The following is a 72,089-nucleotide window of genomic DNA, read 5'->3' as shown; positions in this document are numbered from 1 at the left end:
AACCTCTCCAATCCTATCACTGCTGCGTTTATGCCCCTGTACACACGCTTGATTCTCTTTTGGAGACATAGCAATCCATAGGTTTTAAGATACTTACTAGTCAGGTACATTCTTAGGCGTTTAATATGGGGTTTTGAGTCCATTTCGTTGAGCAAGGAGTAGCTCTTGTCTATTCCATATTTGGCTTAAGGAACTTTATCTGTGCTCATTTCAATCTCTGGTTTTATGCAGCACCCCAACTCACCTTTCCCCTTAAGCAAGCATAAGTTGGTTTTCTAAATTTGAGACCCTGTTCTGTTTTGGAATGCAGTTCCTGTGTAGCCAAGTTTACATTCCGTGTATTAGTGATATCTTATGATGTTTCTTTTTCTGTGTGACTTATTTCAGTTAGAATCATCATACCTGAATCCACTCATTGTGCTGCTAAGGGCCTGATGACAGAGATTTCATTGCTGAGTGATATTGCTTTGTAAGTAAATACCACAACTTCTTTATCCATTTTTTACTTTCTGCGATGTTGAACTTGTACTGTAAACGAGGTTCTTGTAAACAGAGCCGTTCCAAACTTTGGGGTGGCTGTGTCTTTTTCATTTTAATTTCCCTAAGCTATAGGACCATAAGTGGAAGTGTCCTAGGTTCTGTTGCTTTGTTTTTTAGATGTTTCAGGAAACACCATACACTTCTCCCGAGTGGTGGTTGGCAATTTACATCCCGCCCATCAGCATAACAAGGCTCCCAGTTCTCCATGGCCTGTCCTGCCTTTCTGGATTTTACACTTTTTTCAGATGGCCCTTTTGACCGGGGGGAAGTGAGACTTCATTGTAGTGCAGATTTCCTTTGCAAGCTTGCTTGGTTGGCCAAAAAGGGCGTATGCGTTTTTTCCTGAATATATTCAGGAAAAAACGCATACGCCCTTTTTGGCCAAGTGCATCATTGTGGACGTTCTGCCTCTTTTCCTATGCTTGAAATGCAATTCCAGTCTACCTCCTGAAATCGGTTTCCTGCAATTCTGCCCCGCTTTCAAGTCCTCTTGGCAGCCTTACTTCAGTCTATTTTTGGACGATAGCTGTCATTTATAACTCTGCAGGTTTGTGAATTACAGTGCCCCTGAGCTCCTTTCTTCAACTCGCTTTCTTGTGACCTGGCCGCAACACCGCAGGATGGCTTCAGGCCCTAATCTGGTTCCGGCCCGGCATGCTGAGCCTTTGGTTAATTCCTCTTCCTGGTGGGAAATGAGAGTTGAATTTGCCCGTCCAGACACCTCCAGCTAGCCTCTCATTGGTTCTCGCTATTCCTGTTCATCTTCCGCAGAAATTGCAAACTGGGCCAAACAGGAGGTTAAAGGGACTGACTCTCCAAGTCGGGAGAGTGTTAGTAAAGCGTCTGGAATGTTGCACCCGAGTACCAGGGGAGGAAAACTGAGACATATTTGAACACGTCTCCCGTTCACATGGTTGATCATACTATGGGTTCCACATGCATGTTTTAGCTGAAGGAAGAATACCTTAAACCTGGAGAGTTGAGACCCGTGTAATGGGTACCATGCAATATGACTTCAAAGGGTCTTCATTTGCTCACCGAACCTCTCCAATCCTATCACTGCTGCGTTTATGCCCCTGTACACACGCTTGATTCTCTTTTGGAGACATAGCAATCCATAGGTTTTAAGATACTTACTAGTCAGGTACATTCTTAGGCGTTTAATATGGGGTTTTGAGTCCATTTCGTTGAGCAAGGAGTAGCTCTTGTCTATTCCATATTTGGCTTAAGGAACTTTATCTGTGCTCATTTCAATCTCTGGTTTTATGCAGCACCCCAACTCACCTTTCCCCTTAAGCAAGCATAAGTTGGTTTTCTAAATTTGAGACCCTGTTCTGTTTTGGAATGCAGTTCCTGTGTAGCCAAGTTTACATTCCGTGTATTAGTGATATCTTATGATGTTTCTTTTTCTGTGTGACTTATTTCAGTTAGAATCATCATACCTGAATCCACTCATTGTGCTGCTAAGGGCCTGATGACACAGATTTCATTGCTGAGTGATATTGCTTTGTAAGTAAATACCACAACTTCTTTATCCATTTTTCACTTTCTGCGATGTTGAACTTGTACTGTAAACGAGGTTCTTGTAAACAGAGCCGTTCCAAACTTTGGGGTGGCTGTGTCTTTTTCATTTTAATTTCCCTAAGCTATAGGACCATAAGTGGAAGTGCCCTAGGTTCTGTTGCTTTGTTTTTTAGATGTTTCAGGAAACACCATACACTTCTCCCGAGTGGTGGTTGGCAAATTACATCCCGCCCATCAGCATAACAAGGCTCCCAGTTCTCCATGGCCTGTCCTGCCTTTCTGGATTTTACCCTTTTTTCAGATGGCCCTTTTGACCGGGGGGAAGTGAGACTTCATTGTAGTGCAGATTTCCTTTGCAAGCTTGCTTGGTTGGCCAAAAAGGGCGTATGCGTTTTTTCCTGAATATATTCAGGAAAAAACGCATACGCCCTTTTTGGCCAAGTGCATCATTGTGGACGTTCTGCCTCTTTTCCTATGCTTTCAATGCAATTCCAGTCTACCTCCTGAAATCGGTTTCCTGCAATTCTGCCCCGCTTTCAAGTCCTCTTGGCAGCCTTACTTCAGTCTATTTTTGGACGATAGCTGTCATTTATAACTCTGCAGGTTTGTGAATTACAGTGCCCCTGAGCTCCTTTCTTCAACTCGCTTTCTTGTGACCTGGCCGCAACACCGCAGGATGGCTTCAGGCCCTAATCTGGTTCCGGCCCGGCATGCTGAGCCTTTGGTTAATTCCTCTTCCTGGTGGGAAATGAGAGTTGAATTTGCCCGTCCAGACACCTCCAGCTAGCCTCTCATTGGTTCTCGCTATTCCTGTTCATCTTCCGCAGAAATTGCAAACTGGGCCAAACAGGAGGTTAAAGGGACTGACTCTCCAAGTCGGGAGAGTGTTAGTAAAGCGTCTGGAATGTTGCACCCGAGTACCAGGGGAGGAAAACTGAGACATATTTGAACACGTCTCCCGTTCACATGGTTGATCATACTATGGGTTCCACATGCATGTTTTAGCTGAAGGAAGAATACCTTAAACCTGGAGAGTTGAGACCCGTGTAATGGGTACCATGCAATATGACTTCAAAGGGTCTTCATTTGCTCACCGAACCTCTCCAATCCTATCACTGCTGCGTTTATGCCCCTGTACACACGCTTGATTCTCTTTTGGAGACATAGCAATCCATAGGTTTTAAGATACTTACTAGTCAGGTACATTCTTAGGCGTTTAATATGGGGTTTTGAGTCCATTTCGTTGAGCAAGGAGTAGCTCTTGTCTATTCCATATTTGGCTTAAGGAACTTTATCTGTGCTCATTTCAATCTCTGGTTTTATGCAGCACCCCAACTCACCTTTCCCCTTAAGCAAGCGTAAGTTGGTTTTCTAAATTTGAGACCCTGTTCTGTTTTGGAATGCAGTTCCTGTGTAGCCAAGTTTACATTCCGTGTATTAGTGATATCTTATGATGTTTCTTTTTCTGTGTGACTTATTTCAGTTAGAATCATCATACCTGAATCCACTCATTGTGCTGCTAAGGGCCTGATGACACAGATTTCATTGCTGAGTGATATTGCTTTGTAAGTAAATACCACAACTTCTTTATCCATTTTTCACTTTCTGCGATGTTGAACTTGTACTGTAAACGAGGTTCTTGTAAACAGAGCCGTTCCAAACTTTGGGGTGGCTGTGTCTTTTTCATTTTAATTTCCCTAAGCTATAGGACCATAAGTGGAAGTGCCCTAGGTTCTGTTGCTTTGTTTTTTAGATGTTTCAGGAAACACCATACACTTCTCCCGAGTGGTGGTTGGCAAATTACATCCCGCCCATCAGCATAACAAGGCTCCCAGTTCTCCATGGCCTGTCCTGCCTTTCTGGATTTTACACTTTTTTCAGATGGCCCTTTTGACCGGGGGGAAGTGAGACTTCATTGTAGTGCAGATTTCCTTTGCAAGCTTGCTTGGTTGGCCAAAAAGTGCGTATGCGTTTTTTCCTGAATATATTCAGGAAAAAACACATACGCCCTTTTTGGCCAAGTGCATCATTGTGGACGTTCTGCCTCTTTTCCTATGCTTTCAATGCAATTCCAGTCTACCTCCTGAAATCGGTTTCCTGCAATTCTGCCCCGCTTTCAAGTCCTCTTGGCAGCCTTACTTCAGTCTATTTTTGGACGATAGCTGTCATTTATAACTCTGCAGGTTTGTGAATTACAGTGCCCCTGAGCTCCTTTCTTCAACTCGCTTTCTTGTGACCTGGCCGCAACACCGCAGGATGGCTTCAGGCCCTAATCTGGTTCCGGCACGGCACGCTGAGCCTTTGGTTAATTCCTCTTCCTGGTGGGAAATGAGAGTTGAATTTGCCCGTCCAGACACCTCCAGCTAGCCTCTCATTGGTTCTCGCTATTCCTGTTCATCTTCCGCAGAAATTGCAAACTGGGCCAAACAGGAGGTTAAAGGGACTGACTCTCCAAGTAGGGAGAGTGTTAGCAAAGTATCTGGAATATTGCACCCGAGTACCAGGGTACAAAAACTGAGACATATTTGAACACGTCTCCCGATCACATGGTTGATCATACTCTAGGTTCCACATGCATGTTTTAGCTGAAGGAAGAATACCTTATACCTGGGTATTTGAAACCCGTGGAATGGGTACCATGCAATATGACTTCAAAGGGTCTTCATTTGCTCACCGAACCTCTCCAATCCTATCACTGCTGCGTTTATGCCGCTGTACACATGCTTGATTCTCTTTCGGAGACATAGCAATCCATAGGTTTTAAGATACTTACTAGTCAGGTACATTCTTAGGCGTTTAATATGCGGTGTTGAGTCCATTTCGTTGAGCAAGGAGTAGCTCTTGTGTATTCCATATTTGACTTAAGGAACTTTATCTGTGCTCATTTCAATCTCTGGTTTTATGCAGCACCCCAACTCACCTTTACCCTTAAGCAAGCATAAGTTGGTTTTCTAAATTTGAGACCCTGTTCTGTTCTGTAATTCAGTTCCTGTGTAGCCAAGTTTACATTCCGTGTATTACTGATATCTTATGATGTTTCTTTTTCTGTGTGACTTATTTCAGTTAGAATCATCATACCTGAATCCACTCATTGTGCTGCTAAGGGCCTTGTGACACAGATTTCATTGCTGAGTGATATTGCTTTGTAAGTAAATACCACAACTTCTTTATCCATTTTTCACTTTCTGCGATGTTGAACTTGTACTGTAAACGAGGTTCTTGTAAACAGAGCCGTTCCAAACTTTGGGGTGGCTGTGTCTTTTTCATTTTAATTTCCCTAAGCTATAGGACCATAAGTGGAAGTGCCCTAGGTTCTGTTGCTTTGTTTTTTAGATGTTTCAGGAAACACCATACACTTCTCCCGAGTGGTTGTTGGCAATTTACATCCCGCCCATCAGCATAACAAGGCTCCCAGTTCTCCATGGCCTGTCCTGCCTTTCTGGATTTTACCCTTTTTTCAGATGGCCCTTTTGACCGGGGGGAAGTGAGACTTCATTGTAGTGCAGATTTCCTTTGCAAGCTTGCTTGGTTGGCCAAAAAGGGCGTATGCGTTTTTTCCTGAATATATTCAGGAAAAAACGCATACGCCCTTTTTGGCCAAGTGCATCATTGTGGACGTTCTGCCTCTTTTCCTATGCTTTCAATGCAATTCCAGTCTACCTCCTGAAATCGGTTTCCTGCAATTCTGCCCCGCTTTCAAGTCCTCTTGGCAGCCTTACTTCAGTCTATTTTTGGACGATAGCTGTCAATTATAACTCTGCAGGTTTGTGAATTACAGTGCCCCTGAGCTCCTTTCTTCAACTCGCTTTCTTGTGACCTGGCCGCAACACCGCAGGATGGCTTCAGGCCCTAATCTGGTTCCGGCCCGGCATGCTGAGCCTTTGGTTAATTCCTCTTCCTGGTGGGAAATGAGAGTTGAATTTGCCCGTCCAGACACCTCCAGCTAGCCTCTCATTGGTTCTCGCTATTCCTGTTCATCTTCCGCAGAAATTGCAAACTGGGCCAAACAGGAGGTTAAAGGGACTGACTCTCCAAGTCGGGAGAGTGTTAGTAAAGCGTCTGGAATGTTGCACCCGTGTACCAGGGGAGGAAAACTGAGACATATTTGAACACGTCTCCCGTTCACATGGTTGATCATACTCTGGGTTCCACATGCATGTTTTAGCTGAAGGAAGAATACCTTAAACCTGGAGAGTTGAGACCCGTGTAATGGGTACCATGCAATATGACTTCAAAGGGTCTTCATTTGCTCACCGAACCTCTCCAATCCTATCACTGCTGCGTTTATTCCCCTGTACACACGCTTAATTCTCTTTTGGAGACATAGCAATCCATAGGTTTTAAGATACTTACTTGTCAGGTACATTCTTAGGCGTTTAATATGGGGTTTTGAGTCCATTTCGTTGAGCAAGGAGTAGCTCTTGTCTATTCCATATTTGGCTTAAGGAACTTTATCTGTGCTCATTTCAATCTCTGGTTTTATGCAGCACCCCAACTCACCTTTCCCCTTAAGCAAGCATAAGTTGGTTTTCTAAATTTGAGACCCTGTTCTGTTTTGGAATGCAGTTCCTGTGTAGCCAAGTTTACATTCCGTGTATTAGTGATATCTTATGATGTTTCTTTTTCTGTGTGACTTATTTCAGTTAGAATCATCATACCTGAATCCACTCATTGTGCTGCTAAGGGCCTGGTGAAACAGATTTCATTGCTGAGTGATATTGCTTTGTAAGTAAATACCACAACTTCTTTATCCATTTTTCACTTTCTGCGATGTTGAACTTGTACTGTAAACGAGGTTCTTGTAAACAGAGCCGTTCCAAACTTTGGGGTGGCTGTGTCTTTTTCATTTTAATTTCCCTAAGCTATAGGACCATAAGTGGAAGTGCCCTAGGTTCTGTTGCTTTGTTTTTTAGATGTTTCAGGAAACACCATACACTTCTCCCGAGTGGTTGTTGGCAATTTACATCCCGCCCATCAGCATAACAAGGCTCCCAGTTCTCCATGGCCTGTCCTGCCTTTCTGGATTTTACCCTTCTTTCAGATGGCCCTTTTGACCGGGGGGAAGTGAGACTTCATTGTAGTGCAGATTTCCTTTGCAAGCTTGCTTGGATGGCCAAAAAGGGCGTATGCGTTTTTTCCTGAATATATTCAGGAAAAAACGCATACGCCCTTTTTGGCCAAGTGCATCATTGTGGACGTTCTGCCTCTTTTCCTATGCTTTCAATGCAATTCCAGTCTACCTCCTGAAATCGGTTTCCTGCAATTCTGCCCCGTTTTCAAGTCCTCTTGGCAGCCTTACTTCAGTCTATTTTTGGACGATAGCTGTCATTTATAACTCTGCAGGTTTGTGAATTACAGTGCCCCTGAGCTTCTTTCTTCAACTCGCTTTCTTGTGAGCTGGCCGCAACACCGCGTGATGGCTTCAGGCCCTAATCTGGTTCCGGCATGGCACGCTGAGCCTTTGGTTAATTCCTCTTCCTGGTGGGAAATGAGAGTTAAATTTGCCCGTCCAGACACCTCCAGCTAGCCTCTCATTGGTTCTCGCTATTCCTGTTCATCTTCCACAGAAATTGCAAACTGGGCCAAACAGGAGGTTAAAGGGACTGACTCTACAAGTCGGGAGAGTGTTAGTAAAGCGTCTGGAATATTGCACCCGAGTACCAGGGTACGAAAACTGAGACATATTTGAACATGTCTCCCGATCACATGGTTGATCATACTCTGGGTTCCACATGCATGTTTTAGCTGAAGGAAGAATACCTTAAACCTGGGTAGTTGAAACCCGTGGAATGGGTACCATGCAATATGACTTCAAAGGGTCTTCATTTGCTCACCGAACCTCTCCAATCCTATCACTGCTGCATTTATGCCCCTGTACACATGCTTGATTCTCTTTCGGAGACATAGCAATCCATAGGTTTTAATATACTTACTAGTCAGGTACATTCTTAGGCGTTTAATATGCGGTGTTGAGTCCATTTCGTTGAGCAAGGAGTAGCTCTTGTCTATTCCATATTTGGCTTAAGGAACTTTATCTGTGCTCATTTCAATCTCTGGTTTTATGCAGCACCCCAACTCACCTTTCCCCTTAAGCAAGCATAAGTTGGTTTTCTAAATTTGAGACCCTGTTCGGTTTTGGAATGCAGTTCCTGTGTAGCCAAGTTTACATTCCGTGTATTAGTGATATCTTATGATGTTTCTTTTTCTGTGTGACTTATTTCAGTTAGAATCATCGTACCTGAATCCACTCATTGTGCTGCTAAGGGCCTGATGACATAGATTTCATTGCTGAGTGATATTGCTTTGTAAGTGAATACCACAACTTCTTTATCCATTTTTCAATTTCTGCGATGTTGAACTTGTACTGTAAACGAGGTTCTTGTAAACAGAGCCGTTCCAAACTTTGGGGTGGCTGTGTCTTTTTGATTTTAATTTCCCTAAGCTATAGGACCATAAGTGGAAGTGCCCTAGGCTCTGTTGCTTTGTTTTTTAGATGTTTCAGGAAACACCATACACTTCTCCTGAGTGTCTGTTGGCAATTTACATCCCGCCCATCAGCATAACAAGGCTCCCAGTTCTCAATGGCGTGTTGCCTTTCTGGATTTTACACTTTTTTCAGATGGCCTTTTGACCGGGGGGAAGTGAGACTTCATTGTAGTGCAGATTTCCTTTGGAAGCTTGCTTGGATGGCCAAAAAGGGCATATGCGTTTTTTCCTGAATATATTCAGGAAAAAACGCATACGCCCTTTTTGGCCAAGTGCATCATTGTGGACGTTCTGCCTCTTTTCCTATGCTTTCAATGCAATTCCAGTCTACCTCCTGAAATCGGTTTCCTGCAATTCTGCCCCGTTTTCAAGTCCTCTTGGCAGCCTTACTTCAGTCTATTTTTGGACGATAGCTGTCATTTATAACTCTGCAGGTTTGTGAATTACAGTGCCCCTGAGCTCCTTTCTTCAACTCGCTTTCTTGTGAGCTGGCCGCAACACCGCATGATGGCTTCAGGCCCTAATCTGGTTCCGGCACGGCACGCTGAGCCTTTGGTTAATTCCTCTTCCTGGTGGGAAATGAGAGTTAAATTTGCCCGTCCAGACACCTCCAGCTAGTCTCTCATTGGTTCTCGCTATTCCTGTTCATCTTCCGCAGAAATTGCAAACTGGGCCAAACAGGAGGTTAAAGGGACTGACTCTCCAAGTCGGGAGAGTGTTAGTAAAGCGTCTGGAATATTGCACCCGAGTACCAGGGTACGAAAACTGAGACATATTTGAACATGTCTCCTGATCACATGGTTGATCATACTCTAGGTTCCACATGCATGTTTTAGCTGAAGGAAGAATACCTTAAACCTGGGTAGTTGAAACCCGTGGAATGGGTACCATGCAATATGACTTCAAAGGGTCTTCATTTGCTCACCGAACCTCTCCAATCCTATCACTGCTGCGTTTATGCCCCTGTACACATGCTTGATTCTCTTTCGGAGACATAGCAATCCATAGGTTTTAATATACTTACTAGTCAGGTACATTCTTAGGCGTTTAATATGCGGTGTTGAGTCCATGTCGTTGAGCAAGGAGTAGCTCTTGTCTATTCCATATTTGGCTTAAGGAACTTTATCTGTGCTCATTTCAATCTCTGGTTTTATGCAGCACCCCAACTCACCTTTCCCCTTAAGCAAGCATAAGTTGGTTTTCTAAATTTGAGACCCTGTTCTGTTTTGGAATGCAGTTCCTGTGTAGCCAAGTTTACATTCCGTGTATTAGTGATATCTTATGATGTTTCTTTTTCTGTGTGACTTATTTCAGTTAGAATCATCGTACCTGAATCCACTCATTGTGCTGCTAAGGGCCTGATGACATAGATTTCATTGCTGAGTGATATTGCTTTGTAAGTGAATACCACAACTTCTTTATCCATTTTTCACTTTCTGCGATGTTGAACTTGTACTGTAAACGAGGTTCTTGTAAACAGAGCCGGTCCAAACTTTGGGGTGGCTGTGTCTTTTTGACTTTAATTTCCCTAAGCTATAGGACCATAAGTGGAAGTGCCCTAGGTTCTGTTGCTTTGTTTTTTAGATGTTTCAGGAAACACCATACACTTCTCCCGAGTGGTTGTTGGCAATTTACATCCCGCCCATCAGCATAACAAGGCTCCCAGTTCTCCATGGCCTGTCCTGCCTTTCTGGATTTTACCCTTTTTTCAGATGGCCCTTTTGACCGGGGGGAAGTGAGACTTCATTGTAGTGCAGATTTCCTTTGCAAGCTTGCTTGGTTGGCCAAAAAGGGCGTATGCGTTTTTTCCTGAATATATTCAGGAAAAAACGCATACGCCCTTTTTGGCCAAGTGCATCATTGTGGACGTTCTGCCTCTTTTCCTATGCTTTCAATGCAATTCCAGTCTACCTCCTGAAATCGGTTTCCTGCAATTCTGCCCCGCTTTCAAGTCCTCTTGGCAGCCTTACTTCAGTCTATTTTTGGACGATAGCTGTCAATTATAACTCTGCAGGTTTGTGAATTACAGTGCCCCTGAGCTCCTTTCTTCAACTCGCTTTCTTGTGACCTGGCCGCAACACCGCAGGATGGCTTCAGGCCCTAATCTGGTTCCGGCCCGGCATGCTGAGCCTTTGGTTAATTCCTCTTCCTGGTGGGAAATGAGAGTTGAATTTGCCCGTCCAGACACCTCCAGCTAGCCTCTCATTGGTTCTCGCTATTCCTGTTCATCTTCCGCAGAAATTGCAAACTGGGCCAAACAGGAGGTTAAAGGGACTGACTCTCCAAGTCGGGAGAGTGTTAGTAAAGCGTCTGGAATGTTGCACCCGTGTACCAGGGGAGGAAAACTGAGACATATTTGAACACGTCTCCCGTTCACATGGTTGATCATACTCTGGGTTCCACATGCATGTTTTAGCTGAAGGAAGAATACCTTAAACCTGGAGAGTTGAGACCCGTGTAATGGGTACCATGCAATATGACTTCAAAGGGTCTTCATTTGCTCACCGAACCTCTCCAATCCTATCACTGCTGCGTTTATTCCCCTGTACACACGCTTAATTCTCTTTTGGAGACATAGCAATCCATAGGTTTTAAGATACTTACTTGTCAGGTACATTCTTAGGCGTTTAATATGGGGTTTTGAGTCCATTTCGTTGAGCAAGGAGTAGCTCTTGTCTATTCCATATTTGGCTTAAGGAACTTTATCTGTGCTCATTTCAATCTCTGGTTTTATGCAGCACCCCAACTCACCTTTCCCCTTAAGCAAGCATAAGTTGGTTTTCTAAATTTGAGACCCTGTTCTGTTTTGGAATGCAGTTCCTGTGTAGCCAAGTTTACATTCCGTGTATTAGTGATATCTTATGATGTTTCTTTTTCTGTGTGACTTATTTCAGTTAGAATCATCATACCTGAATCCACTCATTGTGCTGCTAAGGGCCTGGTGAAACAGATTTCATTGCTGAGTGATATTGCTTTGTAAGTAAATACCACAACTTCTTTATCCATTTTTCACTTTCTGCGATGTTGAACTTGTACTGTAAACGAGGTTCTTGTAAACAGAGCCGTTCCAAACTTTGGGGTGGCTGTGTCTTTTTCATTTTAATTTCCCTAAGCTATAGGACCATAAGTGGAAGTGCCCTAGGTTCTGTTGCTTTGTTTTTTAGATGTTTCAGGAAACACCATACACTTCTCCCGAGTGGTTGTTGGCAATTTACATCCCGCCCATCAGCATAACAAGGCTCCCAGTTCTCCATGGCCTGTCCTGCCTTTCTGGATTTTACCCTTCTTTCAGATGGCCCTTTTGACCGGGGGGAAGTGAGACTTCATTGTAGTGCAGATTTCCTTTGCAAGCTTGCTTGGATGGCCAAAAAGGGCGTATGCGTTTTTTCCTGAATATATTCAGGAAAAAACGCATACGCCCTTTTTGGCCAAGTGCATCATTGTGGACGTTCTGCCTCTTTTCCTATGCTTTCAATGCAATTCCAGTCTACCTCCTGAAATCGGTTTCCTGCAATTCTGCCCCGTTTTCAAGTCCTCTTGGCAGCCTTACTTCAGTCTATTTTTGGACGATAGCTGTCATTTATAACTCTGCAGGTTTGTGAATTACAGTGCCCCTGAGCTTCTTTCTTCAACTCGCTTTCTTGTGAGCTGGCCGCAACACCGCGTGATGGCTTCAGGCCCTAATCTGGTTCCGGCATGGCACGCTGAGCCTTTGGTTAATTCCTCTTCCTGGTGGGAAATGAGAGTTAAATTTGCCCGTCCAGACACCTCCAGCTAGCCTCTCATTGGTTCTCGCTATTCCTGTTCATCTTCCACAGAAATTGCAAACTGGGCCAAACAGGAGGTTAAAGGGACTGACTCTACAAGTCGGGAGAGTGTTAGTAAAGCGTCTGGAATATTGCACCCGAGTACCAGGGTACGAAAACTGAGACATATTTGAACATGTCTCCCGATCACATGGTTGATCATACTCTGGGTTCCACATGCATGTTTTAGCTGAAGGAAGAATACCTTAAACCTGGGTAGTTGAAACCCGTGGAATGGGTACCATGCAATATGACTTCAAAGGGTCTTCATTTGCTCACCGAACCTCTCCAATCCTATCACTGCTGCATTTATGCCCCTGTACACATGCTTGATTCTCTTTCGGAGACATAGCAATCCATAGGTTTTAATATACTTACTAGTCAGGTACATTCTTAGGCGTTTAATATGCGGTGTTGAGTCCATTTCGTTGAGCAAGGAGTAGCTCTTGTCTATTCCATATTTGGCTTAAGGAACTTTATCTGTGCTCATTTCAATCTCTGGTTTTATGCAGCACCCCAACTCACCTTTCCCCTTAAGCAAGCATAAGTTGGTTTTCTAAATTTGAGACCCTGTTCGGTTTTGGAATGCAGTTCCTGTGTAGCCAAGTTTACATTCCGTGTATTAGTGATATCTTATGATGTTTCTTTTTCTGTGTGACTTATTTCAGTTAGAATCATCGTACCTGAATCCACTCATTGTGCTGCTAAGGGCCTGATGACATAGATTTCATTGCTGAGTGATATTGCTTTGTAAGTGAATACCACAACTTCTTTATCCATTTTTCAATTTCTGCGATGTTGAACTTGTACTGTAAACGAGGTTCTTGTAAACAGAGCCGTTCCAAACTTTGGGGTGGCTGTGTCTTTTTGATTTTAATTTCCCTAAGCTATAGGACCATAAGTGGAAGTGCCCTAGGCTCTGTTGCTTTGTTTTTTAGATGTTTCAGGAAACACCATACACTTCTCCTGAGTGTCTGTTGGCAATTTACATCCCGCCCATCAGCATAACAAGGCTCCCAGTTCTCAATGGCGTGTTGCCTTTCTGGATTTTACACTTTTTTCAGATGGCCTTTTGACCGGGGGGAAGTGAGACTTCATTGTAGTGCAGATTTCCTTTGGAAGCTTGCTTGGATGGCCAAAAAGGGCATATGCGTTTTTTCCTGAATATATTCAGGAAAAAACGCATACGCCCTTTTTGGCCAAGTGCATCATTGTGGACGTTCTGCCTCTTTTCCTATGCTTTCAATGCAATTCCAGTCTACCTCCTGAAATCGGTTTCCTGCAATTCTGCCCCGTTTTCAAGTCCTCTTGGCAGCCTTACTTCAGTCTATTTTTGGACGATAGCTGTCATTTATAACTCTGCAGGTTTGTGAATTACAGTGCCCCTGAGCTCCTTTCTTCAACTCGCTTTCTTGTGAGCTGGCCGCAACACCGCATGATGGCTTCAGGCCCTAATCTGGTTCCGGCACGGCACGCTGAGCCTTTGGTTAATTCCTCTTCCTGGTGGGAAATGAGAGTTAAATTTGCCCGTCCAGACACCTCCAGCTAGTCTCTCATTGGTTCTCGCTATTCCTGTTCATCTTCCGCAGAAATTGCAAACTGGGCCAAACAGGAGGTTAAAGGGACTGACTCTCCAAGTCGGGAGAGTGTTAGTAAAGCGTCTGGAATATTGCACCCGAGTACCAGGGTACGAAAACTGAGACATATTTGAACATGTCTCCTGATCACATGGTTGATCATACTCTAGGTTCCACATGCATGTTTTAGCTGAAGGAAGAATACCTTAAACCTGGGTAGTTGAAACCCGTGGAATGGGTACCATGCAATATGACTTCAAAGGGTCTTCATTTGCTCACCGAACCTCTCCAATCCTATCACTGCTGCGTTTATGCCCCTGTACACATGCTTGATTCTCTTTCGGAGACATAGCAATCCATAGGTTTTAATATACTTACTAGTCAGGTACATTCTTAGGCGTTTAATATGCGGTGTTGAGTCCATGTCGTTGAGCAAGGAGTAGCTCTTGTCTATTCCATATTTGGCTTAAGGAACTTTATCTGTGCTCATTTCAATCTCTGGTTTTATGCAGCACCCCAACTCACCTTTCCCCTTAAGCAAGCATAAGTTGGTTTTCTAAATTTGAGACCCTGTTCTGTTTTGGAATGCAGTTCCTGTGTAGCCAAGTTTACATTCCGTGTATTAGTGATATCTTATGATGTTTCTTTTTCTGTGTGACTTATTTCAGTTAGAATCATCGTACCTGAATCCACTCATTGTGCTGCTAAGGGCCTGATGACATAGATTTCATTGCTGAGTGATATTGCTTTGTAAGTGAATACCACAACTTCTTTATCCATTTTTCACTTTCTGCGATGTTGAACTTGTACTGTAAACGAGGTTCTTGTAAACAGAGCCGGTCCAAACTTTGGGGTGGCTGTGTCTTTTTGACTTTAATTTCCCTAAGCTATAGGACCATAAGTGGCAGTGCCCTAGGCTCTGTTGCTTTGTTTTTTAGATGTTTCAGGAAACACCATACACTTCTCCTGAGTGTCTGTTGGCAATTTACATCCCGCCCATCAGCATAACAAGGCTCCCAGTTCTCAATGGCCTGTTGCCTTTCTGGATTTTACACTTTTTTCAGATGCCCTTTTGACCGGGGGGAAGTGAGACTTCATTGTAGTGCAGATTTCCTTTGCAAGCTTGCTTGGTTGGCCAAAAAGGGCGTATGCGTTTTTTCCTGAATATATTCAGGAAAAAACGCATACGCCCTTTTTGGCCAAGTGCATCATTGTGGACGTTCTGCCTCTTTTCCTATGCTTTCAATGCAATTCCAGTCTACCTCCTGAAATCGGTTTCCTGCAATTCTGCCCCACTTTCAAGTCCTCTTGGCAGCCTTACTTCAGTCTATTTTTGGACGATAGCTGTCATTTATAACTCTGCAGGTTTGTGAATTACAGTGTCCCTGAGCTCCTTTCTTCAACTCGCTTTCTTGTGACCTGGCCGCAACACCGCAGGATGGCTTCAGGCCGTAATCTGGTTCCGGCCCGGCATGCTGAGCCTTTGGTTAATTCCTCTTCCTGGTGGGAAATGAGTGTTAAATTTGCCCGTCCAGACACCTGCAGCTAGCCTCTCATTGGTTCTCGCTATTCCTGTTCATCTTCCGCAGAAATTGCAAACTGGGCCAAACAGGAGGTTAAAGGCGCTGACTCTCCAAGTGGGTAGAGTGTTAGTAAAGCGTCTGGAATGTTGCACCCGAGTACCAGGGGAGGAAAACTGAGACATATTTGAACACGTCTCCCGATCACATGGTTGATCATATTCTGGCTTCCACATGCATGTTTTAGCTGAAGGAAGAATACCTAAAACCTGGGTAGTTGAAACCCGTGGAATGGGTACCATGCAATATGACTTCAAAGGGTCTTCATTTGCTCACCGAACCTCTCCAATCCTATCACTGCTGCGTTTATGCCCCTGTACACATGCTTGATTCTCTTTCGGAGACATAGCAATCTATAGGTTTTAAGATACTTACTAGTCAGGTACATTCTTAGGCGTTTAATATGCGGTGTTGAGTCCATTTCGTTGAGCAAGGAGTAGCTCTTGTCTATTCCATATTTGGCTTAAGGAACTTTATCTGTGCTCATTTCAATCTCTGGTTTTATGCAGCACCCCAACTCACCTTTCCCCTTAAGCAAGCATAAGTTGGTTTTCTGAATTTGAGACCCTGTTCTGTTCTGTAATTCAGTTCCTGTGTAGCCAAGTTTACATTCCGTTTATTACTGATATCTTATGATGTTTCTTTTTCTGTGTGACTTATTTCAGTTAGAATCATCATACCTGAATCCACTCATTGTGCTGCTACGGGCCTGAGGACATAGATTTCATTGCTGAGTGATACTGCATTGTAAGTGAATACCACAACTTCTTTATCCATTTTTCACTTTCTGCGATGTTGAACTTGTACTGTAAACGAGGTTCTTGTAAACAGAGCCGTTCCAAACTTTGGGGTGGCTGTGTCTTTTTGATTTTAATTTCCCTAAGCTATAGGACCATAAGTGGAAGTGCCCTAGGCTCTGTTGCTTTGTTTTTTAGATGTTTCAGGAAACACCATACACTTCTCCCGAGTGTCTGTTGGCAATTTACATCCCGCCCATCAGCATAACAAGGCTCCCAGTTCTCCATGGCCTGTCCTGCCTTTCTGGATTTTACACTTTTTTCAGATGGCCCTTTTGACCGGGGGCAAGTGAGACTTCATTGTAGTGCAGATTTCCTTTGCAAGCTTGCTTGGTTGGCCAAAAAGGGCGTATGCGTTTTTTCCTGAATATATTCAGGAAAAAACGCATACGCCCTTTTTGGCCAAGTGCATCATTGTGGACGTTCTGCCTCTTTTCCTATGCTTTCAATGCAATTCCAGTCTACCTCCTGAAATCGGTTTCCTGCAATTCTGCCCCGCTTTCAAGTCCTCTTGGCAGCCTTACTTCAGTATATTTTTGGACGATAGCTGTCATTTATAACTCTGCAGTTTTGTGAATTACAGTGCCCCTGAGCTCCTTTCTTCAACTCGCTTTCTTTTGAGCTGGCCGCAACACCGCAGGATGGCTTCAGGCCCTAATCTGGTTCCGGCACGGCACGCTGAGCCTTTGGTTATTTCCTCTTCCCGGTGGGAAATGAGAGTTATATTTGCCCGTCCAGACACCTCCAGCTAGTCTCTCATTGGTTCTCCCTATTCCTGTTCGTCTTCCGCAGAAATTGCAAACTGGGCCAAACAGGAGGTTAAAGGTGCTGACTCTCCAAGTGGGGAGAGTGTTAGTAAAGCATGTGGAATGTTGCACCCGAGTGCCAGGGGAGGAAAACTGAGACATATTTGAACACATCTCCCGTTCACACGGTTGATCATACTCTGGGTTCCACATGCATGTTTTAGCTGAAGGAAGAATACCTTAAACCTGGAGACTTGAGACCCGTGGAATGGGTACCATGCAATATGACTTCAAAGGGTCTTCATTTGCTCACCGAACCTCTCCAATCCTATCACTGCTGCGTTTATGCCCCTGCACACACGCTTGATTCTCTTTTGGAGACATAGCAATCCATAGGTTTTAAGATACTTACTAGTCAGGTACATTCTTAGGCGTTTAATATGGGGTGTTGAGTCCATTTCGTTGAGCAAGGAGTAGCTCTTGTCTATTCCATATTTGGCTTAAGGAACTTTATCTGTGCTCATTTCAATCTCTGGTTTTATGCAGCACCCCAACTCACCTTTACCCTTAAGCAAGCATAAGTTGGTTTTCTAAATTTGAGACCCTGTTCTGTTCTGTAATTCAGTTCCTGTGTAGCCAAGTTTACATTCCGTGTATTACTGATATCTTATGATGTTTCTTTTTTTGTGTGACTTATTTCAGTTAGAATCATCATACCTGAATCCACTCATTGTGCTGCTAAGGGCCTGATGACATAGATTTCATTGCTGAGTGATACTGCATTGTACATAAGTACCTGAAGTTCTTTATCCATTTTTCACTTTCTGCGATGTTGAACTTGTACTGTAAACGAGGTTCTTGTAAACAGAGGCGTTCCATACTTTGGGATGGCTGTGTCTGTTTGATTTTAATTTCCCTAAGCTATAGGACCATAAGTGGAAGTGCCCTAGGCTATGTTGCTTTGTTTTTTACATGTTTCAGGAAACACCATACACTTCTCCTGAGTGTCTGTTGGCAATTTACATCCCGCCCATCAGCATAACAAGGCTCCCAGTTCTCCATGGCCTGTCCTGCCTTTCTGGATTTTACACTTTTTTCAGATGGCCCTTTTGACCAGGGGGAAGTGAGACTTCATTGTAGTGCAGATTTCCTTTGCAAGCTTGCTTTGTTGGCCAAAAAGTGCGTATGCGTTTTTTCCTGAATATATTCAGAAAAAAACTCATACGCCCTTTTTGGCCAAGTGCATCATTGTGGACGTTCTGCCTCTTTTCCTATGCTTTCAATGCAATTCCAGTCTACCTCCTGAAATCGGTTTCCTGCAATTCTTCCCCGCTTTTAAGTCCTCTTGGCAACCTTACTTCAGTATATTTTTGGACGATAGCTGTCATTTATAACTCTGCAGGTTTGTGCATTACAGTGCCCCTGAGCTCCTTTCTTCAACTCGCTTTCTTGTGACCTGGCCGCAACACCGCAGGATGGCTTCAGGCCCTAATCTGGTTCCGGCACAGCACGCTGATCCTTTGGTTAATTCCTCTTCCTGGTGGGAAATGAGAGTTAAATTTGCCCGTCCAGACACCTCCAGCTAGTCTCTCATTGGTTCTCCCTATTCCTGTTCATCTTCCGCAGAAATTGCAAACTGGGCCAAACAGGAGGTTAAAGGGACTGACTCTCCAAGTGGGGAGAGTGTTAGTAAAGCGTCTGGAATGTTGCACCCGAGTACCAGGGTACGAAAACTGAGACATATTTGAACACGTCTCCCGATCACATGGTTGATCATACTCTAGGTTCCACATGCATGTTTTAGCTGAAGGAAGAATACCTTAAACCTGGGTAGTTGAAACCCGTGGAATGGGTACCATGCAATATGACTTCAAAGGGTCTTCATTTGCTCACCGAACCTCTCCAATCCTATCACTGCTGCGTTTATGCCCCTGTACACATGCTTGATTCTCTTTCAGAGACATAGCAATCCATAGGTTTTAAGATACTTACTAGTCAGGTACATTCTTAGGCGTTTAATATGCGGTGTTGAGTCCATTTCGTTGAGCAAGGAGTAGCTCTTGTCTATTCCATATTTGGCTTAAGGAACTTTATCTGTGCTCATTTCAATCTCTGGTTTTATGCAGCACCCCAACTCACCTTTCCCCTTAAGCAAGCATAAGTTGGTTTTCTAAATTTGAGACCCTGTTCTGTTCTGTAATTCAGTTCCTGTGTAGCCAAGTTTACATTCCTTGTATTACTGATATCTTATGATGTTTCTATTTCTGTGTGATTTATTTCAGTTAGAATCATCATACCTGAATATACTCATTGTGCTGCTAAGGGCCTGATGACATAGATTTCATTGCTGAGTGATATTGCTTTGTAAGTAAATACCACAACTTCTTTATCCATTTTTCACTTTCTGCGATGTTGAACTTGTACTGTAAATGAGGTTCTTGTAAACAGAGCCGTTCCATACTTTGGGGTGGCTGTGTCTTTTTGATTTTAATTTCCCTAAGCTATAGGACCATAAGTGGAAGTGCCCTAGGCTCTGTTGCTTTGTTTTTTAGATGTTTCAGGAAACACCATACACTTCTCCCGAGTGTCTGTTGGCAATTTACATCCCGCCCATCAGCATAACAAGGCTCCCAGTTCTCCATGGCCTGTCCTGCCTTTCTGGATTTTACACTTTTTTCAGATGGCCCTTTTGACCGGGGGGAAGTGAGACTTCATTGTAGTGCAGATTTCCATTGCAAGCTTGCTTGGTTGGCCAAAAAGGGCGTATGCGTTTTTTCCTGAATATATTCAGGAAAAAACGCATACGCCCTTTTTGGCCAAGTGCATCATTGTGGACGTTCTGCCTCTTTTCCTATGCTTTCAATGCAATTCCAGTCTACCTCCTGAAATCGGTTTCCTGCAATTCTGCCCCGCTTTCAAGTCCTCTTGGCAGCCTTACTTCAGTATATTTTTGGACGATAGCTGTCATTTATAACTCTGCAGGTTTGTGAATTACAGTGCCCCTGAGCTCCTTTCTTCAACTCGCTTTCTTTTGAGCTGGCCGCAACACCGCAGGATGGCTTCAGGCCCTAATCTGGTTCCGGCACGGCACACTGAGCCTTTGGTTATGTCCTCTTCCTGGTGGGAAATGAGAGTTATATTTGCCCGTCCAGACACCTCCAGCTAGTCTCTCATTGGTTCTCGCTATTCCTGTTCATCTTCCGCAGAAATTGCAAACTGGGCCAAACAGGAGGTTAAAGGCGCTGACTCTCCAAGTGGGGAGAGTGTTAGTAAAGCATGTGGAATGTTGCACCCGAGTGCCAGGGGAGGAAAACTGAGATATATTTGAACACGTCTCCCGTTCACACGGTTGATCATACTCTGGGTTCCACATGCATGTTTTAGCTGAAGGAAGAATACCTTAAACCTGGGTAGTTGAAACCCGTGGAATGGGTACCATGCAATATGACTTCACAGGGTCTTCATTTGCTCACCCAACCTCTCCAATCCTATCACTGCTGCGTTTATGCCCCTGCACGCACGCTTGATTCTCTTTTGGAGACATAGCAATCCATAGGTTTTAAGATACTTACTAGTCAGGTACATTCTTAGGCGTTTAATATGGGGTGTTGAGTCCATTTCGTTGAGCAAGGAGTAGCTCTTGTCTATTCCATATTTGGCTTAAGGAACTTTATCTGTGCTCATTTCAATCTCTGGTTTTATGCAGCACCCCAACTCACCTTTCCCCTTAAGCAAGCATAAGTTGGTTTTCTAAATTTGAGACCCTGTTCTGTTTTGGAATTCAGTTCCTGTGTAGCCAAGTTTACATTCCGTGTATTAGTGATATCTTATGATGTTTCTTTTTCTGTGTGACTTATTTCAGTTAGAATCATCATACCTGAATCCACTCACTCTGCTTTTAAGGGCCTGATGACATAGATTTCATTGCTGAGTGATATTGCTTTGTAAGTAAATACCACAACTTCTTTATCCATTTTTCACTTTATGCGATGTTGAACTTGTACTGTAAACGAGGTTCTTGTAAACCAAGGCGTCCCAAACTTTGGGGTGGCTGTGTCTTTTTGATTTTAATTTCCCTAAGCTATAGGACCATAAGTGGAAGTGCCCTAGGGTCTGTTGCTTTGTTTTTTACATGTTTCAGGAAACACCATACACTTCTACCAAGTGTCTGTTGGCAATTTACATCCCGCCCATCAGCATAACAAGGCTCCCAGTTCTCCATGGCCTGTCCTGCCTTTCTGGATTTTACACTTTTTTCAGATGGCCCTTTTGACTGGGGGGAAGTGAGACTTCATTGTAGTGCAGATTTCCTTTGCAAGCTTGCTTGGTTGGCCAAAAAGGGCGTATGCATTTTTTCCTGAAAAAAACGCATACGCCCTTTTTGGCCAAGTGCATCATTGTGGACGTTCTGCCTCTTTTCCTATGCTTGAAATGCAATTCCAGTCTACCTCCTGAAATTGGTTTCCTGCAATTCTGCCCCGCTTTCAAGTCCTCTTGGCAGCCTTACTTCAGTATATTTTTGGACCAGAGCTGTCATTTATAACTCTGCAGGTTTGTGAATTACAGTGCCCCTGAGCTCCTTTCTTCAACTTGCTTTCTTGTGACCTTGCCGCAACACCGCAGGATGGCTTCAGGCCCTAATCTGGTTCCGGCACGGCACGCTGAGCCTTTGGTTATTTCCTCTTCCTGGTGGGAAATGATAGTTAAATTTGCCCGTCCAGACACCTCCAGCTAGTCTCTCATTGGTTCTCACTATTCCTGTTCATCTTCCGCAGAAATTGCAAACTGGGCCAAACAGGAGGTTAAAGGGACTGACTCTCCAAGTCGGGAGAGTGTTAGTAAAGCGTCTGGAATGTTGCACCCGAGTACCAGGGTACGAAAACTGAGACATATTTGAACACGTCTCCCGATCACATGGTTGATCATACTCTAGGTTCCACATGCATGTTTTAGCTGAAGGAAGAATACCTTAAACCTGGGTAGTTGAAACCCGTGGAATGGGTACCATGCAATATGACTTCAAAGGGTCTTCATTTGCTCACCGAACCTCTCCAATCCTATCACTGCTGCGTTTATGCCCCTGTACACATGCTTGATTCTCTTTCGGAGACATAGCAATCCATAGGTTTTAAGATACTTACTAGTCAGGTACATTCTTAGGCGTTTAATATGCGGTGTTGAGTCCATTTCGTTGAGCAAGGAGTAGCTCTTGTCTATTCCATATTTGGCTTAAGGAACTTTATCTGTGCTCATTTCAATCTCTGGTTTTATGCAGCACCCCAACTCACCTTTCCCCTTAAGCAAGCATAAGTTGGTTTTCTAAATTTGAGACCCTGTTCTGTTCTGTAATTCAGTTCCTGTGTAGCCAAGTTTACATTCCGTGTATTACTGATATCTTATGATGTTTCTTTTTCTGTGTGACTTATTTCAGTTAGAATCATCATACCTGAATCCCCTCATTGTGCTGCTAAGGGCCTGATGACATAGATTTCATTGCTGAGTGATATTGTTTTGTAAGTAAATACCACAAGTTCTTTATCCATTTTTCACTTTCTGCGATGTTGAACTTGTACTGTAAATGAGGTTCTTGTAAACAGAGGCGTCCCAAACTTTGGGGTGGATGTGTCTTTTTGATTTTAATTTCCCTAAGCTATAGGACCATAAGTGGAAGTGCCCTAGGTTCTGTTGCTTTGTTTTTTAGATGTTTCAGGAAACACCATACACTTCTCCCGAGTGGTTGTTGGCAATTTACATCCCGCCCATCAGCATAACAAGGCTCCCAGTTCTCCATGGCCTGTCCTGCCTTTCTGGATTTTACCCTTCTTTCAGATGGCCCTTTTGACCGGGGGGAAGTGAGACTTCATTGTAGTGCAGATTTCCTTTGCAAGCTTGCTTGGTTGGCCAAAAAGGGCGTATGCGTTTTTTCCTGAATATATTCAGGAAAAAACGCATACGCCCTTTTTGGCCAAGTGCATCATTGTGGACGTTCTGCCTCTTTTCCTATGCATTCAATGCAATTCCAGTCTACCTCCTGAAATCGGTTTCCTGCAATTCTGCCCCGCTTTCAAGTCCTCTTGGCAGCCTTACTTCAGTCTATTTTTGGACGATAGCTGTCATTTATAACTCTGCAGGTTTGTGAATTACAGTGCCCCTGAGCTCCTTTCTTCAACTCGCTTTCTTGTGACCTGGCCGCAACACCGCAGGATGGCTTCAGGCCCTAATCTGGTTCTGGCACGGCACGCTGAGCCTTTGGTTAATTCCTCTTCCTGGTGGGAAATGAGAGTTAAATTTGCCCGTCCAGACTCCTACAGGTAATCTCTCATTGGTTCTCGCTATTCCTGTTCATCTTCCGCAGAAATTGCAAACTGGGCCAAACAGGAGGTTAAAGGGACTGACTCTCCAAGTCGGGAGAGTGTTAGTAAAGCGTCTGGAATGTTGCACCCGAGTACCAGGGGAGGAAAACTGAGACATATTTGAACACGTCTCCCGTTCACATGGTTGATCATACTCTGGGTTCCACATGCATGTTTTAGCTGAATGAAGAATACCTAAAACCTGGGTAGTTGAAACCCGTGGAATGGGTACCATGCAATATGACTTCAAAGGGTCTTCATTTGCTCACCGAACCTCTCCAATCCTATCACTGCTGCGTTTATGCCCCTGTACACATGCTTGATTCTCTTTCGGAGACATAGCAATCCATAGGTTTTAAGATACTTACTAGTCAGGTACATTCTTAGGTGTTTAATATGCGGTGTTGAGTCCATTTCGTTGAGCAAGGAGTAGCTCTTGTCTATTCCATATTTGGCTTAAGGAACTTTATCTGTGCTCATTTCAATCTCTGGTTTTATGCAGCACCCCAACTCACCTTTCCCCTTAAGCAAGCATAAGTTGGTTTTCGAAATTTGAGACCCTGTTCTGTTCTGTAATTCAGTTCCTGTGTAGCCAAGTTTACATTCCGTGTATTACTGATATCTTATGATGTTTCTTTTTCTGTGTGACTTATTTCAGTTAGAATCATCATACCTGAATCCACTCATTGTGCTGCTAAGGGCCTGATGACATAGATTTCATTGCTGAGTGATATTGCTTTTTAAGTAAATACCACAACTTCTTTATCCATTTTTCACTTTCTGCGATGTTGAACTTGTACTGTAAATGAGGTTCTTGTAAACAGAGCTGTTCCAAACTTTGGGGTGGCTGTGTCTTTTTGGTTTTAAATTCCCTAAGCTATAGGACCATAAGTGGAAGTGCCCTAGGCTCTGTTGCTTTGTTTTTTAGATGTTTCAGGAAACACCATACACTTCTCCCGAGTGGTTGTTGGCAATTTACATCCCGCCCATCAGCATAACAAGGCTCCCAGTTCTCCATGGCCTGTCCTGCCTTTCTGGATTTTACACTTTTTTCACATGGCCCTTTTGACCGGGGGGAAGTGAGACTTCATTGTAGTGCAGATTTCCTTTGCAAGCTTGCTTGGATGGCCAAAAAGGGCGTATGCGTTTTTTCCTGAATATATTCAGGAAAAAACGCATACGCCCTTTTTGGCCAAGTGCATCATTGTGGACGTTCTGCCTCTTTTCCTATGCTTTCAATGCAATTCCAGTCTACCTCCTGAAATCGGTTTCCTGCAATTCTGCCCCGTTTTCAAGTCCTCTTGGCAGCCTTACTTCAGTCTATTTTTGGACGATAGCTGTCATTTATAACTCTGCAGGTTTGTGAATTACAGTGCCCCTGAGCTTCTTTCTTCAACTCGCTTTCTTGTGAGCTGGCCGCAACACCGCATGATGGCTTCAGGCCCTAATCTGGTTCCGGCATGGCACGCTGAGCCTTTGGTTAATTCCTCTTCCTGGTGGGAAATGAGAGTTAAATTTGCCCGTCCAGACACCTCCAGCTAGCCTCTCATTGGTTCTCGCTATTCCTGTTCATCTTCCACAGAAATTGCAAACTGGGCCAAACAGGAGGTTAAAGGGACTGACTCTACAAGTCGGGAGAGTGTTAGTAAAGCGTCTGGAATATTGCACCCGAGTACCAGGGTACGAAAACTGAGACATATTTGAACATGTCTCCCGATCACATGGTTGATCATACTCTGGGTTCCACATGCATGTTTTAGCTGAAGGAAGAATACCTTAAACCTGGGTAGTTGAAACCCGTGGAATGGGTACCATGCAATATGACTTCAAAGGGTCTTCATTTGCTCACCGAACCTCTCCAATCCTATCACTGCTGCATTTATGCCCCTGTACACATGCTTGATTCTCTTTCGGAGACATAGCAATCCATAGGTTTTAATATACTTACTAGTCAGGTACATTCTTAGGCGTTTAATATGCGGTGTTGAGTCCATTTCGTTGAGCAAGGAGTAGCTCTTGTCTATTCCATATTTGGCTTAAGGAACTTTATCTGTGCTCATTTCAATCTCTGGTTTTATGCAGCACCCCAACTCACCTTTCCCCTTAAGCAAGCATAAGTTGGTTTTCTAAATTTGAGACCCTGTTCGGTTTTGGAATGCAGTTCCTGTGTAGCCAAGTTTACATTCCGTGTATTAGTGATATCTTATGATGTTTCTTTTTCTGTGTGACTTATTTCAGTTAGAATCATCGTACCTGAATCCACTCATTGTGCTGCTAAGGGCCTGATGACATAGATTTCATTGCTGAGTGATATTGCTTTGTAAGTGAATACCACAACTTCTTTATCCATTTTTCAATTTCTGCGATGTTGAACTTGTACTGTAAACGAGGTTCTTGTAAACAGAGCCGTTCCAAACTTTGGGGTGGCTGTGTCTTTTTGATTTTAATTTCCCTAAGCTATAGGACCATAAGTGGAAGTGCCCTAGGCTCTGTTGCTTTGTTTTTTAGATGTTTCAGGAAACACCATACACTTCTCCTGAGTGTCTGTTGGCAATTTACATCCCGCCCATCAGCATAACAAGGCTCCCAGTTCTCAATGGCGTGTTGCCTTTCTGGATTTTACACTTTTTTCAGATGGCCTTTTGACCGGGGGGAAGTGAGACTTCATTGTAGTGCAGATTTCCTTTGGAAGCTTGCTTGGATGGCCAAAAAGGGCATATGCGTTTTTTCCTGAATATATTCAGGAAAAAACGCATACGCCCTTTTTGGCCAAGTGCATCATTGTGGACGTTCTGCCTCTTTTCCTATGCTTTCAATGCAATTCCAGTCTACCTCCTGAAATCGGTTTCCTGCAATTCTGCCCCGTTTTCAAGTCCTCTTGGCAGCCTTACTTCAGTCTATTTTTGGACGATAGCTGTCATTTATAACTCTGCAGGTTTGTGAATTACAGTGCCCCTGAGCTCCTTTCTTCAACTCGCTTTCTTGTGAGCTGGCCGCAACACCGCATGATGGCTTCAGGCCCTAATCTGGTTCCGGCACGGCACGCTGAGCCTTTGGTTAATTCCTCTTCCTGGTGGGAAATGAGAGTTAAATTTGCCCGTCCAGACACCTCCAGCTAGTCTCTCATTGGTTCTCGCTATTCCTGTTCATCTTCCGCAGAAATTGCAAACTGGGCCAAACAGGAGGTTAAAGGGACTGACTCTCCAAGTCGGGAGAGTGTTAGTGAAGCGTCTGGAATATTGCACCCGAGTACCAGGGTACGAAAACTGAGACATATTTGAACATGTCTCCTGATCACATGGTTGATCATACTCTAGGTTCCACATGCATGTTTTAGCTGAAGGAAGAATACCTTAAACCTGGGTAGTTGAAACCCGTGGAATGGGTACCATGCAATATGACTTCAAAGGGTCTTCATTTGCTCACCGAACCTCTCCAATCCTATCACTGCTGCGTTTATGCCCCTGTACACATGCTTGATTCTCTTTCAGAGACATAGCAATCCATAGGTTTTAATATACTTACTAGTCAGGTACATTCTTAGGCGTTTAATATGCGGTGTTGAGTCCATGTCGTTGAGCAAGGAGTAGCTCTTGTCTATTCCATATTTGGCTTAAGGAACTTTATCTGTGCTCATTTCAATCTCTGGTTTTATGCAGCACCCCAACTCACCTTTCCCCTTAAGCAAGCATAATTTGGTTTTCTAAATTTGAGACCCTGTTCTGTTTTGGAATGCAGTTCCTGTGTAGCCAAGTTTACATTCCGTGTATTAGTGATATCTTATGATGTTTCTTTTTCTGTGTGACTTATTTCAGTTAGAATCATCGTACCTGAATCCACTCATTGTGCTGCTAAGGGCCTGATGACATAGATTTCATTGCTGAGTGATATTGCTTTGTAAGTGAATACCACAACTTCTTTATCCATTTTTCACTTTCTGCGATGTTGAACTTGTACTGTAAACGAGGTTCTTGTAAACAGAGCCGGTCCAAACTTTGGGGTGGCTGTGTCTTTTTGACTTTAATTTCCCTAAGCTATAGGACCATAAGTGGCAGTGCCCTAGGCTCTGTTGCTTTGTTTTTTAGATGTTTCAGGAAACACCATACACTTCTCCTGAGTGTCTGTTGGCAATTTACATCCCGCCCATCAGCATAACAAGGCTCCCAGTTCTCAATGGCCTGTTGCCTTTCTGGATTTTACACTTTTTTCAGATGGCCTTTTGACCGGGGGGAAGTGAGACTTCATTGTAGTGCAGATTTCCTTTGCAAGCTTGCTTGGTTGGCCAAAAAGGGCGTATGCGTTTTTTCCTGAATATATTCAGGAAAAAACGCATACGCCCTTTTTGGCCAAGTGCATCATTGTGGACGTTCTGCCTCTTTTCCTATGCTTTCAATGCAATTCCAGTCTACCTCCTGAAATCGGTTTCCTGCAATTCTGCCCCACTTTCAAGTCCTCTTGGCAGCCTTACTTCAGTCTATTTTTGGACGATAGCTGTCATTTATAACTCTGCAGGTTTGTGAATTACAGTGTCCCTGAGCTCCTTTCTTCAACTCGCTTTCTTGTGACCTGGCCGCAACACCGCAGGATGGCTTCAGGCCGTAATCTGGTTCCGGCCCGGCATGCTGAGCCTTTGGTTAATTCCTCTTCCTGGTGGGAAATGAGTGTTAAATTTGCCCGTCCAGACACCTGCAGCTAGCCTCTCATTGGTTCTCGCTATTCCTGTTCATCTTCCGCAGAAATTGCAAACTGGGCCAAACAGGAGGTTAAAGGCGCTGACTCTCCAAGTGGGTAGAGTGTTAGTAAAGCGTCTGGAATGTTGCACCCGAGTACCAGGGGAGGAAAACTGAGACATATTTGAACACGTCTCCCGATCACATGGTTGATCATATTCTGGGTTCCACATGCATGTTTTAGCTGAAGGAAGAATACCTAAAACCTGGGTAGTTGAAACCCGTGGAATGGGTACCATGCAATATGACTTCAAAGGGTCTTCATTTGCTCACCGAACCTCTCCAATCCTATCACTGCTGCGTTTATGCCCCTGTACACATGCTTGATTCTCTTTCGGAGACATAGCAATCTATAGGTTTTAAGATACTTACTAGTCAGGTACATTCTTAGGCGTTTAATATGCGGTGTTGAGTCCATTTCGTTGAGCAAGGAGTAGCTCTTGTCTATTCCATATTTGGCTTAAGGAACTTTATCTGTGCTCATTTCAATCTCTGGTTTTATGCAGCACCCCAACTCACCTTTCCCCTTAAGCAAGCATAAGTTGGTTTTCTGAATTTGAGACCCTGTTCTGTTCTGTAATTCAGTTCCTGTGTAGCCAAGTTTACATTCCGTTTATTACTGATATCTTATGATGTTTCTTTTTCTGTGTGACTTATTTCAGTTAGAATCATCATACCTGAATCCACTCATTGTGCTGCTACGGGCCTGAGGACATAGATTTCATTGCTGAGTGATACTGCATTGTAAGTGAATACCACAACTTCTTTATCCATTTTTCACTTTCTGCGATGTTGAACTTGTACTGTAAACGAGGTTCTTGTAAACAGAGCCGTTCCAAACTTTGGGGTGGCTGTGTCTTTTTGATTTTAATTTCCCTAAGCTATAGGACCATAAGTGGAAGTGCCCTAGGCTCTGTTGCTTTGTTTTTTAGATGTTTCAGGAAACACCATACACTTCTCCCGAGTGTCTGTTGGCAATTTACATCCCGCCCATCAGCATAACAAGGCTCCCAGTTCTCCATGGCCTGTCCTGTCTTTCTGGATTTTACACTTTTTTCAGATGGCCCTTTTGACCGGGGGCAAGTGAGACTTCATTGTAGTGCAGATTTCCTTTGCAAGCTTGCTTGGTTGGCCAAAAAGGGCGTATGCGTTTTTTCCTGAATATATTCAGGAAAAAACGCATACGCCCTTTTTGGCCAAGTGCATCATTGTGGACGTTCTGCCTCTTTTCCTATGCTTTCAATGCAATTCCAGTCTACCTCCTGAAATCGGTTTCCTGCAATTCTGCCCCGCTTTCAAGTCCTCTTGGCAGCCTTACTTCAGTATATTTTTGGACGATAGCTGTCATTTATAACTCTGCAGTTTTGTGAATTACAGTGCCCCTGAGCTCCTTTCTTCAACTCGCTTTCTTTTGAGCTGGCCGCAACACCGCAGGATGGCTTCAGGCCCTAATCTGGTTCCGGCACGGCACGCTGAGCCTTTGGTTATTTCCTCTTCCCGGTGGGAAATGAGAGTTATATTTGCCCGTCCAGACACCTCCAGCTAGTCTCTCATTGGTTCTCCCTATTCCTGTTCGTCTTCCGCAGAAATTGCAAACTGGGCCAAACAGGAGGTTAAAGGTGCTGACTCTCCAAGTGGGGAGAGTGTTAGTAAAGCATGTGGAATGTTGCACCCGAGTGCCAGGGGAGGAAAACTGAGACATATTTGAACACATCTCCCGTTCACACGGTTGATCATACTCTGGGTTCCACATGCATGTTTTAGCTGAAGGAAGAATACCTTAAACCTGGAGACTTGAGACCCGTGGAATGGGTACCATGCAATATGACTTCAAAGGGTCTTCATTTGCTCACCGAACCTCTCCAATCCTATCACTGCTGCGTTTATGCCCCTGCACACACGCTTGATTCTCTTTTGGAGACATAGCAATCCATAGGTTTTAAGATACTTACTAGTCAGGTACATTCTTAGGCGTTTAATATGGGGTGTTGAGTCCATTTCGTTGAGCAAGGAGTAGCTCTTGTCTATTCCATATTTGGCTTAAGGAACTTTATCTGTGCTCATTTCAATCTCTGGTTTTATGCAGCACCCCAACTCACCTTTACCCTTAAGCAAGCATAAGTTGGTTTTCTAAATTTGAGACCCTGTTCTGTTCTGTAATTCAGTTCCTGTGTAGCCAACTTTACATTCCGTGTATTACTGATATCTTATGATGTTTCTTTTTTTGTGTGACTTATTTCAGTTAGAATCATCATACCTGAATCCACTCATTGTGCTGCTAAGGGCCTGATGACATAGATTTCATTGCTGAGTGATACTGCATTGTACATAAGTACCTGAAGTTCTTTATCCATTTTTCACTTTCTGCGATGTTGAACTTGTACTGTAAACGAGGTTCTTGTAAACAGAGGCGTTCCATACTTTGGGATGGCTGTGTCTGTTTGATTTTAATTTCCCTAAGCTATAGGACCATAAGTGGAAGTGCCCTAGGCTATGTTGCTTTGTTTTTTACATGTTTCAGGAAACACCATACACTTCTCCTGAGTGTCTGTTGGCAATTTACATCCCGCCCATCAGCATAACAAGGCTCCCAGTTCTCCATGGCCTGTCCTGCCTTTCTGGATTTTACACTTTTTTCAGATGGCCCTTTTGACCAGGGGGAAGTGAGACTTCATTGTAGTGCAGATTTCCTTTGCAAGCTTGCTTTGTTGGCCAAAAAGTGCGTATGCGTTTTTTCCTGAATATATTCAGAAAAAAACTCATACGCCCTTTTTGGCCAAGTGCATCATTGTGGACGTTCTGCCTCTTTTCCTATGCTTTCAATGCAATTCCAGTCTACCTCCTGAAATCGGTTTCCTGCAATTCTGCCCCGCTTTCAAGTCCTCTTGGCAACCTTACTTCAGTATATTTTTGGACGATAGCTGTCATTTATAACTCTGCAGGTTTGTGCATTACAGTGCCCCTGAGCTCCTTTCTTCAACTCGCTTTCTTGTGACCTGGCCGCAACACCGCAGGATGGCTTCAGGCCCTAATCTGGTTCCGGCACAGCACGCTGATCCTTTGGTTAATTCCTCTTCCTGGTGGGAAATGAGAGTTAAATTTGCCCGTCCAGACACCTCCAGCTAGTCTCTCATTGGTTCTCCCTATTCCTGTTCATCTTCCGCAGAAATTGCAAACTGGGCCAAACAGGAGGTTAAAGGGACTGACTCTCCAAGTGGGGAGAGTGTTAGTAAAGCGTCTGGAATGTTGCACCCGAGTACCAGGGTACGAAAACTGAGACATATTTGAACACGTCTCCCGATCACATGGTTGATCATACTCTAGGTTCCACATGCATGTTTTAGCTGAAGGAAGAATACCTTAAACCTGGGTAGTTGAAACCCGTGGAATGGGTACCATGCAATATGACTTCAAAGGGTCTTCATTTGCTCACCGAACCTCTCCAATCCTATCACTGCTGCGTTTATGCCCCTGTACACATGCTTGATTCTCTTTCAGAGACATAGCAATCCATAGGTTTTAAGATACTTACTAGTCAGGTACATTCTTAGGCGTTTAATATGCGGTGTTGAGTCCATTTCGTTGAGCAAGGAGTAGCTCTTGTCTATTCCATATTTGGCTTAAGGAACTTTATCTGTGCTCATTTCAATCTCTGGTTTTATGCAGCACCCCAACTCACCTTTCCCCTTAAGCAAGCATAAGTTGGTTTTCTAAATTTGAGACCCTGTTCTGTTCTGTAATTCAGTTCCTGTGTAGCCAAGTTTACATTCCTTGTATTACTGATATCTTATGATGTTTCTATTTCTGTGTGATTTATTTCAGTTAGAATCATCATACCTGAATATACTCATTGTGCTGCTAAGGGCCTGATGACATAGATTTCATTGCTGAGTGATATTGCTTTGTAAGTAAATACCACAACTTCTTTATCCATTTTTCACTTTCTGCGATGTTGAACTTGTACTGTAAATGAGGTTCTTGTAAACAGAGCCGTTCCATACTTTGGGGTGGCTGTGTCTTTTTGATTTTAATTTCCCTAAGCTATAGGACCATAAGTGGAAGTGCCCTAGGCTCTGTTGCTTTGTTTTTTAGATGTTTCAGGAAACACCATACACTTCTCCCGAGTGTCTGTTGGCAATTTACATCCCGCCCATCAGCATAACAAGGCTCCCAGTTCTCCATGGCCTGTCCTGCCTTTCTGGATTTTACACTTTTTTCAGATGGCCCTTTTGACCGGGGGGAAGTGAGACTTCATTGTAGTGCAGATTTCCATTGCAAGCTTGCTTGGTTGGCCAAAAAGGGCGTATGCGTTTTTTCCTGAATATATTCAGGAAAAAACGCATACGCCCTTTTTGGCCAAGTGCATCATTGTGGACGTTCTGCCTCTTTTCCTATGCTTTCAATGCAATTCCAGTCTACCTCCTGAAATCGGTTTCCTGCAATTCTGCCCCGCTTTCAAGTCCTCTTGGCAGCCTTACTTCAGTATATTTTTGGACGATAGCTGTCATTTATAACTCTGCAGGTTTGTGAATTACAGTGCCCCTGAGCTCCTTTCTTCAACTCGCTTTCTTTTGAGCTGGCCGCAACACCGCAGGATGGCTTCAGGCCCTAATCTGGTTCCGGCACGGCACGCTGAGCCTTTGGTTATGTCCTCTTCCTGGTGGGAAATGAGAGTTATATTTGCCCGTCCAGACACCTCCAGCTAGTCTCTCATTGGTTCTCGCTATTCCTGTTCATCTTCCGCAGAAATTGCAAACTGGGCCAAACAGGAGGTTAAAGGCGCTGACTCTCCAAGTGGGGAGAGTGTTAGTAAAGCATGTGGAATGTTGCACCCGAGTGCCAGGGGAGGAAAACTGAGACATATTTGAACACGTCTCCCGTTCACACGGTTGATCATACTCTGGGTTCCACATGCATGTTTTAGCTGAAGGAAGAATACCTTAAACCTGGGTAGTTGAAACCCGTGGAATGGGTACCATGCAATATGACTTCACAGGGTCTTCATTTGCTCACCCAACCTCTCCAATCCTATCACTGCTGCGTTTATGCCCCTGCACGCACGCTTGATTCTCTTTTGGAGACATAGCAATCCATAGGTTTTAAGATACTTACTAGTCAGGTACATTCTTAGGCGTTTAATATGGGGTGTTGAGTCCATTTCGTTGAGCAAGGAGTAGCTCTTGTCTATTCCATATTTGGCTTAAGGAACTTTATCTGTGCTCATTTCAATCTCTGGTTTTATGCAGCACCCCAACTCACCTTTCCCCTTAAGCAAGCATAAGTTGGTTTTCTAAATTTGAGACCCTGTTCTGTTTTGGAATTCAGTTCCTGTGTAGCCAAGTTTACATTCCGTGTATTAGTGATATCTTATGATGTTTCTTTTTCTGTGTGACTTATTTCAGTTAGAATCATCATACCTGAATCCACTCACTCTGCTTTTAAGGGCCTGATGACATAGATTTCATTGCTGAGTGATATTGCTTTGTAAGTAAATACCACAACTTCTTTATCCATTTTTCACTTTATGCGATGTTGAACTTGTACTGTAAACGAGGTTCTTGTAAACCAAGGCGTCCCAAACTTTGGGGTGGCTGTGTCTTTTTGATTTTAATTTCCCTAAGCTATAGGACCATAAGTGGAAGTGCCCTAGGGTCTGTTGCTTTGTTTTTTACATGTTTCAGGAAACACCATACAGTTCTACCAAGTGTCTGTTGGCAATTTACATCCCGCCCATCAGCATAACAAGGCTCCCAGTTCTCCATGGCCTGTCCTGCCTTTCTGGATTTTACACTTTTTTCAGATGGCCCTTTTGACTGGGGGGAAGTGAGACTTCATTGTAGTGCAGATTTCCTTTGCAAGCTTGCTTGGTTGGCCAAAAAGGGCGTATGCATTTTTTCCTGAAAAAAACGCATACGCCCTTTTTGGCCAAGTGCATCATTGTGGACGTTCTGCCTCTTTTCCTATGCTTGAAATGCAATTCCAGTCTACCTCCTGAAATTGGTTTCCTGCAATTCTGCCCCGCTTTCAAGTCCTCTTGGCAGCCTTACTTCAGTATATTTTTGGACCAGAGCTGTCATTTATAACTCTGCAGGTTTGTGAATTACAGTGCCCCTGAGCTCCTTTCTTCAACTTGCTTTCTTGTGACCTTGCCGCAACACCGCAGGATGGCTTCAGGCCCTAATCTGGTTCCGGCACGGCACGCTGAGCCTTTGGTTATTTCCTCTTCCTGGTGGGAAATGATAGTTAAATTTGCCCGTCCAGACACCTCCAGCTAGTCTCTCATTGGTTCTCACTATTCCTGTTCATCTTCCGCAGAAATTGCAAACTGGGCCAAACAGGAGGTTAAAGGGACTGACTCTCCAAGTCGGGAGAGTGTTAGTAAAGCGTCTGGAATGTTGCACCCGAGTACCAGGGTACGAAAACTGAGACATATTTGAACACGTCTCCCGATCACATGGTTGATCATACTCTAGGTTCCACATGCATGTTTTAGCTGAAGGAAGAATACCTTAAACCTGGGTAGTTGAAACCCGTGGAATGGGTACCATGCAATATGACTTCAAAGGGTCTTCATTTGCTCACCGAACCTCTCCAATCCTATCACTGCTGCGTTTATGCCCCTGTACACATGCTTGATTCTCTTTCGGAGACATAGCAATCCATAGGTTTTAAGATACTTACTAGTCAGGTACATTCTTAGGCGTTTAATATGCGGTGTTGAGTCCATTTCGTTGAGCAAGGAGTAGCTCTTGTCTATTCCATATTTGGCTTAAGGAACTTTATCTGTGCTCATTTCAATCTCTGGTTTTATGCAGCACCCCAACTCACCTTTCCCCTTAAGCAAGCATAAGTTGGTTTTCTAAATTTGAGACCCTGTTCTGTTCTGTAATTCAGTTCCTGTGTAGCCAAGTTTACATTCCGTGTATTACTGATATCTTATGATGTTTCTTTTTCTGTGTCACTTATTTCAGTTAGAATCATCATACCTGAATCCCCTCATTGTGCTGCTAAGGGCCTGATGACATAGATTTCATTGCTGAGTGATATTGTTTTGTAAGTAAATACCACAAGTTCTTTATCCATTTTTCACTTTCTGCGATGTTGAACTTGTACTGTAAATGAGGTTCTTGTAAACAGAGGCGTCCCAAACTTTGGGGTGGATGTGTCTTTTTGATTTTAATTTCCCTAAGCTATAGGACCATAAGTGGAAGTGCCCTAGGCTCTGTTGCTTTGTTTTTTAGATGTTTCAGGAAACACCATACACTTCTCCCTAGTGTCTGTTGGCAATTTACATCCCGCCCATCAGCATAACAAGGCTCCCAGTTCTCCATGGCCTGTCCTGCCTTTCTGGATTTTACACTTTTTTCAGATGGCCCTTTTGACCGGGGGGAAGTGAGACTTCATTGTAGTGCAGATTTCCATTGCAAGCTTGCTTGGTTGGCCAAAAAGGGCGTATGCGTTTTTTCCTGAATATATTCAGGAAAAAACGCATACGCCCTTTTTGGCCAAGTGCATCATTGTGGACGTTCTGCCTCTTTTCCTATGCTTTCAATGCAATTCCAGTCTACCTCCTGAAATCGGTTTCCTGCAATTCTGCCCCGCTTTCAAGTCCTCTTGGCAGCCTTACTTCAGTATATTTTTGGACGATAGCTGTCATTTATAACTCTGCAGGTTTGTGAATTACAGTGCCCCTGAGCTCCTTTCTTCAACTCGCTTTCTTTTGAGCTGGCCGCAACACCGCAGGATGGCTTCAGGCCCTAATCTGGTTCCGGCACGGCACGCTGAGCCTTTGGTTATGTCCTCTTCCTGGTGGGAAATGAGAGTTATATTTGCCCGTCCAGACACCTCCAGCTAGTCTCTCATTGGTTCTCGCTATTCCTGTTCATCTTCCGCAGAAATTGCAAACTGGGCCAAACAGGAGGTTAAAGGCGCTGACTCTCCAAGTGGGGAGAGTGTTAGTAAAGCATGTGGAATGTTGCACCCGAGTGCCAGGGGAGGAAAACTGAGACATATTTGAACACGTCTCCCGTTCACACGGTTGATCATACTCTGGGTTCCACATGCATGTTTTAGCTGAAGGAAGAATACCTTAAACCTGGGTAGTTGAAACCCGTGGAATGGGTACCATGCAATATGACTTCAAAGGGTCTTCATTTGCTCACCGAACCTCTCCAATCCTATCACTGCTGCGTTTATGCCCCTGTACACATGCTTGATTCTCTTTCGGAGACATAGCAATCCATAGGTTTTAAGATACTTACTAGTCAGGTACATTCTTAGGCGTTTAATATGCGGTGTTGAGTCCATTTCGTTGAGCAAGGAGTAGCTCTTGTCTATTCCATATTTGGCTTAAGGAACTTTATCTGTGCTCATTTCAATCTCTGGTTTTATGCAGCACCCCAACTCACCTTTCCCCTTAAGCAAGCATAAGTTGGTTTTCTAAATTTGAGACCCTGTTCTGTTCTGTAATTCAGTTCCTGTGTAGCCAAGTTTACATTCCGTGTATTACTGATATCTTATGATGTTTCTTTTTCTGTGTCACTTATTTCAGTTAGAATCATCATACCTGAATCCCCTCATTGTGCTGCTAAGGGCCTGATGACATAGATTTCATTGCTGAGTGATATTGTTTTGTAAGTAAATACCACAAGTTCTTTATCCATTTTTCACTTTCTGCGATGTTGAACTTGTACTGTAAATGAGGTTCTTGTAAACAGAGGCGTCCCAAACTTTGGGGTGGATGTGTCTTTTTGATTTTAATTTCCCTAAGCTATAGGACCATAAGTGGAAGTGCCCTAGGCTCTGTTGCTTTGTTTTTTAGATGTTTCAGGAAACACCATACACTTCTCCCTAGTGTCTGTTGGCAATTTACATCCCGCCCATCAGCATAACAAGGCTCCCAGTTCTCCATGGCCTGTCCTGCCTTTCTGGATTTTACACTTTTTTCAGATGGCCCTTTTGACCGGGGGGAAGTGAGACTTCATTGTAGTGCAGATTTCCATTGCAAGCTTGCTTGGTTGGCCAAAAAGGGCGTATGCGTTTTTTCCTGAATATATTCAGGAAAAAACGCATACGCCCTTTTTGGCCAAGTGCATCATTGTGGACGTTCTGCCTCTTTTCCTATGCTTTCAATGCAATTCCAGTCTACCTCCTGAAATCGGTTTCCTGCAATTCTGCCCCGCTTTCAAGTCCTCTTGGCAGCCTTACTTCAGTATATTTTTGGACGATAGCTGTCATTTATAACTCTGCAGGTTTGTGAATTACAGTGCCCCTGAGCTCCTTTCTTCAACTCGCTTTCTTTTGAGCTGGCCGCAACACCGCAGGATGGCTTCAGGCCCTAATCTGGTTCCGGCACGGCACGCTGAGCCTTTGGTTATGTCCTCTTCCTGGTGGGAAATGAGAGTTATATTTGCCCGTCCAGACACCTCCAGCTAGTCTCTCATTGGTTCTCGCTATTCCTGTTCATCTTCCGCAGAAATTGCAAACTGGGCCAAACAGGAGGTTAAAGGCGCTGACTCTCCAAGTGGGGAGAGTGTTAGTAAAGCATGTGGAATGTTGCACCCGAGTGCCAGGGGAGGAAAACTGAGACATATTTGAACACGTCTCCCGTTCACACGGTTGATCATACTCTGGGTTCCACATGCATGTTTTAGCTGAAGGAAGAATACCTTAAACCTGGGTAGTTGAAACCCGTGGAATGGGTACCATGCAATATGACTTCACAGGGTCTTCATTTGCTCACCCAACCTCTCCAATCCTATCACTGCTGCGTTTATGCCCCTGCACGCACGCTTGATTCTCTTTTGGAGACATAGCAATCCATAGGTTTTAAGATACTTACTAGTCAGGTACATTCTTAGGCGTTTAATATGGGGTGTTGAGTCCATTTCGTTGAGCAAGGAGTAGCTCTTGTCTATTCCATATTTGGCTTAAGGAACTTTATCTGTGCTCATTTCAATCTCTGGTTTTATGCAGCACCCCAGCTCACCTTTCCCCTTAAGCAAGCATAAGTTGGTTTTCTAAATTTGAGACCCTGTTCTGTTTTGGAATTCAGTTCCTGTGTAGCCAAGTTTACATTCCGTGTATTAGTGATATCTTATGATGTTTCTTTTTCTGTGTGACTTATTTCAGTTAGAATCATCATACCTGAATCCACTCACTCTGCTTTTAAGGGCCTGATGACATAGATTTCATTGCTGAGTGATATTGCTTTGTAAGTAAATACCACAACTTCTTTATCCATTTTTCACTTTATGCGATGTTGAACTTGTACTGTAAACGAGGTTCTTGTAAACCAAGGCGTCCCAAACTTTGGGGTGGCTGTGTCTTTTTGATTTTAATTTCCCTAAGCTATAGGACCATAAGTGGAAGTGCCCTAGGGTCTGTTGCTTTGTTTTTTACATGTTTCAGGAAACACCATACACTTCTACCAAGTGTCTGTTGGCAATTTACATCCCGCCCATCAGCATAACAAGGCTCCCAGTTCTCCATGGCCTGTCCTGCCTTTCTGGATTTTACACTTTTTTCAGATGGCCCTTTTGACTGGGGGGAAGTGAGACTTCATTGTAGTGCAGATTTCCTTTGCAAGCTTGCTTGGTTGGCCAAAAAGGGCGTATGCATTTTTTCCTGAAAAAAACGCATACGCCCTTTTTGGCCAAGTGCATCATTGTGGACGTTCTGCCTCTTTTCCTATGCTTGAAATGCAATTCCAGTCTACCTCCTGAAATTGGTTTCCTGCAATTCTGCCCCACTTTCAAGTCCTCTTGGCAGCCTTACTTCAGTATATTTTTGGACCAGAGCTGTCATTTATAACTCTGCAGGTTTGTGAATTACAGTGCCCCTGAGCTCCTTTCTTCAACTTGCTTTCTTGTGACCTTGCCGCAACACCGCAGGATGGCTTCAGGCCCTAATCTGGTTCCGGCACGGCACGCTGAGCCTTTGGTTATTTCCTCTTCCTGGTGGGAAATGATAGTTAAATTTGCCCGTCCAGACACCTCCAGCTAGTCTCTCATTGGTTCTCACTATTCCTGTTCATCTTCCGCAGAAATTGCAAACTGGGCCAAACAGGAGGTTAAAGGGACTGACTCTCCAAGTCGGGAGAGTGTTAGTAAAGCGTCTGGAATGTTGCACCCGAGTACCAGGGTACGAAAACTGAGACATATTTGAACACGTCTCCCGATCACATGGTTGATCATACTCTAGGTTCCACATGCATGTTTTAGCTGAAGGAAGAATACCTTAAACCTGGGTAGTTGAAACCCGTGGAATGGGTACCATGCAATATGACTTCAAAGGGTCTTCATTTGCTCACCGAACCTCTCCAATCCTATCACTGCTGCGTTTATGCCCCTGTACACATGCTTGATTCTCTTTTGGAGACATAGCAATCCATAGGTTTTAAGATACTTACTAGTCAGGTACATTCTTAGGCGTTTAATATGCGGTGTTGAGTCCATTTCGTTGAGCAAGGAGTAGCTCTTGTCTATTCCATATTTGGCTTAAGGAACTTTATCTGTGCTCATTTCAATCTCTGGTTTTATGCAGCACCCCAACTCACCTTTCCCCTTAAGCAAGCATAAGTTGGTTTTCTAAATTTGAGACCCTGTTCTGTTCTGTAATTCAGTTCCTGTGTAGCCAAGTTTACATTCCGTGTATTACTGATATCTTATGATGTTTCTTTTTCTGTGTGACTTATTTCAGTTAGAATCATCATACCTGAATCCCCTCATTGTGCTGCTAAGGGCCTGATGACATAGATTTCATTGCTGAGTGATATTGTTTTGTAAGTAAATACCACAAGTTCTTTATCCATTTTTCACTTTCTGCGATGTTGAACTTGTACTGTAAATGAGGTTCTTGTAAACAGAGGCGTCCCAAACTTTGGGGTGGATGTGTCTTTTTGATTTTAATTTCCCTAAGCTATAGGACCATAAGTGGAAGTGCCCTAGGCTCTGTTGCTTTGTTTTTTAGATGTTTCAGGAAACACCATACACTTCTCCCTAGTGTCTGTTGGCAATTTACATCCCGCCCATCAGCATAACAAGGCTCCCAGTTCTCCATGGTCTGTCCTGCCTTTCTGGATTTTACACTTTTTTCAGATGGCCCTTTTGACCAGGGGGAAGTGAGACTTCATTGTAGTGCAGATTTCCATTGCAAGCTTGCTTGGTTGGCCAAAAAGGGCGTATGCGTTTTTTCCTGAATATATTCAGGAAAAAACGCATACGCCCTTTTTGGCCAAGTGCATCATTGTGGACGTTCTGCCTCTTTTCCTATGCTTTCAATGCAATTCCAGTCTACCTCCTGAAATCGGTTTCCTGCAATTCTGCCCCGCTTTCAAGTCCTCTTGGCAGCCTTACTTCAGTCTATTTTTGGACGATAGCTGTCATTTATAACTCTGCAGGTTTGTGAATTACAGTGCCCCTGAGCTCCTTTCTTCAACTCGCTTTCTTTTGAGCTGGCCGCAACACCGCAGGATGGCTTCAGGCCCTAATCTGGTTCCGGCACGGCACGCTGAGCCTTTGGTTATGTCCTCTTCCTGGTGGGAAATGAGAGTTATATTTGCCCGTCCAGACACCTCCAGCTAGTCTCTCATTGGTTCTCCCTATTCCTGTTCATCTTCCGCAGAAATTGCAAACTGGGCCAAACAGGAGGTTAAAGGCGCTGACTCTCCAAGTGGGGAGAGTGTTAGTAAAGCATGTGGAATTTTGCACCCGAGTGCCAGGGGAGGAAAACTGAGACATATTTGAACACGTCTCCCGTTCACACGGTTGATCATACTCTGGGTTCCACATGCATGTTTTAGCTGAAGGAAGAATACCTTAAACCTGGGTAGTTGAAACCCGTGGAATGGGTACCATGCAATATGACTTCACAGGGTCTTCATTTGCTCACCGAACCTCTCCAATCCTATCACTGCTGCGTTTATGCCCCTGCACGCACGCTTGATTCTCTTTTGGAGACATAGCAATCCATAGGTTTTAAGATACTTACTAGTCAGGTACATTCTTAGGCGTTTAATATGGGGTGTTGAGTCCATTTCATTGAGCAAGGACTAGCTCTTGTCTATTCCATATTTGGCTTAAGGAACTTTATCTGTGCTCATTTCAATCTCTGGTTTTATGCAGCACCCCAACTCACCTTTCCCCTTAAGCAAGCATAAGTTGGTTTTCTAAATTTGAGACCCTGTTCTGTTTTGGAATTCAGTTCCTGTGTAGCCAAGTTTCCATTCCGTGTATTAGTGATATCTTATGATGTTTCTTTTTCTGTGTGACTTATTTCAGTTAGAATCATCATACCTGAATCCACTCACTCTGCTGTTAAGGGCCTGATGACATAGATTTCATTGCTGAGTGATATTGCTTTGTAAGTAAATACCACAACTTCTTTATCCATTTTTCACTTTATGCGATGTTGAACTTGTACTGTAAACGAGGTTCTTGTAAACCAAGGCGTCCCAAACTTTGGGGTGGCTGTGTCTTTTTGATTTTAATTTCCCTAAGCTATAGGACCATAAGTGGAAGTGCCCTAGGGTCTGTTGCTTTGTTTTTTACATGTTTCAGGAAACACCATACAGTTCTACCAAGTGTCTGTTGGCAATTTACATCCCGCCCATCATCATAACAAGGCTCCCAGTTCTCCATGGCCTGTCCTGCCTTTCTGGATTTTACACTTTTTTCAGATGGCCCTTTTGACTGGGGGGAAGTGAGACTTCATTGTAGTGCAGATTTCCTTTGCAAGCTTGCTTGGTTGGCCAAAAAGGGCGTATGCATTTTTTCCTGAAAAAAACGCATACGCCCTTTTTGGCCAAGTGCATCATTGTGGACGTTCTGCCTCTTTTCCTATGCTTGAAATGCAATTCCAGTCTACCTCCTGAAATTGGTTTCCTGCAATTCTGCCCCGCTTTCAAGTCCTCTTGGCAGCCTTACTTCAGTATATTTTTGGACCATAGCTGTCATTTATAACTCTGCAGGTTTGTGAATTACAGTGCCCCTGAGCTCCTTTCTTCAACTTGCTTTCTTGTGACCTTGCCGCAACACCGCAGGATGGCTTCAGGCCCTAATCTGGTTCCGGCACGGCATGCTAAGCCTTTGGTTAATTCCTCTTCCTGGTGGGAAATGAGAGTTAAATTTGTCAGTCCAGACACCTCCAGCTAGTCTCTCATTGGTTCTCGCTATTCCTGTTCATCTTCCGCAGAAATTGCAAACTGGGCCAAACAGGAGGTTAAAGGGACTGACTCTCCAAGTCGGGAGAGTGTTAGTAAAGCGTCTGGAATGTTGCACCCGAGTACCAGGGTACGAAAACTGAGACATATTTGAACACGTCTCCCGATCACATGGTTGATCATACTCTAGGTTCCACATGCATGTTTTAGCTGAAGGAAGAATACCTTAAACCTGGGTAGTTGAAACCCGTGGAATGGGTACCATGCAATATGACTTCAAAGGGTCTTCATTTGCTCACTGAACCTCTCCAATCCTATCACTGCTGCGTTTATGCCCCTGTACACATGCTTGATTCTCTTTCAGAGACATAGCAATCCATAGGTTTTAAGATACTCACTAGTCAGGTACATTCATAGGCGTTTAATATGCGGTGTTGAGTCCATTTCGTTGAGCAAGGAGTAGCTCTTGTCTATTCCATATTTGGCTTAAGGAACTTTATCTGTGCTCATTTCAATCTCTGGTTTTATGCAGCACCCCAACTCACCTTTCCCCTTAAGCAAGCATAAGTTGGTTTTCTAAATTTGAGACCCTGTTCTGTTCTGTAATTCAGTTCCTGTGTAGCCAAGTTTACATTCCATGTATTACTGATATCTTATGATGTTTCTTTTTCTGTGTGACTTATTTCAGTTAGAATCATCATACCTGAATCCACTCATTGTGCTGCTAAGGGCCTGATGACATAGACTTCATTGCTGAGTGATATTGCTTTGTAAGTAAATACCACAACTTCTTTATCCATTTTTCACTTTCTGCGATGTTGAACTTGTACTGTAAATGAGGTTCTTGTAAACATAGGCGTCCTAAACTTTGGGGTGGCTGTGTCTTTTTGATTTTAATTTCCCTAAGCTATAGGACCATAAGTGGAAGTGCCCTAGGCTCTGTTGCTTTGTTTTTTACATGTTTCAGGAAACACCATACACTTCTCCCGAGTGTCTGTTGGCAATTTACATCCCGCCCATCAGCACAACAAGGCTCCCAGTTCTCCATGGCCTGTCCTGCCTTTCTGGATTTTACACTTTTTTCAGATGGCCCTTTTGACTGGGGCGAAGTGAGACTTCATTGTAGTGCAGATTTCCTTTGCAAGCTTGCTTGGTTGGCCAAAAAGGGCGTATGCGTTTTTTCCTGAATATATTCAGGAAAAAACGCATACGCCCTTTTTGGCCAAGTGCATCATTGTGGACGTTCTGCCTCTTTTCCTATGCTTTCAATGCAATTCCAGTCTACCTCCTGAAATCGGTTTCCTGCAATTCTGCCCCGCTTTCAAGTCCTCTTGGCAGCCTTACTTCAGTATATTTTTGGACGATAGCTGTCATTTATAACTCTGAAGGTTTGTGAATTACAGTGCCCCTGAGCTCCTTTCTTCAACTCGCTTTCTTTTGAGCTGGCCGCAACACTGCAGGATGGCTTCAGGCCCTAATCTGGTTCCGGCACGGCACACTGAGCCTTTGTTTATTTCCTCTTCCTGGTGGGAAATGAGAGTTAAATTTGCCCGTCCAGACACCTCCAGCTAGTCTCTCATTGGTTCTCCCTATTCCTGTTCATCTTCCAAGAAATTGCAAACTGGGCCAAACAGGAGGTTAAAGGCACTGACTCTCCAAGATGGGAGAGTGTTAGTAAAGCGTCTGGAATGTTGCACCCGATTACCCGGGTACGAAAACTGAGACATATTTGAACACGTCTCCCCATCACACGGTTGATGATACTCTGGGTTCCACATGCATGTTTTTGCTGAAGGAAGAATCCCTTAAACCTGGAGAGTTGAGACCCGTGGAATGGGTACCATGCAATATGACTTCAAAGGGTCTTCATTTGCTCACCGAACCTCTCCAATCCTATCACTGCTGCGTTTATGCCCCTGTACACACGCTTGATTCTCTTTCGGAGACATAGCAATCCATAGGTTTTCAGATACTTACTAGTCAGGTACATTCTTAGGCGTTTAATATGGGGTGTTGAGTCTATTTCGTTGAGCAAGGAGTAGCTCTTGTCCATTCCATATTTGGCTTAAGGAAATTTATCTGTGCTCATTTCAATCCCTGGTTTTATGCAGCACCCCAACTCACCTTTCCTCTTAAGCAAGCATAAGTTGGTTTTCTAAATTTGAGACCCTGTTCTGTTTTGCAATCCAGTTCCTGTGTAGCCAAGTTTCCATTCCGTGTATTAGTGATATCTTATGATGTTTCTTTTTCTGTGTGACTTATTTCAGTTAGAATTATCATACCTGAATCCACTCATTATGCTGCTACGGGCCTGATGACATAGATTTCATTGTTGAGTGATATTGCATTCTACGTAAGTACCACAACTTCTTTATCCATTTTTCACTTTCTGCGATATTGAACTTTTACCGTAAATGGGGTTCTTGTAAACAGAGCTGTCCCAAACTTTGGGGTGGCTGTGTCTTTTTGACTTTAATTTCCCTAAGCTATAGGACCATAAGTGGAAGTGCCCTAGGCTCTGTTGCTTTGTTTTTTAGATGTTTCAGGAAACACCATACAGTTCTCCCCGAGTGGCTGTTGGCAATTTACATCCCGCCCATATGCATAACAAGGCTCCCAGTTCTCCATGGCCTGTCCTGCCTTTCTGGATTTTACACTTTTCTCAGATGGCCCTTTTAACCAGTGGGAAGTGAGACTTCATTGTAGTGCAGATTTGCTTTGCAAGCTTGCTTGGTTGTACAAAAAGTGCATATGCGTTTTTTCCTGAATATATTCAGGAAAAAACACATACGCCCTTTTTGGCCAAGTGCATCATTGTCGACGTTCTGCCTCATTTCCTATGCTTTAAATGCAATTCCAGTCTACCTCCTGAAATCGGTTTCCTGCAATTCTGCCTTTCTTTCAATGCCTCTTCATAGCCTTTCCTCAATATCCTTTTTGAAAATTGTTGGCCTTTATAACTCTGCACGTTTTTGAATTGCAGTGGCCCTGAGCTCCATTTTTCAGCTCTTATTTTTGTGATCTTGCCTCATAACCGCAGGATTCCTTCAGGCCCTATTGTTCTTGTGGGACACCTTGCTGTGCCTTTGGTTAATTCTTCTTACTGATGTGAAATTAGAGTGACATGTGCCCATTGAAACCACTACATTAGTTTCTCACTGGTTCCCCCTAACCCATTCATCCTCCGCACTATCTGCAGACTGTGCGATACTGGGACTTAAAGGCATTGACTCTCCATGTGAGGTTGTTGTTAGTAAAGCGGCTGGAATGTCGATCCGGAGCCCCAGGAGAGGAACAATGAGGTGTGTTTTAGAAACCTTTCCTGATCATATGGTATACCAGTCGCTGGGTTTCCCAAGCATGGTTTAGCTGTAGGAAGATTCCCTTCAACCTGGAGTGTTGGGACCCTTGGAATGAGTAGCATGAAGTATTGCATTAAACTTTTGGCAGTTGCTCACCAAAGCTCACCAATCCTCTCAGCCCCAAGTGTCCAGCCTTATGTCTTATCCAGCTGTGGGTTTATATGTGGTCAATCCAGGTTGCATCACAGCCCCTGAGCGAATTTTGTAAGAATTTTTCTCTCTTTCATTGTTTCTGCGTTTTGTTTTTAAAATTTATTTCTATAATGGGGTTTAGCTCATCTTCACTGCTGTGTTTGTGCCGCTCTGCACACACTTGATTCCCTTATGGAGATATATCAATACATGGGTTTTAAGATTCTTATTACTCAGATATATTTCTCTGCGGTGTATAGGGTGTGTTGAGGCCAGTTCATTGAGCAAGGTGTAGATCTTGTCTAATACCTATTTGGTTTATTGAACGGTATCTGTGCTAATTTCAAACTCTGGTTTTATGCATCACCCCACCTCTCCTTTCCCCTTAAGCTGACATAAGTGTGTTTTCTAAATGTGAGACACTGTTCTGTTCTGTAATTCATTTCTTGTGCAGCCATATTTACCCTCCCTCTATAAGTGATATCTTATGATATGTTTCTTTTTCTGTTTGACTTATTTCAAGTAGTATTATCGGACCTAAATCCACTCTTTATCCTTCTACTAGCCTTATTACATTGATTTCATGGTGAAGAGATATTCCGTTGTACATAAGTACCACATCTTCTTTATCCATTGTTCTCTTTCCTGGGATATTTAAGGTGTACTGAAGTTGAGGTTCTTGTAAACAGAGTAGCCCTAAACTGTGGTGTGCTTGTGTCTTGTTGATTTTTAGACTTCCCTAGATATACTCCCATGATTGGAAGTGTCCTATGCTCTGTAGCTCTGTTTTTTAGATGATTTAGGAACCACCATACACTCCTCCAGAGTGGCTCTCGGCAGTTCACACACTGCCCATCAGCGTATAAAGGCTCCCTGTTCTCCATGGCCTGTCCTGCATTTCTGGTTTTTACAATTTTTTAGGATGGCCCTTTTGACCGGTGGGAAGTGAGACTTCTTTGTTGTGCACATTTGCATTGCTTGCTTGGTTCCTTGCCCATAAGGTGCATATGCGTTTTTTCCTGGATATAATCAGGAAAAAACGCATACGCCCTTTTGGGCCAACTGCATCATTGTCGAAATTCTGCCGCTTTTCATGTGCTTTAAAGACGAGTCCAATCTATCTCTTGAAATCTGTTTCTTGCAATTCTGTCTTGCATTCAGATCCTCTTCTTTGCCTTACCTCAACATAATTTTGGACGTTAGTTTTCATTTATAACTCTGCAGGTTTGTGAATTGCAGTGACCCTGAGCTCCATTTTTTAAGTTGCTCTTTTGTGAGCTGGCCTCAAACCCGCAGGATTGCTTCAGGCCCTATTTTGGCTCCAGCGAGGTGGGCTGAGCCTTCTTTTAATTCTTATTCTTAATGGGAAATTAGAGTGATATGTGCCCGTCCAAACCCCTACAACTATTCTCTCATTGGTTCCCCCTCTTCCTGTTCATCCTCCTCACAATTTGCAAAATGTGTGAAACAGAAGTTGAAATGTGCTGATTCTCCAAGTGGGGAGATTCTAAGTAGCGTGGCTGGAATGGTGAACAGGAGCACCAGGAGAGGATAAATGAGCTGCATTTTAGACACATCTCCCGATCACATGGTGTACAGTCCTCTGGGTTTTCCATGCATGTTTTAGCTGTAGGAAGATCCCTTGAACCTGCAGATTTGGGACCCATTGAATAGGCACCAGGTAGTATTACTTTAAAGGGTGTGCATTTCCTCACCCAAGCTCACATTTCTCTTAGCGCAAACAGTTTCCAGCCTTATGTCTCATCCTGCTGTGGGTCTAGACGTGTTCAATCCATGTTGCATCACCGTCCCTGAGGAAAAGTTGTAAGAGGTTTTCTCTGTCTCTCTGTCGTTTATTTTTTTCAATTTATTACTATATTGGTTACAGCTGATTTTCAAAGCTCTGTTTCTTGCTGCTGTACATCCACTTGATTCACGTACAGAGAGACATCAGTAAATTCTTTTTCAGATTCTTACCAGTCGTATATATTCTTTTCCGGTGACTTGAGTGTGCTGAGTGTAGTTCTTTTAGCTACCGTGTAGGCCTTGTTGATTATCAGTTTGGTATTTGGAATGGTATCTTTGCTAATTTCAACCTCCTGGATGATGCCTCACCCCTCCCCACCTTTCCCGTTTAGCAGCCTTATGTGTGTTTTCTACATATTTGACTATGTTTTTGTTTTGTAATTTATTTCATGTGTAGCTATTTTGGATTCCACCTTTAAGTGATATCTTATGATATGTGTCTTTTTCTTTTTGAATTCTGTCACTTAGAATGATCATACGTAACTCCTCCAGAGTTGTTACAACTGGCCATATTTCATTGATTTCCAGGCTGAGTAATATTCCACTCTACATAAGTACCTCATCTCTATCCATTTTTTCCCTCCAGAGACATTTAAGTTATATCCTAGTCGAGGATCTTTTAAACAGAGAGGGGGTAAACATTGGGGTGCCTGTGTCCTCTCGATTTTTGTTTTTCCCAAGATATACGCCCATGAGTGCAAGTGCCCTATGCTCTGTAGCTCATTTTTTAGATGCTTTAGTAAACACAATATACTTCTCCAGAATGGCCGTTGGCAATATACATTTCCACTATAAGTCTCACAGGGCTCCCTCTTCTCATTGCCCTGTCCTGCATTTCTGTTGTTTACGCTTTATGAGGATGGCTCTTGTGACTGATGCGAAGTGATATCTTTTGTAGTATTGATTTCCAGTGCCCACCTGTTTGGTTGGCTAAAAAAGTGTATACCCTTTTCTTGAATATATACAGAAAAAAACGCATACACCCTTTTTGGCCAACTGCAATGTTGGCAATGTTCAGCTCCTTTTCTTGTGCTTAATGGCGAGTCCTTTCTACCTCCTCAAATCCCTTTCCTGCCATTCTCCCTTGCTTACAAGTCCTTTTCTCTGACTTTCCTCAAGACATTTTTCAGTGATGGATATTTTCAACTCTGCAGTTTCGTGAATTTTACTGCCCCTGAGTTCCATTGTTCAACTTGTGTTTATGGGAACTGGCCACAAAGCAGCAGGATTTCCTCAAGCCCTATACTGTTTCCATGGGCAACCCTAGCCTTTGGTCAATTCGTCTTCCTGATTGGAAATTAGAGTGACATGTGCCTGTCTGAACACCTAGGACTTGTCTCTCATTGTTCCTCATCCTTCCGCTTCATCCTCTGGACAAATTCCAAACTGTACGCAACAGGATGTTGACAGTGCTGACATCTCCAAGTGGGGAGACTGTTAGTAAAGACGCTGGAGGGGTGAACCCGAGCACCAGGAGATGAGGAGATGAGATGCCTTTTCCAAACTCTTCCCGATCAGACGGTATACTATCCTCTGGGTGTGACAGACATGTTTTAGCAGTAGGAAGAGTCCCATTCATGTAAGGAGAACACCAGGGCTTTTTCAAAATCAGTGTCTCCCCGAAACCCAAACTGGGGAAGTTTTTAAGCTACGGCTACACATATGTTCATTAAGGGCCTTGGGAAGTAGGCAGAGTCCAAACTTTAGATGATTGAAGTCTTCAGGGTCAGAAGCACTCACCACCAGCTTCCCTTAGGCTACACTTTAACTGTCATTGATAGATGATGTCAATAAAAATATCTATTCTTTTTCAGATTATTTCCCCTTATAGGTTATTGCAAAATGTTGAGTGTAGTTCCCTGTGCTATACAGTAGTTCCTTGTTGATGATCTATTTTATACATAGCAGTGTGTATGTGTTAATCCCAAACTGTTAATTTATCCCTCCTCCCACCTTTCCCCTTTGGTAATAATAAATTATAAGATTTTATACTTCTCAGAAATGGGGGAGCTGAAAGAGAGGTATCATTTTCAATGGAAAAGCATTTAAAACAAGATTGAAGGTTTAACCAAGATTATTAGATGTACATCCTTGGAAAGAAATCACTTCGTTTCTCTAATATTGACCTGACAAATAAGACAAACCCTTTCACTGAACTTGCTTATAATAAAGTGATGGAAATATCAAATGGAAGTGTTAGAAACATCTTATTTTACCCGAGCCTTATACACTGTTCTATGTTAACTACAGTTTGGCTCACACATCTGTTCATTGAGGTTACAATAGTCTCAATTTCTGTTACTGATCCTCCAGAGTGGACCCCAACAAGTGTTCCCCTGCCCAGTGTCATTGGGGCCAACAGATCGAGACTGAGTTTGGTTCACAAGCAAAGGAAACTTTATATTTTGATCAGAGAATGGAGAGGTGAGAGCATGCACTACCCCGTGGGCTGTGGGCTGGGCTGCTGTGTAGAGATCCTGTCAGAGTCATTGGGAGGGAGGGGACAGAGCTTTCAAGGGCTGGGTTGGCTGCAGCTCAGGCTCTATATCGTGGAGTCTGCACTGGGCCCCAGGAGCTGAGGTGTCGACCCAGCCATTCTGCACTAGGAAATCTGGTCTGAAGTGGCGGGTGTGGAGCCTCTGCATGCGAGACCCTAGGAGTACGTGAAATTAGACAAAGCACAAAGGATAAAAAAGTTAGACTTGACTTTATTGCACAGATTCTATTTTTATCTCCCAGGGATTTTTAATGGGCTTTGCTGGGGACAAACCCCTCCTCTGCCTTTTGTCCCGTTCCTCATTCTTGGAGTTCTGAGGGTGCAGACCCTGCTTCTGTAACTGCTGAGTGCTGAGTTGGGAGCCCTCATACCCAGGGGCGAGGGTCAGAACTTCTCCCCAGCAGCCTCCAGGTGACGTTGATTTTCCCCAGGCCCCCTGCCTCCTTGCTCGTCCACCTGAACACCAGCATTGGAAGTGTTATAGATTCTAATGACCTTTAAGGGTCCAGGAAAGAGATGTGCAGAGACGTTGTGGGGGCCGGTTTCACCCCGCCCCACATTTGTTCGGCCACCTTAGGCTGACCGTTTCTGCCAGCCTAGATGCTCTGACCAGTAGTCTGTGCTTTCTTCAATTAGGCCCCTGAATTAACGTACAAACAGCACCAGGTGTCAGAGCCCTGCCCACTCAACTCCCAGACAGTCCAGGGTCAGTGGTGATCAAGGACCATGATGGCCACTGAGTCAACAGCCTTTTGAAGTAAACAGGAGTCCAGCCGGTCTTATTGGCCACCATCATCACGGTGTCTGTAGGCTTTTCTATAGTGACAGTGTGATATACGGTTCCCCCGCCAAGATTATTAGCTCCCCTCTGGGTGCAGTAAGTCCTGCAAGCAGTAGTCTACTGTTTTGGGACACACTCTTGTTGTTTTATGAGAAAAACTCCAGGTCAAGTGATGTTCACACGAGTCGTCATGGTGCCCTGTTGCCCCCGGTTATCTCTCTGGATGTTGGAGTTGGAAGGCCTCCTCACTCGAGGTCGGTGTGCCAACGGAACGAACCCTGCAACTTCAGGGCATGGTTGGTGGTTAGGATCACCACGTGGGGTCCTTTTCCCTTAGGAGGGAGGTGGCCTTTTGGGCTGCTGATTTCCAGGTTTTTAGATACCGCCAGTATCTTGGCCAGATGTGGCAGTGGGTCAAGCCCCTTGGTGACCATAGTTTATCCTACCTGGATGGCATTCTTGCATTGTTCCATTTCAAGTGGTCCCAGTTTTTGCACTAATTCTCCAATGGCGATTCACCTTTCACCGGGAATGTAAAGGTCAAAGGGTTTAGCTAAATTAGGGAGTTCCAGGGCAAGGGTCTGAATTGACTGCTCTTTCCATTCTTGAAAGGCCACTTCTGGATTCTATTCAAAAGGATCATCATCTTTTCCTTTCAGTGTTTCATATAGAGGCCCAGCTAGTAGACTGTAGCTAGGGATCCAGAAGCAGCAAACCCTGGCCTCCCCAGGAACCCCTAAGCTGTCTTCTAGTTTTAGAAAGGGGTAAGGCTGAAAATGGTTTCTTCCCTTTCCTGGGATGGGCTTCTCTGACCTTCTGTGAGAATGAAGCCCAGGCAGGTCACCGCAGTCTGTGATATTTGAGCTTCTTTTTGGACGACTTCTATCCTTTATTGGCTTGGTAGTTCAGAGGCCTCCTTAGTAGGGCTGGCGATCAGAATGTCATCTGCGTATTGAAGGAGGGTTTCCTTTTCCAGAGGTAGAACTTTTAGGTCTTTACCTAAGCTTTCCCCAAAGACGGTGTGGGAATTTTTGCACCCTTGGGGCAAGACGGCCCGGAAGTATTGTTTTAGTTGTATGTTGAGTCCTGCCACTCACAAGCCAAAATTTCTTGTGACTCTGGGACTAATGGAATACAAAAGAAGGCATCATTGAAGACTAATACAGAATACCATGTCCTGGTGGTTGGTAGAATGACCAGCAGGGTGTAGGAATTAGGAGCAGCTGGAGGTATATCCTCGGTGGCTTCACTGACTGTCCTGACATTCTTTACCAGGTCCCCAGCAGCCCATGGGGCTCTCGTGGTCAGACCAATCCCCGGATACAGAGCTACCCTTGCAGGTACCGTGGCAGGGCTGGGCACACAGGAACCATGCACATAGCCCTCATTGCAGAGCACCCCCAGCTCACCTGTCACTCAGAGCTGACTCAGAGCACCTCAGAGCAGGACTTGAACTAACAAACAGCAGCTGCGACAGGTCTGTGACCCTGGTCATCACTCTGTACGGCCTCCCTCCACCTGGTCTTCCAGAGACTTCCACTGCACCCGGGGCACCAGGCCTCTGTCTCCAACCACCACCCACCCCTCCTCTCCCTGACTCCTGGGTTCCTCTCATTAGGAGAGTGTTTTCTTGAAGTTGTCTCCCACTCATGGGCCAGATAAAATGATTAGAAAACAAGCCAAAGCTGCAGCCCCTTGTCTATCTTGACTCTCAGGAGCCCACACCTGTTCCTTGGACCTGGCCGGTTCAGCAAGTTCCATTTTCTGCAACTGTGAGCCCCTGAGGGGTGATGATTGGCTGACCTGGGCAGCCTTACCGTGCCGGCCAGCCCTCCCCAGGTGTGCCTGGGTTGAGATCAATATAAATACCACTCCAGGCAGCAAGAGCCCCTGCAGCCGTGCCTGACGCCATTTTCTCTGCCCTGTCAGCAGTCTCGGGGCTGGGCTGGTGGGAGGGAGTGAGAGGCCACAGCTTTGTGGGTGGCCCAGTGTGAGTGGGGCTCTGTTGGACTTTCTGCAGCAGTTGCCAGGCTGCCACCTGCTAAGGAAGAGGATGTGTCACCCATACCTGCTGCTGGAATTTCTCCCTGGGCAGAGGTGAGGAAGGAAAAAAGCAGTGGGGGCAGGGACAGGACGGGTATCTCAGGCAGGGAAATGGAAATCTTCCAGAAGAGCACCCAGGGCCAGTACCATCCTGGCTGGCCTGCAGGCACCAAGTCGGCTGGCATGCTGTCACTCGTGTGGCTCCATGGCCCTTCCTCTAGGCTTTCAAGTCCTTGTACATATTCAGGTGTTTTACCTGGGAAGGTTGGGAACAGTTCAGCAGCAGCTGGCCTGGGGCTCATCTCACGTTTACTCACAGATGCCTCGGCACGGTCCCCCAGGCTTGTAATGAGGACACTCCTTGCGGGGGGGCTGCTGGCTGCATGCGAGATGATTCCCCACCTCTGACCAACTTCAGAATTGTCTACCACTGAAGCAAGTGCCCTGATAGGGTTTTCATCTGTATAACTGGTGGGTTCTGTTTTGTTTTTTCTTTTCTGTTTCAAGGTAGGTTTTATTCCTCTTTTTTGTACTTATGGATGTAAGCATGGAAATAATTCATTCATATAAATACATGTATGTGAAGGGAATAACTTTTTTCCGTTTTTTAAAAAATTTTATTTTTCATTTTATTTTATTTATTTTTATACAGCAGGTTCTTATTCGTTATCTATTTTATACATATAAATGTATACATGTCAATCCCAATCTCCCAACTCCTCCCACCGCCACCCCCCCCCATGGTTTTCCCCTCTTTGTGTCCATACATTTGTTCTCTACATCTGTGTCTCTATTTCTGCCCTTCAAACTGGTTCATCTGTACCATTTTTCTAGGTTCCACATATATGCGTTAATATACAATATTTGTTTTTCTCTCTCTGACTTACTCCACTCTGTATGACAGTCTCTAGATCCATCGACGTCTCTACAAATGACACAATTTCATTCCTTTTTATGGCTAATAGTCCATTTTATATATGTACCACATCTTTATCCATTCGTCTGTCTGTGGGCATTTAGGTTGCTTCCATTACCTGGCTATTGTAAATAGTGCTGCAATGAACATTGTGGTGAATGTGTCTTTTTGATTTATGGTTTTCTCTGGGTATATGCCCAGTAGTGGGTTGCTGGATCATATGGTAATTCTATTTTTAGTTTTTTAAGGAACCTCCATACTGTTCTCCATAGTGACTATCAATTTACATTCCCACCAATCGTGGAAGAGGGTTCCTTTTCTCCACACCCTCTCCAGCATTTGTTGTTTGTAGATTTTCTGATGATGCCCATTCTAACAGGTGTGAGGTGATACCTCATTGTAGTTTTGATTTGCATTTCTCTAATAATTAGTGATGTAGAGCAGCTTTTCATGTGCTCCTTGGCCATCTCTACATCTTTTTGGAAGAAATGTCTATTTAGATCTTCTGCCCATTTTTGTATTGGGTTGTTTGTTTTTTTAATATTGAGCTGCATCAGCTGTTTATATATATTGGAGATTAATCCTTTGTCCATTGATTCAGTTGCAAATATATTCTCCCATTCTGAGGGTTGTCTTTTTGTGTTTGTAGTTTCCATTGCTTTGCAAAAGCTTTTACGTTTCATTAGGTCCCATTTGTTTAGTTTTCTTTTTTATGTCATTACTCTAGGAGGTGGATCAAAAAAGATCTTGCTGTGATTTATGTTAGAGTATTCTTCCTAAGTTTTCCTCTAAGAGTTTTATACTGTCCGGTCTTACATTAAGGTCTCTAATCCATTTTGAATTTATTTTTGTGTATGGTGTTAGGGGGTGTTCTAATTTCATTCTTTTACATGTAGCTGTCCATTTTTCCCAGCACCACTGATTGAAGACACTGTCTTTTCTCCATTGTATAGTCTTGCCTACTTTGTCATAGATTAGTTGACCATAGGTGTGTAGGTTTATCTCTGGGCTTCTTTCTTTTTTATTTTCCTTTTACACCTTTATTGGAGTATAATTGCTTTACAATGGAGTGTTAGTTTCTGCTGTATAACAAAGTGAGTCAATTATACATATACATATATCACCATATCCCCTCCCTCTTACATCTCCCTCCCACCCTCCACATCCCACCCCTTTAGGTGGTCGCAAAGCACTGAGCTGATCTCCCTGTGCTATGTGGCTGCTTCCCAGTAGCTATCGATGTTACATTTGGTAATGTATATATGTCCATGGCACTCTCTCACTTCGTCCCAGCTTACCCTTCCCCCTCCCCGTGTCCTCAAGTCCTTTCTCTATGTCTGTGTCCTTAATCCTGTCCTGCCCCTAGGTTCTTCATAAACTTTTTTCTTTAGATTCCATATATCTCTGTTAGTACACGGTATTTATTTTTCTCTTTCTGACTTACTTCACTGTGTAGGACAGACTCTAAGTCCATCCCCCTCACTACAAATAACTCAGTTTTGTTTCTTTTTATGGCTGAGTAATATTCCATTTATATATGTGCCAGATATTCTTTATCCATTTATCTGTCGATGGACACTTAGGTTGCTTCCATGTCCTGGCTATTGTAAGTAGAACTGCAATGAACATTGTTGTATATAACTCTTTTTGAATTATGGTTTTCTCAGGGCAAATGCCCAGTAGTTGGATTGCTGGGTCGTATGGTACTTCTATTTTTAGTTTTTTCAGGAACCTCTATACTGTTATCCCTAGTGGGTATAGCAATTTACATTCCCAGCAACAGTGCAAGAACGTTCCCTTTTCTCCAGTAAATGCCTCTCCAGCATTTATTGTTTGTAGATTTTTTGATGATTGCCATTCTGACTGCTGGGAGTTGATACCTCACTGTAGTTTTGATTTGCATTTCTCTAATGATTAGTGATGTTCAGCATCCTTTCACGTGTTTATTGGCAATCTGTATATCTCCTTTGGAGAAATGTCTATTTAGGTCTTCTGCCCATTTTTGGATTGTGTTGTTTGTTTTTGTGATATTGAGCTACACGAGCTGCTTGTAAATTTTGGAGATTAATCTTTTGTCATTTGCTTCATTTGAAAACATTTTCTCCCATTCTGAGGGTTGTATTTTCGTCTTGTTTATGTTTTCCTTTGCTGCGCAAAAGCTTTGAAGTTTCATTAGGTCCCATTTGTTTATTTTTGTTTTTATTTCCACTTCTCTAGGAGGTGGGTCAAAAAGGATCTTGCTGTGATTTATGTCATAGAGTGTTCTGCCTATGTTTTCCTCTAATAATTTTATAGTGTCTGGTCTAACATTTAGATCTCTAATTCATTTTGAGTTTATTTTTGTGTATGGTGTTATGGAGTGTTCTAATTTCATTCTTTCACGTGTAGTTGTCCAGTTTTCCCAGCACCACTTACTGAAGAGACTGTCTTTTCTTCATTGTATATCTTTGCCTCCTTTGTCATAGATGAGTTAGCCATAGGTACGTAGGTTTATCTCTGGGCTTTCTATCTTGTTCAATTGATCTATATTTCTGTTTTTGTGCCAGTACCATATAGTCTTGATTAATGTAGCTTTGTAGTATAGTCTGAAGTTAGGAAGTCTGATTCCTCCAGCTCTTTTAATTTCCCTCAAGACTGCTTTGGCTATTCGGGGTCTTTTGTGTCTCCATACAAATTTTAAGATTTTTTTGTTCTAGTTCTGTAGAAAATGCCAGTGGTATTTGATAGGGATTGCATTGAATCTGTAGCTTGCTTTGGGTACTATAGTCATTTTCACAATATTGATTCTTCTAATCCAAGAACATGGTTTATACCTCCATATGTTTATATCATCTTTGATTTCTTTCAGCAGTGTCTTATAGTTTTCTGAGTACAGGTCTTTTACCTCCTTATGTAGGGTCATTCCTCCGTATTTTATTCTTTTTGTTGCAATGGTGAATGAGATTGTTTCCTTAATTTCTCTTTCTGATCTTTCATTGTTAGTGTATAGGAATGCAAGAGATTTCTGTGCATTAATTTTGTATCCTGCAACTTTACCAAATTCATTGATTAGCTCTGGTAGTTTTCTGGTGGCATCTTTAGGATTCACTATGTGTAGTATCGTGTCATTTGCAAACAGTGACAATTTTACTTCTTCTTTTCCAATTTGTATTCCTTTTATTTCTTTTTCTTCTCTGATTACTGTGTCTAGGACTTCCAAAAACTATGTTGAGTAATAGTGGTGAGAGTGGACATCCTTGTCTTGTTCCTGATCTTAGAGGAAATGCTTTTAGTTTTTCACTATTGAGAATGATGTTTGCTGTGGGTTTGTCATATACTGCCTTTATTATGTTGAGGTAGATTCCCTCTATGCCCACTTTTTGGAGACTTTTAATCATAAATTGGTGTTGAATTTTGTCAAAAGCTTTTCCTGCATCTATTGGGATGATCATATTTTTATTCTACAATTTGTTAATATGGTGTATCACATTGATTGATTTGTGTATATTGAAGAATTCTTGCATCCCTGGGATAAACCCCACCTGATCATGGTGCATGATCCTTTTAATGTGTTGTTTAATTCTGTTTCCTAGTATTTTGTTGAGGATTTTTACATCTATATTAATCAGTGATATTGGTCTTTAATTTTCTTTTTCTGTAGTATCTTTGTCTGGTTTTGGTATCAGGGTGATTGTGGCCTCATATAATGAGTTTGGGAGTGTTCCTTCCCCTGAAAAGTTCTGAAGAGTTTGAGAAGATTGGGTGTTAGCTCTTGTCTAAATGTTTGATAGAATTCACTTCTGATGCCATCTCGTTCTGGACTTTTGTTTGTTGGAAGATTTTTAATCACACTTTCAATTTCATTACTTGTGATTGGTCTGTTCATATTTTCTATTTCTTCCTGGTTCAGTCTTGGAAGGTTATACCTTTCTAAGAATTTGTCCATTTCTTCCAGGTTGTCCATTTTATTGGCATAGAGTTGCTTGTAGAGGTCTCTTAGGATGCTTTGTATTTCTGTGGTGTCTGTTACAACTTCTCCTGTTTCATTTCTAATTTTATTGATTTGAGTCCTCTCCCTCTTTTACTTGAGTCTGGCTAAAGGTTTATCATTTTTGTTTATCTTCTCAAAGAACCAGCTTTTAGTTTTATTGATCTTTGCTATTGTTTTTATTTCATTTATTTCTGCTCTGATCTTTATGATTTCTTTCCTTCTATTAACTTTGGGTTTTGTTCTTCATTCTCTAGTTCCTTTAGGTGTAGGGTTAGATTGTTTATTTGAGATTTTTCTGGTTTCTTGAGGTAGGCTTTTATTGCTATAAACTTCCCTCTTAGAACTGTTTTTGCTGCATCCCATAGGTTTTGGATCATCGTGTTTTTGTTGTCATTTGTCTCTAGGTATTTTTTGATTTCCTCTTTGATTTCCTCAGTGATCTCTTGGTTATTTAGAAATGTATTGTTTAGCCTCCATGTGTTTGTTTTTTACGTTACTTTCCCTGTAATTGATTTCTAATCTCATAGCATTGTGGTCGGAACAGCTGCTTGATATGATTTCAGTTTTCTTAAATTTACTGAGGCTTTATTTGTGACCCAAGATGTGATCTATCCCGGAGAATGTTCCGTGTGCCATTGAGAAGAACTTGTAGTCTGCTGTTTTTGGATGGAATGTCCTATAAATATCCATTAAATCTATCTGGTCTATTGTGTCATTTAAAGCTTGTGTTTCCTTATTAATTTTCTGTCTGGATGATCTCCATTGGTGTAAGTGAGGTGTTAAAGTCCCTTGCTATTATTGTGTTACTGTTGATTTCCTCTTTTATAGCTGTTAGCAGTTGCCTTATGTATTGAGGTGTTCCTGTGTTGGGTACATATATATTTATAATTGTTATATCTTGGATTGATCCCTTGATCATTATGTAGTGTCCTTCCTTGTCTCTTGTAACATTCTTTATTTTAAAATCTATTTTATCTGATATGAGTATTGCTACTCCAGCTTTCTTTTGATTTTCATTTGCATGGAATATATTTTTCCATCCTCTCACTTTCAGTCTGTATGTGTCCCTAGGTCTGAAATGGGTCTCTTGTAGACAGCATATATATGGATCTTGTTTTTGTATCCATTCAGTGAGCCTGTGTCATTTGGTTGGAGCATTTAATCCATTCACGTTTAAGGTAATTATCAATATGTATGTTCCTATTATTATTTTCTTAATTGTTATGGGTTTGTCTTAGTGGGTCCTTTTCTTCTCTTGTGTTTCCCACTTAGAGAAGTTCCTTTAGCATTTGTTGTAGAGCTGGTTTCGTGGTGCTGAATTCTCTTAGCTTTTGCTTGTCTGTAAAGCTTTTGATTTCTCCATCAAATCTGAATGAGATACTTGCTGGGTGGAGTACTCTTGGTGGTAGGTTCTTCCCTTTCATCACGTTAAATTTATCATGCCACTCCCTTCTGGCTGGTAGATTTTCTGCTGAGAAATCAGCTGTTAACCTTATGGGAATTCCGTTGTATGTTGTCATTTTTCCCTTGTTGCTTTCAATAATTTTTCTTTGTCTTTAATTTTTTCAATTTGATTACTGTGTGTCTCGGCATTTTTCTCCTTTGGTTTATCCTGCCTGGGACTCTCTGCGCTTCGTGGACTTCGGTGGCTATTTCTTTTCCCATGCTAGGGAAGTTTTCAACTATAATCTCTTCAGATATTTTCTCGAGTCCTTTCTCTCTCTGTTCTCCATCTGGGACCCCTATAATGCGAATGTTGTTGCATTTAATGTTGTCCCAGAAGTCTCTTAGGTTGTCTTCATTTATTTTCATTCTTTTTCTTTATTTTGTTCCATGGCAGTGATTTCCACCTTTCTGTCTTCCAGGTCACTTATCCGTTCTTCTGTCACAGTTATTCTGCTACTGATTCCTTCTAGTGTATTTTTCATTTCAGTTATTGTATTGTTCATCTCTGTTTGTTTGTTCTTTAATTCTTCTAGGTGTTTGTTCCTTAATTCTTCTAGGTCTTTGTTAAGCATTTCTTGCATCTTCTCGATCTTTGCCTCCATTATTTTTCTAAGGTTTTGGATCATCTTCACTATCATTATTCTGAATTCTTTTACTGGAAGGTTACCTATCCCCACTTCATTTCGTTGTTTTTCTGAGGATTTATCTTGTTCCTTGATCTGGTATAAAGTCCTCTGCCTTTTCATTTTCTCTATCTTTCTGTGAATGTGGTTTTCCTTCCACAGGCTGCAGAATTGTAGTTCTTCTTGCTTCTGCTGTCTGCTCTCCAGTGATTGAGTCTATCTGAGAGGCTTGTGCAAGCTTCCTTATACGAGGGACTGGTGGTGGGTAGAGCTGGGTGTTGTTCTGGTGGGCAGAGCTTTAATCTGCTTGTCTGTGGATTAAATAAAAGTTTAATAAAAAGTTTAATCCACTTGTCTGCTAATGCATGGGGCTGGGTTCCCTCCCTGTTGGTTGTTTGGACTGAGGCGACCCAGCACTGGAGCCTACCTTGCTCTTGGTGGGGCTAATGGTGGACTCTGGGAGAGTTCACGCCAAGGAGTATTTCCCAGAACTTCTGCTGTCAGTGTCGTTGTCCCCATGGTGAGCTGCAGCCACACCCCACCTCTGCAGGAGACCCTCTAAAACTAGCAGCTAGGTATGATCATTCACCTACGGGGTGACTGCTCCTTCCCTTGGGTCCTGATGTGCACACTACTTTGTGTGTGTCCTCCAAGAGTGGAGTCTCTGTTGAGACTCTGAGTCTCTGAATGCAGTTGAGACTCTGAGTGGAGTCGCACAGACTCTGGGTCCTGTGAAGCTTCGATGTTTTGTGGTTCTAGAAATCCTATAGGAGACAGTCCACAGCAGGTGAAGCTAATGCTGTCATAGAGGTGGTGAAACCAAAGATCTGCAGTTCCGACTAGAGGTGCTGATGTACAAACAGGACAAAATCATCTCATGTGAATGTAGTTCAGGCACGTTTAAAATGAATGCAGTCATGTTAATGCCTAACATCTTCTATCTTGTGCCTCTCCTCAAGGACCCCCTCCTCAGTTCCTGAGGCTCCTGTAAGTCATGTACAGGGGAATGGAGAGTGGGCTCTGTCCAGTCTGAGCCCTGAGTTACCCTGTGTGTATCTTAGGATACTTTGTATTTCTGTGGTGGCTCTTGTAACATCATCTCTTTCAGTTCTGATTTATTTGGCCCCTCTCTTTAAAAAAAATACTACTGTTGTCTTTTATTCTTTACAGAAGTTTAATAAGTGTTTGATCTACTACCCTTACTCTATGTATACTTTTTGCCGTGAGATTTTTACTTTTGTTTGTTTTCTTGTTACTGTCAATAATTAGTGAGAATTCTTTTAAGCTACCTTCAACATTGCTTATAAAGCTGCTTTATTAGTGATGACAGAGCTTTAATGGAAGTCGTGTTCTGGTTGTAAATTAGAATGCAATGTGCCAGCAAAAAGCCCCTTAAGTGTATGTCTCATTACTTCTCGTTCTTTTTTTCCCCTTTTTTTCTCTCTTTTTTTTCTTGTTCTTTTTTTAATGTTTATTTTTTATCAGAGCAAATTTGATTAAAATGTTTTGTTTGTTCTAGGTGTGTAAGATGTTGTTCTTTTACACATATACATGTATCTATACTTCTTCAGATCGTTTTCTCATGTAGCTTGTGACACAATGTTGAGTAGTCTTCTCTTGGTATTCCATAGGTCTTTGGTGATTATATATTTCACATGTGTTTCTATATCTATGTTAACCCCAATATCCTAATGTATCCAGTCCTCACACCTTTCCATTTGGTGAACCATAACTTTGTTTAATGAATCTGTGATTGCCTTTCTCTGTGGAAATATCTTCATTGGTATCAATTTTTAGCTAACACCTATAAGTGATATTATAGGATATGTGTCTTTTGCTGTCTGACTTAGTACAATTTGCCTGATTACCTCTAGAATCATCTACGGTGCTGCAAACGGCATTGTTTCATTTTTTTCCCTAGATAATATTCCATCTGTACATGTACCAGTTCTTCTTTGTCCACTCACCTGTTGATGGACTTTTTGGTTGCCTCCATGTCTTGGCTATTGTAATACTGCTGCACTGCACATTTGCCTGCCTGTGTCTTTACAATTCTGTCTTCTTATGTTATAGGCCCAGGAGTGGGCATCCTGTATCATATGGTATCTCGGGGTTTACCGTTTAAATGCACCACGATTCTGTGCTCATTATTGGCTCTTTCCAGGTTACATCCCACTTAAAGTTGAGGGTATGCATTTCTCCACAACACCTTCAGCATTTATTTATTTATTTATTTTTAATATCTTTATTGAAGTATAATTGCTTTACAATGGTGTGCTAGCTTGTGCTTTACAACAAAATGAATCAGTTATACATATACATATGTTCCCATATCACTTCCCTCTTGCGTCTCCCTCCCTCCCACCCTCCCTCCCCTCCAGGCGGTCACAAAGCACCGAGCTGATCTCCCTGTGCCATGCTGCTGCTTCCCACTAGCTATCTACCTTACGTTTGGTAGTGTATATATGTCCATGCCTCTCTCTCCCTTTGTCACAGCTTACCCTTCCCCCTCCCCATATCCTCAAGTCCATTCTCTAGTAGATCTCTGTCTTTATTCCTGTTTTACCCCTAGGTTCTTCATGACATTTTTTTCCCTTAAATTCCAGGTATATGTGTTAACATACGGTATTTGTCTCTCTCTTTCTGACTTACTTCACTGTGTATGACAGACTCTAGGTCTATCCACCTCATTACAAATAGCTCAATTTCGTTTCTTTTTATGGCTTCAGCATTTATTGTTTGTAGTTTTCTTGCTGATGGATATTCTGACTGGTGTGAGCTGATACCTCTTTGTGGTTGAATTTGCATATGACTCATAATCCTTTGAAATTGAGCTTTAAGTCATGTCCTTTTTATTTTTCAAACTGTGATTACAGCTTAGCTCTTCAAAGTGTTTTCTAAAGTATGTGTTACATTTTGAAATTTATTGGCCATTACCTCCCTCAAAACATTTTGAGGGCAGGTTTCATTTACAGCCCTGCAGTACTTGTTCACATGAAGTGACCATTAGCACAGGCTTTAAAGCTGCTTTTGCAGGTAACGGCCAGATTGCGGCAGCCTTTCTTTGTTCCCCATGCTGGTACTAGGGAAACAGAGCTTCCGGCCGGTGGTCTTCCTCGGTTATAAATTAGAGTGGAATGTGCCCGGATAAACCCCCAAAGGCTGATGTCTCCTTACTTTTGTTTGTTTTTTTAATTTAATTTATATTTTTATCGGAATAATATTCCATTTTGTATATGGACCACTTCTTGGTGCATTGCTCTGTTGAGGGACATTTTCGTTGCTTCCAAGTGTTGGCTATATTAAATATTGCTGGAGTGCAAGATTGCCAGCTTGTGACTTTTTGATTCTCATTTTCTCAGGTGATAGTCCCAGCAGTGGGTATGACTGATTGACTAGTAGCTCAATGTTTACCTTTTCAAAGCACCTCCATTGTGTTTTCATTAGTGGCTCTTACCATGTCTCCCTTAGAGCCGAGGGTACGAACTTCTCCACAATCCCTTCAGCATTTATAGTTTGCAGCATTTTTGCTAATGGCCAATCTGACTGTTGTGACCTGATAGGTTTTTGTAATTTGGGTTTGCATGACTTTAAAAATTCCTAAAATTCATCATTTTCCACGCCTTTTTCCTTTCTGTTAAAAATCAAGTGTGAGTACAATCTATCTCTTGAAGCTGTCTTCTTGGAAGGTTGCCCTCTTTTGAATTTTTGGTGGATATTCGACCCCAGGATTTTTTTGGAGGGCAGATGTCATTACAGAACTGCAAGTTTGGTGAATATTTAGTGACCATTAGCACTGGGTTTAAAGCTGCTGTTGTGGGAAACGGCCACAAGGAGGCAGCATTTGTCCTTTCCCAAATCTGGGTACTAGGGCAGCAGAGCCTTTCTGGAAGTCGTGGTCCTAGGTTTTAAGTTAGAATGGAATGTGCCAGGAGGAACGCCCATAAGTTTATGTCTCATTACATCTTGGTTTTTAAAATTTATTTAATCGGGGTAATGATTAGATATTGTTTGTCCAGATGTACACAATCTGGTTCATTTGTACAATATATATGTCTATTCATGTTCAGATCCTCTTCCCATGTAAAATATTACAGTGTTCCATAGACCTCCCTTGCTATATGGTCCGTCTTTTTGATATATGTTTATTATATGTATTTGTATACGTATGGTAACGTTAATCTTAATTTATCCATTCTGCCCACCTTTCCTTTTAGATAAGCATACTTAATTTCTAAGTCTGTGAGTGTCTTTCTCTGTGGAAATATGTTCATTTGTGTTAGTTATTAGATAACGCCTATAAGTGATATCATAGGATATAGGTCTTTTGCTTTCTGACTTACCTCATATTCTGTGATTATCTCCAAGCTCATCTATGGCACCTCAAATAGCAGTGTTTCATTGTTTTCCATGGCTAATATTCTATTGTGAACGTGGACCACTTCTTCTTCATCCATACATCTGTTGATGGACATTTTGGTGGCTTCACTGTCTTGGCTATTGTGAATAAGGCTGCAGTGCAGCTTTTGCAGCCCGCGTCTTCTCGATTCTGGTCTTCTCAGGTGAGAGGCCCAGTGGTGTGACTGCTGCATCGAATGGTACCTCAACTTTTACTTTTAATCGTAGCTCCTTTCTGTTCTCATTATTGGCTCTTACCACGTTACATCTCACCAGCAGCTAGAGGGTACACAGTTCTCTAAAACCCCTTCAGAATTTATTGTTTGTAGACCTTTTGCTGATGGTCAGTCGACTGGTGTGAGTTGAAACCTTTTTGTACATTAGATTTGCATGAGTCTAATAATTCCTGAGGTTGAGCTTTCACCCATTTTCCTTTTTTTAAACAAGAGAGTGAGTCAAACTTACCTCTTCATACTATCGTCTTGAAAAATTTGCCAGTTTTGAATTTTATTGTCCATTCCCTACCTCAGCACAGTTGTTTAGGGCAGGTGTCCTTTGCAGCCCTGAGTCCTTGTGAATGTTAAGAGAACATTAGCTGTGGGCTTAACGCCGCTCTTGCGGAAAACGGCCACAAGGCAGCAGAATTTCTACATTTCCAACTCTGGGTTTTTGGGCAGCAGAGCCTTCCTGGAAATCGTGTTAGTAGGCTGCAAATTAGAGTGGAATGTGCCAGAGCACATCCCCAAGAGCTTATATCTCCTTACTTCTTGTTTGTTTTATAAATTTAATTTTTATTAATTATCAGAGCAAACTTGATAAAAATATTTTGTTTCTCCTAGGTGTACAGAATCTCGTTCATTATATCAATGTATCTGTCATTTATCTTTGCATTCTTTACCATGTAGGTTATTACAGAGTGTTGCCTAGACCTCTCTTGGTATTCCATAGGTATTTTGTGATTATATATTTCATATGTATTAGTACATGTCTGTTAACCCTCATATCCTAATTCACACATTCCTTACACTTTTCCATTGGTTAAACATAATTTTTTTTTCTTAATCCATGCTTTTCCTTCTCTTGGAAATAAGTTCATGAGTATCAACTTTTAGGTAACACCTAGAAGTGATGTCATAGGATATCTGTCTTTCACTTTCTTTCTTTAATTTGAGTGATTATCTCTAGGTCCTTATATGGTGGTGCAAACGGCACTGTTTCATTGTTTTCCATGGCTTATATTCCATTGTTTACATGGACCACTTCCTCTTTGTGCATTTTTCTGTTGATGGACATTTTGGTTTCTTCCAAGTCTTGGCTATGTTAAATATTCCTGCAGTGCAGGATTGCCAGTCTGTGTCTTTTCCATTCTGCTCTGCTCAGGTGATAGGCACATCAAAGGACCTACCAGATCACATGGTAGCTCAATTTTTACCCTTAAACGCACCTCCATTATGTTCTCACTACTGGCTGTTACCAGTTTACATCCCCCCCAGCAGCTGGAGGGTACACAGTTCTCTGAAACCCCTTCAGCATTTATTCTTTGTAGACTTTTTGCTGAAGAACATTCTGACGGCTGTGAGGTGAACATTTCTGTAATTGGATTTGCATGGCTTTATTCATTGCTGATGTTGCGCATTTTTCAATTCCCTTTTATTTTAAAGAGAAAAAAAAGAAAAGACAAAATGTGCGTAAAATATGCCTCTTGACATTGTCTTCTTGAAATGTTGACGTCTTTTGAATTTTCTGGTCGATTACGACCCCAGGACATTTTTGAGGCCCGGTGTCCTTTACAGTGCTGCACATATTTTGAATATTAAGTGACCATTACCTCTTGGTTTAAAGCTGCTGTTGTGTGAAACAGTCACAAGGCGGCAGCATTTCTCCTTTACCAAATCTGGTTACCAGGACAACAGAGCCTTAATGGAAGTCCTGTTCTAGGTTGAAAATTAGAATGGGATGTGCCAGGAAAAATTCCTTTCAGTTTATGTCTCATTATTTCTTGTTCATATTTTTAATTTAATTTTTATTTTTTATCGCAGCAAATTTGATTACAATGTTTTTTTTTTTTTGTTCTAGGTGTGCAAGATGTGGTTCTTTCACACACATACATATATCTATTCTTCTTCAGAACCTTTTCCCAGGTAGGTTATGACACAATGTTGAGTAGTCTTCTCTTGGTATTCCGTAGGTCTTTGGTGATTATATATTTCACATGTGTTTCTATATCTATGTTAACCCCAATATCGTAATGTATCCAATCCTCACACCTTTCGATTTGGGGAACCATAAGTTTGTTCAATGAATCTGTGATTGCCTTTCTCTGTGGAAATATCTTCATTGTTATCAATTTTCAGGTAACACCTATAAGTGATATACGTTAGGTGTCTTTCGCTTTCTCACTTACTACAAGTTGCATGGTTACCTCTAGACTCATCTATGGTGCTGCAAATGGCATTGTTTCACTTTTTTCCCGAGCTAATATTCCATCTCTACATGTAACAGTTCCTCTTTGTCCACTCATCTGTTGATGGACTTTTGGTTGCTTCCATGTCTTGGCTATTGTAATACTGCTGCAGTGCAGATTTGCCTGCCTGTGTCTTTCCAATTCTGTCTTCTTATGTTATAGGCCCAGGAGTGGGCCTGCTGGATCATATAATAGCTCAATATTTACCTTTTAAAGGCACCTCCACCCTGTTCCCATTAGTGACTCTTACCAGGTTACGTCCCACTTCAAATTAAGGGTATGCATTTCTCCACAACCTCTTCAGCATTGATCGTTTGTAGTTTCTTTCCTGATGGTTATTCTGAATGGTGTGAGCTGATACCTCTGTGTGGTTGGATTTGCATGTGTCTCATAATCCTTTGAAACTGAGCTTTCAGGCATGTCCTTTTATTTTTCAAACGGTTATTACAGCTTAGTTCTTCAAATGGTTTTCTTGAAATATGTGCCACATTTTGAAATACTTTGGCCTTTACCTCCCGCAAGACATGATGAAGGCAGGTTTCCTTTACAGCCCTGCAGGACTTGTTCATATGAAGTGACAATTAGCATAGGTTTTAAAGCTGTTTTTTCAGGTAATGGCCAGAGGGTGGAGCATTTCATAATTCTATGAAACGTAACTGAACACACAATATATATTTTTTCTTTTAAATTTCCATTGTTACTTTTTTAAAGTACAATTATAATTGAAGTTCTTTGTAACAAGTGAAATTTAAAAAATTAAAGGAAAAGATAATATTTTACCACTTGTCATCCTTTCCCATTTACTGAAACGACCAGCATAATGTGTAGATTTCTCATTTTATCCAGGTGTTCTATACATCTGGAATATCATGCTTCTCACTGTAGAAAAACAGATTTAGCTCTCACACTTTTTATAGGCTACATAACATTCCATAGAACAGAAGTACCAACTATTTCAGACTTAGCTTTTTGAGGGACACTCAGGTTACTTTCTGTTTTATTTTGTTGTTCTTTTTTTGGGGGGGGGTAGGAGTTTATTATTTATTTATTTATTTTTGTTGTGTTGGGTCTGAGTTTCCGTGTGAGGGCTTTCTCTAGTTGTGGCAAGTGGGGGGCCACTCTTGATCTCGGTGCGCAGGCCTCTCACTATTGCGGCCTCTCTTGTTGCAGAGCACAGGCTCCAGATGCGAGGGCTCACTGGTTGTGGCTTATGGGCCTAGTTGCTCCATGGCATGTGGGATCCTCCCAGACCAGGGCTCGAACCTGTGTCCCCTGCATTAGCAGGCAGATTCTAACCACCGCACCACCAGCGAAGCCCTCTATTTTGTTGTTCTGCTAGTTTGTTTTAACCCAAGAAAATATTTTTTTAAATACAAAAAAACAAAATTAAGCTAAGGGTAAGGATTAGGGTTTAGGGTAAGATTTAGGGTTAGGGTACGGGTTAGGATTATTGTATGGCTTAGAGTATGGTTTAGGGTTATGGTTATGGTACGGGTTAGTGTTAGGGTACAGTTTAGGGTATGGCTATGGTTTAGTGTTAGGGTACGGGTTAAGGTATGGGTTAGTGTTAGGGTATGGGTTAGGATTCAGGTACGGTTTATGTTCAGGGTTATGGTTAGGTTTAGTGTATGGGTTAGTGTTAGGTACGGGTTAGGGTTAGGTTTAGTGTTAAGGAAGGGGTAGAGTTTAGGGTACAGGATAGGGAACAACAAAGGGTTAGGGTTAGGGTACGTGTTAGGGTACAGTTTAGTGTTAGTGTATGGGTTAGGATTAGGGTACGGTTTAGGGTAAGGTTTAGAGTTAGGGTTAGGGGACAGGTATGGTTTGGGGTACAGTTTAGGGTATGACCACGGGTTAGGAGTAGGGTAAGTGTTAGGGTACAGTTTAGTGTTAGTGTACAGGTTAGGATTATGGTACGGGATAGTGTAAGGGTTAGGGTTAGGGAATGGGTACAGATTAGGTTGCAGGTTAGGGTATGACAACGGGTTAAGGTTAGGGTACGTGTTAGTGTATGGGTTAGGATTAGGGTACGGGTTAGGTTATGGGTTAGTGTTAGGGGATGGGTTAGGATTAGGATACGGGTTATGGTACGGTTTAGGGAAAGGGTTAGGATACGGGGTAGGGTTAGGATAAAGTTTAGTGTATGGCTATGTGTTACTGTTAGGGTACATGTTAGCGTACGGGTTAGTGTTCGTGTACAGCTTAGGGTAAGGGTTAGGGTTAGGGAACGGGTACGGTCTCAGGTACAGGTTAGGGTATGGTAGCGGGATAGGGATAGTGTACGTGTTAGGATGAGACTTCTTTGTAGTGCAGATTTGAATTTCCCGCTTGCTTGGTGGGCCAAAAAGTGTGTATGCATTTTATCCTGAATATACTCAGGAAAAAACGTATACGCCCTTTTTGGCCAAGTGCATCGCTGCCAAACGATGTGCCAAACAGGAGGTTACAAGCACTGACTCTCCAAGTGGGGAGATTGTTAGTAAGCGTCTGGAATGGCGAACCCGAGTACCAGAGGACGAATAATGAGATGCGTTTTAGAAACCTTGCCCGATCACACTGTGGACCATCCTCTGGGTTTCCCACGCATGTTTTAGCTGTAGGAAGAATCCCTTAAACCTGGAGGGTTGGGACCCATGGAATGGGTAGCACGCAGTACTACTTCAAAGGGTCTGCATTTGCTCACCGAACCTCACCAATCCTCACAGCCCCAAGTGTCCAGCCTTATGCCTCACTCAGCTGTGGGTGTAGATGTGGTAAATCCAGGTTTCATTACAAGCCTGAACGAGTTATTTAAGAATTTCTCTCTCTTTCACTGTCTTTGTGTTTTGATTTTGAAATTTATTTTTATAATGGGGTTTAGCTGATTTGCACTGCTGTGTTTATGCCGCTCGATGCACACTTGATTCTCTTACGGAGACATATAAATACATAGGTTTTAAGATTCTTACTACTCAGATATATTCCTCTGCGGTGAATAGGGGGTGTTGAGTCCACTTCGTTGAACAAGGAGTATATCTTGTCTATTACTGGCTTATGGAACGGTATCTGTGCTCATTTCAATCTCTGGATTTATGCAGCACCCCAACTCACCTTTCCCCTTAAGCAAGCATAAGTTGGTTTTCTAAATGTGAGACTCTGTTCTGTTTTGTAATTCAGTTCATGTGTAGCCAAGTTTACATTCCCTCTATAAGTGTTATCTTATGACTAGTTTCTTTTTCTGTGTGACTTATTTCACTCAGAATCATCGAACCTAAATCCACTCATTATGCTGCTACGGGCCTGATGACATTGATTTCATTGCGGAGTGATATTCCATTGTATGTAAGTACCACAACTTCTTTATCCATTTTTCTCTTTCTGGGATATTTAAGTTGTTCCGTTGTCGAGGTTCTTGTAAACACAGCAGCCCTAAACTTTGGGGTGGCTGTGTCTTTTTTATTTTAATTTCCCTAAGCTATAGGACCATAAGTGGAAGTGCCCGAGTCTCTGTAGCTTTGTTTTTTAGATGTTTCAGGAAACACCATACACTTCTCCAGAGTGGCTGTTGGTCATTTACATCCCGCCCATCAGCATAACAAGGCTCCCAGTTCTCCATGGCCTGTCCTGCCTTTCTGGATTTTACACTTTTTTCAGATGACCCATTTAACCGGTGGGAAGTGAGACTTCATTGTAGTGCGGATTTCCATTGCACGCTTCCTTGGTTGGCAAAAATGGCCGTATGCGTTTTTTCCTGGATATATTCAGGAAAAAACGCATATGCATTTTTTGGCCAAGTGCATCATTGTCGAAGTTCTGCCGCTTTTCATGTGCTTTAAATGCAATTCCAATCTACCTCCTGAAATCTGTTTCCTGCAATTGTGCCTTGCTTTCAAGTCCTCTTCACAGCCTTACCTCAATATATTTTTGGACGATAGTTGTCCTTTATAACTCTGCAAGTTTGTGAATTGCAGTGACCCTGAGCTCCTTTTTCCAACTCGCTTTTTTGTGAGCTGGACGCAAAACGGCAGGATTGCTTCAGGCCCTAATCTGGTTCCAGCGTGGCACGCTGAGCCTTTGGTTAATTCTTCTTCTTGGTGGGAAATTAGAGTGAAATGTGCCCGTCCAAACAACTACAGCTAGTCTCTCATTGGTTCTCCCTATTCCCGTTCATCCTCCGCAGAAATTGCAGAGTGTGCCAAACAGGAGGTTACAAGCACTGACTCTCCAAGTGGGGAGATTGTTACTAAAGCGTCTGGAATGGCGAACCCGAGTACCAGAGGACGAATAATGAGATGCGTTTTAGAAACCTTGCCCGATCACACTGTGGACCATCCCCTGGGTTTCCCACGCATGTTTTAGGTGTAGGAAGAATCCCTTAAACCTGGAGAGTTGGGACCCATGGAATGGGTAGCACGCAGTACTACTTCAAAGAGCCTGCATTTGCTCACCGAATCTCACCAATTCTCTCAGCCCCAAGTGTCCAGCCTTATGTCTCACCCAGCTGTGGGTGTAGATGTGGTAAATCCAGGTTTCATCACAAGCCTGAACGAATTATTTAAGAATTTCTCTCTCTTTCACTGTCTTTCTGTTTTGTTTTTGAAGTTTATTTTTATAATGGGGTTGAGCTAATTTTCACTGCTGTGTTTATGCGTCTGTACACACACTTGATTCTCTTACGGAGACATATAAATACATAGATTTTAAGATTCTTACTAGTCAGATATATTCCTCTGCGGTGAATAGGGGGTGTTGAGTCCACTTCGCTGAGCAAGGAGTAGGTCTTGTCTATTACATATTTGGCTTATGGAACGGTATCTGTGCTCATTTCAATCTCTGGATTTATGCAGCACCCCAACTCACCTTTCCCCTTAAGCAAACATGTTTGTTTTCTAAATGTGAGACTCTGTTCTGTTTTGTAATTCAGTTCATGTGTAGCCAAGTTTACATTCCCTCTATAAGTGATATCTTATGATAAGTTTCTTTATCTGTGTGACTTATTTCCTTAGAATCATCGTACCTAAATTCACTCATTATGCTCCTACGGGCCTGATGATATTGATTTCATTGCTGAGTGATATTTCATTGTACATAAGTACCACAACTTCTTTATCCCTTTTCCTCTTTCTGGGATATTTAAATTGTACCATAGTTGAGGTTCTTGTAAACACAGCAGCCCTAAACTTTGGGGTGGCTGTGTCTTGTTGATTTTAATTTTCCTAAGCTATAGGACCATAAGTGGAAGCAACCTAGGCTCTGTAGCTTTGTTTTTTAGAGGTTTCAGGAAACACCATACACTTCTCCAGAGTGGCTGTTGGCAATTTACATCCCGCCCATCAGCATAACAAGGCTCCCAGTTCTCCATGGCCTGTCCT

At 42.8% G+C, this 72,089-nt stretch overlaps 1 long non-coding RNA gene across 1 annotated transcript; it reads left to right on the top strand.

The window, feature by feature from the left end:
* The first annotated feature begins 44,502 nt into the window (after positions 1-44,502).
* Positions 44,503-70,257, top strand: LOC307181347. Its single transcript, XR_013826469.1, has 3 exons — positions 44,503-44,653; positions 66,351-66,415; positions 69,978-70,257. It is a non-coding gene; the product is annotated as an uncharacterized lncRNA (long non-coding RNA).
* The last annotated feature ends 1,832 nt before the right edge of the window (positions 70,258-72,089 follow it).

Source organism: Stenella coeruleoalba, assembly GCF_951394435.1.
Source record: "Stenella coeruleoalba genome assembly, contig: scaffold_32, whole genome shotgun sequence".
Lineage (NCBI taxonomy): Eukaryota > Metazoa > Chordata > Mammalia > Artiodactyla > Delphinidae > Stenella > Stenella coeruleoalba.
The sequence above is the reverse complement of the archived record's forward strand: the minus strand, read 5'-3'. Positions and strand labels throughout refer to the sequence as shown.